This window comes from Erigeron canadensis, chromosome 6 (assembly GCF_010389155.1).
Source record: "Erigeron canadensis isolate Cc75 chromosome 6, C_canadensis_v1, whole genome shotgun sequence".
Classification (NCBI taxonomy): Eukaryota; Viridiplantae; Streptophyta; class Magnoliopsida; order Asterales; family Asteraceae; genus Erigeron; species Erigeron canadensis.
Genome location: NC_057766.1, coordinates 7,169,503 through 7,241,591, shown reverse-complemented (window position 1 = coordinate 7,241,591; position 72,089 = coordinate 7,169,503). Strand labels below are relative to the sequence as shown.

General features: G+C 33.2%; 2 protein-coding genes and 1 long non-coding RNA gene across 9 annotated transcripts; 2 read left to right on the top strand and 1 right to left on the bottom strand.

Annotated features, from left to right (window-relative positions):
- The first annotated feature begins 11,404 nt into the window (after positions 1–11,404).
- On the top strand, positions 11,405–12,739 carry LOC122604237. The gene has a single exon (XM_043777128.1). The coding sequence runs from the start codon at positions 11,405–11,407 to the stop codon at positions 12,737–12,739; it is 1,335 nt and encodes a 444-aa protein (XP_043633063.1).
- Positions 12,740–25,806: 13,067 nt separating this feature from the next.
- On the top strand, positions 25,807–32,492 carry LOC122602648. Of its 7 annotated transcripts, none has more exons than XR_006324351.1 (12): positions 25,807–25,850; positions 26,407–26,435; positions 26,742–26,795; positions 27,395–27,426; positions 27,645–27,754; positions 29,740–29,787; positions 29,868–30,001; positions 30,073–30,191; positions 30,284–30,580; positions 30,734–30,855; positions 31,178–31,423; positions 32,358–32,492. It is a non-coding gene; the product is annotated as an uncharacterized LOC122602648 (long non-coding RNA). The 7 variants fall into 7 exon arrangements; XR_006324352.1 differs by having other exon boundaries at positions 25,811–25,850; positions 27,395–27,547; XR_006324348.1 differs by having other exon boundaries at positions 25,811–25,850; positions 27,395–27,754; positions 30,284–30,337; positions 30,421–30,580.
- Positions 32,493–43,252: 10,760 nt separating this feature from the next.
- Positions 43,253–49,299, bottom strand: LOC122604236 (serine carboxypeptidase-like 16). The gene is made up of 14 exons (XM_043777127.1): positions 49,130–49,299; positions 48,896–49,041; positions 45,404–45,477; positions 45,190–45,312; positions 44,980–45,082; positions 44,863–44,900; positions 44,661–44,762; positions 44,502–44,588; positions 44,333–44,407; positions 44,123–44,194; positions 43,899–44,047; positions 43,696–43,809; positions 43,567–43,621; positions 43,253–43,392 (listed from the first exon to the last, which is right to left on the bottom strand). The coding sequence occupies exons 1-14, from the start codon at positions 49,297–49,299 to the stop codon at positions 43,297–43,299; spliced, it is 1,404 nt and encodes a 467-aa protein (XP_043633062.1). The 3' UTR covers positions 43,253–43,296.
- Positions 49,300–72,089: the final 22,790 nt, after the last annotated feature.

Below are 72,089 nucleotides of genomic sequence, written 5' to 3'. Positions count from 1 at the left end.
GTTTCCTTTTTATTTTTTTGTTTTATACTTCCAATGAAAACAGTGACAATCACAAATTTTTCTTCCTCTTTCTTCCTTTTTTTTTTTATGATTTTTTATTTTTTTAATTTTTCATTTTCTGAAACCTTTTTTTCTTTTTTTTTTTTCTTTTAAGAAAAACCCATTCCAAAATTTATTATTATTATTTTTTTATAAAATCATATGGGTTATATGCTAAGAAAACGTATGGATACCGTATAGGTGTTGGCCTTATCCATTCTAAAGGGGTTGTCACCGGACGCATATGAGAATGGTATGGATTTGATGGGCGGCAATCCAAGAGATAGTGACGGTTGTTAGGATACGGGCGTAGCCCTTAATTCTAAGGCCAAAGCCCTTAGAGATAATTTTTCAATAGTTCTCACCATATATGTTGATTCTCACTTGATTCCTTCACTAGAAACTATTTATGTATCTAGGTTTTGTCTCGAGAGACATTTTTAGAAACTTTATATTAGTGGAAGATATATTCGTTTGTTTCTAATTAAATGTGCATGAAAATGTATTGTTGTGTACAAATGTAAAATATAATAATCATTTAAATGATTAATTTTATGAATAGTTGACGGGGAAAAAAACTGATACTAATCATGTAGCAACTATAAAAAACTATGAAAACGCACTATTATACTTATATATGTAAAATAAAAAAAAATGGAAAGCACAATATAAATAATTGTAGAAAATTGAAAGTTAAATGAACGTAAATACCAAGCGAAAACAACTGATATTAATGATGTTAACACTTTATTTGCAATTTTGGTCCTTGAAGTGAAGTTTGATTGACTTTTGTTCAAGTTAGAAGGTCTGTTTGGTCCCGTTTGACACTTTTTGTTTTTCTTTTTCTCCACGTAAATTTGGCTTTAAATATATGCCATGTTATATGCCTTCCTTTTTATTCTATTTGTTTGAGATATAGGTAGTTCTTATATGACGACTTGGTTTTGATATACCCGGGTTCAAGTCTGAGGGACAAGAGTTTATCCCTATTAATTCTTGTATCTTCTGGTGGATTAGTAAAAAGTTTTCTTCCCATTGGGTATTTGAAATAAGCATTTCTACTTCGAGAGAGCACTCTAACACGGATCCGGTTTAGACAACGTATGCTAGACCTCTCGTTGTCGAATTGCGATACGAAGTTTTCAAGCGAAATTCACCTTTCAAAAAAAAAAAAATTTTAAATTGTTTCATGGTTCCAATGATTCTAAACATATAAACATTATTTATATTTATGTTATCCGGGCTTTGCGCGACAAACATTTTCAGAAACTTTATACAAGCAGAAAATACATTCGTTTGTTTCTTATTTAAATGTGTACGAATATGTATTGTTGTGTACAAATGTAAAATACAACAATCATTTACATGATTAATTTTATTAATAGTTGACGGGGAAAAACGGATACTAATCATGTAACAACTATAAAATAATGTGAGAACACACTATTATACTTATATATGTCAAATGTAAAAAGAAATGGAAAGCACCATATAAATCATTGTAGAAAATAGAAAGACAAATGAATGAGAATACCATATTAAGCGAAAACAACTGAAACGACAATTTATTTATTTATTTTATTTTAGACGACAGATAGACAATACTAATTTCATAAAAAAGTTACACTCCAACGCCCATTAAAAAAATAAACTTGATTTAGCACCACCTTTTGTAACTTTCATAAGACGCTAATATAGTATCTAACGATCATTAATAATCATTGGAGAAAAAGACCTAAAGAAAAGAACATGATTTAGAGTCGTTATTGTTACTTTCATTAAACACCTACATTCGTTAGCTCTTGTTAAAGTCTTGATGTGACTCATTTTATACCAATTTCCCAGATCTTATTTGGCCGTTTATAAGTGAATTGTAGTCGTTTTGTATGCATTTGGTGCATTTATAGTATTTGTCAGTGTTCTTAGGATATTAGCAAGTATTATGGCATATTACTAAAAAAACGATATTTGGAGGACCAAAGTATGCTTAAGGATGGATCGGTTGAGACTTGGAAGCAAAAATGAATGCTTTAGTGGACATTTGCAGATGGTGCGCCGCACCTCATAAATGGGTGCGCCGCACTCAAGGATGCCGAGAAGAGGTGTCGTTTAGGATTGCGCCATACTCATTGTTAAAGATACAAGAAGATAATATGGTGCGTCGCACCTGATCCATAGGTACGCCGCACCTGCTGGACAGGAAGACATTGACTTGTACTTAAAAGTATAAATACCTAGTCATACATAACCTTAGCCCTAACTTTTGAATTTCCAGACGTTTTGAGGATTCTTGGAGGCTATCTTCATCAGATCAAACACTACTAAAGATCATAGAAGCATTTGGATTCATTGCTTGGATTCATTAACGATTCTAGCACTTTTTTGGATTTAATTCTACATTCGGTACAATATGTTTTCATATCCTATTGATTGTTTTTATTTTTTCATCATGAGAGGCTAAATCTCTTTGCACCTACTTGGGTAGTGAACATTGATGATGTACCCTATACGGAGCTCCACCTCCGTATTACGAAGGCTGCTTAAGGATGTTTTCTGCCAGAATCACGGAGCTCACCTCCGTCAGGATTACGGAGCTCACCGGAGCTCACTCCATCAGAACGGAGCTCCACCAAATATGGAAGAAATCTCTTATTTTCTTCTTTCTAAAAAAAAGGTATGTTTCCTTATCTTTTATCATTATAACATATCTATAATATGACATGTAAATCCCATACACATGTCTACCATATCTTGTACCCACATAACTAGGGTATCCCCCTAAAACCCCAACTTATTCCCCAAGATAAGTTAGTCCTATATAAAGAGGTCATCCCCTCACGAATAAAGGCATCAAGTTCTTTCTACGAGATACTAAGCCTCATTCTCCAAACACCTAAGGTGACCGTCTCCTCTTCGGAGTCATCTCCACCGCCAACACAAACACACCCGATCTTGTGGCGTTAAGTTTCTCAAAGCTTTACACCGATAGGGAATCACCAACGAATCGGTCAAAACCCCCTCCTTGATTCGATTGGGGGACCATGCGATTCTTTGATCAAACAAATTGGCGCCATCCGTGGGACCATATTCTACACACCGCCGAGTTAGATCTCCAACAATTAACGCCCATGAAATCCAACGATACCGGATAAATCATGATTAAGACAAAGCCTAGTATATATGTCACAAATGAAGCCTCGTCCAGGGCAAAATCTTGTGTAAATTATCAAAGACGAGTCTTTGCGACCCAAAAGCTCAACGAGGCAAGTGTTGTGCTAATTATCATAAACAAAGCCTTGGCGACAGAAGGATCAATAAGACAAGTTTTGTGCAAATTTTCACAGACAGAGTCTCGACGACAAGGCGAATCTTGTGCATATTTTAGCCTTATAGGATAGTCTCGCAAAGGTAAAATAGCCTCATTGGATGTACGAAGGAAGACATCAATTACGGAGAAACAACCACAGCTTTCGCAAATTCGAGGACACATTCTGATCTTCGAAGGTATGCTTTTATTTGTTTATTTATTAGCAGTCTAATGCGATCTTCTGCAGATAGAATCTCCCATCAGATTGGGGGCTTGATGATGTACCCTATACGGATCTCCACCTTCGTATTACGAAGGTTGCTTAAGGATATTTTCTGCCAGAATCACGGAGCTCACGTCCGTCAGAACGGAGCTTACGGAGCTCACCACCGTCAGGATTACGGAGCTTACCGGAGCTCACTCCATCAGAATGGAGCTCCGCCAAATATGGAGGAAATCTCTTATTTTCTTCCTCCTAAAGAAAATGTATGTTTTTCTATCTTTTATTATTATAATATATCTATAATATGGCATGTAAATCCCATAAACATGTATACCATATCTTGTACCCACATAACTAGGGTATCCCCCTAAAACCCTAAATTATTCCCCAAGATAAGTTAGTCCTATATAAAGAGGTCATCCCCTCACGAATAAAGGCATCAAATTCTTTCTACGAGATACTAAGCCTCATTCTCCAACCACCTAAGGTGGTCGTCTCCTATTCAGAGTCGTCTCCACCGCCAACACAAACACACCCGATCTTGTGGCGTTAAGTTTCTTAAAGCTTTACACCGATAGGGAATCGCCAACGAATCGGTCAAAACCCCCTCCTTGTTTCGATCGGGGGACCATGCGGTTCTTTGATCAAACAAACATGTCATAGGATTGTTTGATGTTATTTGCATTTGTTGAATACGATTTCTATGTTTAATTGAAGATCCACATTTATTTGAGTTTATAAATTGTTTTTATCTTTTATATAGATTGATTGATAATTGTTATACGAGAAAATTTATGTGATTGTTAGTTGGTTTATGAAATGATTAATTGGTCTATAATTAATCAAAAGTCGTTGGAGTTCGAGAGAAATTACGACAGAGATTTAAACAATTAAACTCATTTTGAGTGTGTAAACGTCTATGATAGAGAGATCTGATTAGGCGAATAAAGCAGTTCGAGATAAAGCTTTTCAAGATTAAAAAAATAAAATCAACTTAAGTTCTTAATGCTTAATTGTTTATGTAACACCCATCATTTAAAAAGGATTTTCAAAAAATTTCGCCTAACGACGTCAAAGAAAGCGGAATAAATGTTTAAAATTCCAAACTAATAAATTCGGTTTGGTTTATTCATTAAATGGTGTTACTAGCCATATCTTGAAGCCAGTCTAAATGGAAATCCATCGGTTTCCCAACATAAAACAACCGATCACATGTCAATACAATTCATAAACATCTTAACATAATTTAAAGGTCTATAGGAACAACCACTATGGGTAAACTATGATCATCCTCAAGCAATCTACCCATGCCTCGCTCTTTATTCATCAACGCTCAAGCTTGCTAAACCTAAGGGAACAACACATTTCAAGAAACGAGTGTTAGCTAACGAATTAGCTAAGTAAGATAACACATGATTATAAAAACATTTATCCAATTAAAACTTAATAAAAGTTGTATTTCATCATTAAGGCACATATCATTACAAAACATCTCATATAGCCATAAACATCATTCATGTAGGATCATTCATCCTAGTTGTGCCTAATCATCTTTTCATCATCACATATATCATCATTTCAGATGTGACATAAGTCACGCATATCATATAAGGTATAAGTTTGTGTGTAGGCAGTCATAAAACCTAACGGGAACCTCATACCCGACTGGATGGATAAGCCTTTCAGCGGTCCATCAGTGTCGATAAGGAATGGCAAGCCAGTCCAGGAGTAGTCCACATGTTCAAGACATTGGTGGGTGTTTGATCAAATAATCGCACTATGGCTCAACCGGAGGTGTGAGTTGGGTTATGGGTGTTTATCGGCGATTCCCTTATGGTCAGAGGGTCGGAGAGACCGCTTTACGCCAGGTGGTTTTGTGTCCAAGTCGATTCGTTCGACTTAGGGTTTTATTTTAGGGTTTATTCGGAGGTCGAATAAACCGTGAGTTAGGGTTTTATGCGTATGAACATGATGGTCTGCCGTGAGGCTTCCTCCTCTATTTATATAGAGGGTAGATAATTTAGAGAGGAGGGTAAGAGAATTAGGGTAAATCTCTTCCTCCCTTATGAATATCTTGTTTCCTTCTTGAGGAGATTTGTGGTAATCTTGTTACCTAATTATGTCCGAGTATATCGGAGCTTAGCAATCGTGACGAAGACCTTGTATAATTCCTTGGAGCTGGGTTTTCGCTACTTTGAGCTCCGAGTGAATTGTTCTGGACGGAGATCGAGCTCCGTCCTGGCTGGCTATGTTTACCTATTCGAAGGTAGTTCTGATCCTGCTTCGGATACGGAGCTAGAGCTCCGTATGGGTATATCATCGGTGGGTAATCACTCCACCTGGAGATACTCAAACCACATAATTATGTTGCAAGGAGCTATAACAACCCTCAATTTCCAATTAGGATTACTTACTTAAATTTATCTAGGTGTCGATCCCTAGAGGTTTGCTAAGAGAATTGACCTTCTAGATATTCAAAGCATAGTGATAATTGCTCCTAGTACCAGTAAAATGCCTTAGAAATACCATAGATGACTAGCTATCTTAGATTTGCCATAAACAATAACTAATCATTCAAGACAATCTCAAAGTGATTAAATTATGACAATCTTATGAGAATGTAACTTAAACAAACAAAATCTATATATCCAAAATTGATTCAACAACTCAAAGCACAACAATATACATCAATGAAATTAACAAGTCAATTACAAATATGTACATACATATACACGAAATATGTGTATATATTTACATACTTTCATAAAAACTAATATCTAGCATAAATCAAATTATACTTACACAAGTTAAATTTATATCATTTTAACCACTACATCACAATTTGTTTCAAAAATCACCCTCAACATGAACCTAGACCAAATTGAGACCATATTCAAACTCCACACCACTCACTACACCTCCTAACCAATGGCTATCACTCCACCACTTCTAGAAACCAATGGACATGCCTCCTACTTCCTTTCTCCTGCCCATTCACGTTACTATGTCCCCCTCCCACTTTCATTTGCATCAAACAACACACACACATCAAGAAATGCTCTCAAACTCTCTCAACTATCTCTTCCTCCCCTCCTCTCCTTCTTGGCAGAAAAATTGGGTAAAAACACCCCCAAATCTTAACAATAAATTATGAAACAACAACAATAACATAACAACATAGTAAGGGATCAAGCTATGGTGGATTGGAGCATGCATGGAGAAGCAAAACAGCCCCGAAGAGTTCTCAAAATCGTGAATCAACTGCTGTCCGAACAGCCCTCTTTCTTGTTGATTTCAATGCTTCTCTTTGTTGTCTCTTCCTTGTGCTTTCATCTTGTAACCTTCTTGCCCTTTTTCCTTCTCATTTTCGTGTCATCACAGCCCCCAAGGAGCTTGGAATCTGCCATCAAGAACAAGACCTAACAACACTCTTGATTTTCTTGTTTTGATCTTCAAAGGTTGATAACTTATAATCTTTTGATTATCACTCTCTTTATCTTTCAATTTTATCACTAAAAACAAATAGATCTACACATGCATGCATATTTAAAGGATTGATATAAAAGAAAAAAATCATTAAGGTAAGATAAGAATAGGTTGAGTTTAAGAATGTTAGATCTTGACATGCATATATATAGATTTAAGTAGTTATGAATATGGGATTTGAGATGGATAAGGGATGATTTTGAAATGGCTTATAATCTGTATATATGATGTTAACATAATCCAAAAGTTTATAAAAATCTATTGAGTGGTGTTAAAGAGTGAAAAATAAGTAACAGAGACATTGTTGGGTTGTTTGGATCAAAAATAAAGTCACAGAATCTATAACAGAATTTGAGGCTGGTAAACTGGGCATTTGGGGATCGATTCAGGGAAAGTGTCCAACATAAAAGTTGTAGATATGTGAGTCTAGTTTCACCACCAACTTGAATCAAGTGAAAAGGGTGAACAGAACTCGAGATATTAATCTTTTAGTACCCAGTGGTCGAGCTGAGTTTTCACCAAAAAGCTTAACTTCACAAAATAAGAAATCAACCTTTGAATCCAATAACTTTGTACAGAAATACTAGCTATAAAATCTGTAGAAGCACTATTAACATGATAGGATATTGATACAAAATAAATTTAATACATTGGGGAAGTCAAAATAGGTGTTGGGTGAAGTAATAAAGTAAAGACATGTGATTGTGTTTTCAAGATAAACTGATTAGAAAACTATGTTAACTTGGGGAGGTGATATCTCGAGTTAGGTATGATATTTTTGAACTATTTTTATGTCTAAAATTAATTTCAAAGAGTTTTCTTTTGAATGGAACCGGTTTCAGGTCATATTTCAAAGGAAAAGTCAGCCAAACATATTTTTGAAGTAAAGGTCGCAAAACTGGGATTTTGGTCTGGAAATCAGTAGATTTTGTCGATTTTTAATTCTCAAAATACTAAGCTCCAGAAGCTAAAATTTGGTGAAAAGTGATTTTTATGAGTTCTTATCTTAAAATAAAATTTTAGGATTTTTCTGAGTTTTCCATCACGGATAACTTTTATAAAACATTTTAGGTCGCACAACAGGAACCTTTGTAACCAGTTTTAGTGTGGAAATGTTTAGAGGTAGCAAAAAATGTCTAAAAATTTAGTAAAAATTCACAAAATTATAAGACACATATAGGTTGCTACCAAAAATCAGTAAGGCCCAAATAATTCGTCTTGACCCCAAAATAGTAGTCAACATTTCATAAAAATAAAGTATAAAACAGAAAATTTGTAAGTAATCTTAAAAAATGGTATAATGGGCTATGTAATGAACTAAAAACCATAATGGGCTAACCTGACCCAAATAACCAACCCATAAAACCATAAATCAGTAAGCCCACCTAGCCCAATAAGGTATATAGCCCAATAACCAATATAACCTATTAAGCACATAACTCAAATAAGGTAAAGCCCAACAACTAATGTAAGCCCAAAACATTTAAAAGCCCATGACACTTTGGCCCAATTGATAATGGCCCATTACACTTAAACGAACTTCATGAACCAAGTAATCGCAAGACAAATCGAGAAATATCCGAGTTGAAGATAAGTGTAATCAAAATAAAACAAAGATAGTTAAGTGAGATAGACATAAGTAATTATATTAACCAAACTATATATTAATATCACAAATGCTAATTCGTGCTAAAATCGGTTACACATTAAATGATGAACAAAGATAACATAACTTAATATGGCATTTCTATATGATAACCTAATATATCAAGTGAAACCACAAATGAAGCCAAGCTACCGAAAATCTAACAACTTATAACTACGCATATAATGAAAGTAACCTTTTACACCATCAATCTCTACAACCAAAACGATGCGAGTGTTACCAATATACTTGGATCCCACAATTGATAGCAACATAATGAAAATGGCATTTCTAAATGCTGGCTTAAGATAGGAACTTACATGTATTAGTCCTATCGTAGGGATAGTCTTGGCTTTGAAATGTGATTGAGAAACGTGACGGATGTATGATGGAGCGATTGATGCGAAGTATCCATTTTGGATAAGTGAATATAATATGCGGCATATCAAGGTGAGTCATAGCCCCCTTTCAAATTATTTTATGTGTTTAACTATCGGGGTGAAAAGCATGATATATAAATGAAATTGGTTTCTATATATTTATGAAATGATTCTTGGGATTACGATTATGAAATGAAGTTATATCGTATGTTCAATGTGATAAATGTTATATGATGAGCTTGAGTTCTGTCAACCCTTTCAAACTTGATTGACGGCTCGTGCAATGAAATGAAATGAAATAATATATTGTTTGGACATGAAAAGGTAGTAGTAGTGGCTCAAGCATTTACTCATCAAAAATTATGTAAATTATGCCCTCGTGGTTAAATGAAATTGATATTAAATTATGCCCGTGTGGCTAAATGAGATTGATATTAATATGTTTGGATATTTTGATTTGAACATACGGTTTGGGTATCGTCCCTCATATGAAATCTTGAAAGTCGTTGAAATTGGCGATATTGAAATATTGATGACCGAATGGTTTCGATGTGTATATGATTAATCATTTGATATATTTTTCCCTCAAGAAGTTTTGACAAATGAGAACTTTATAATTACCATGAATTTTGAACGTTTTAAATAACATTGTGGTATTTGGGAAAAACTCGATAATATGATATGAGAATTTTTGTCAGTCATATGGTTTGGGTATTTCAAAATGTAATAGTAATCGGTTTTCTAAGTATTAAAACGGTGATGTACCAAGATTTATATAAAAACCTATGCACTCACCAACTACGTTTTCGTAGTTGACACTTTTTCTTCATGCTTTTCAGGAATTAGCATAAGCTTTGAGGATTTATATGCATCATGATTGTTTGTATTGCACTTTGGAGTCGAATATCAAACCTTGTGATGGGCAATGGAATCCGCCTTGATCGTTGTAGTATACTATTCATGTGCTTGATATTTGTTTCGTGAACTTAATATTCAAGTATGGTGGACGCATTTGTACTTGGAAATTGGTTCACATGCTTGTACATTTGTAAATTCCTTTTTATCAAATAAAGCTATGGTGAATGTTATTTATAATCCTTGTTTTGAATACGCATCTGTACATCTCATCATTCCGCCTTAGTTGGGGTGTTACAGGAGCCACCCAAGCAACTACATATATGCACTCACTGGGCAAGGGTAAGTACGGTTTAAGCTTAACACTTGCACATCATTTACGAGCTCAATTTACATCACATATAGTTTAGGTGTCTACATTACCTAAACATAACACACATTCATCTTTTACGTTTGGGCCTTTAAACGTGCACGTGACATGGCAACTTAAGCAGTCTAGTGAACTAGATGAGCAAACCATACAATCATGCACATTTTAATAGTCATCAACATGTGTCACATTACCTTACATCACAAGACATTACTTATCATTTCATAACATGACATCATATATCACATATCATTGGGACTGCATTTCAGGTCTCAATGGTTATTTACATAGCCCATATCACCTCCCGTGTAACTCCGAATACCCATAAGCAACAAGATATCATTATGGAAGTTAAAATATGAAAACCATGTTTTTGTTGAACCCTCAGCATGTCAAAATCGTGTGTCTTACCTCGTAGAAGCACACAACAAATGATAATGTATATTACCGAGCTTTGCAAGTATTCTCGACTACCTATAATCAACATAGGATCAATTAATGAGTATAACGAGACTAAACTGACCTACAGTCTATATACACGTCGCATACCCTTTAATTTCCATCATTCCAGATAATAGTCTCTTTTTGACTAGTACCCCGGCTAAGTTGTCTCTTTTTGTGTACTTAGGGACTATTATCCCAGGTATGTAGCCTCTTTTTCTGACTATTCTCAACTTTTGTCCCGTTTTAGACTATTACCCCAGGACCCATGTAGTTAGTCTCTTTTGGTCTATTTTTCAAAAAACGGGTTTTAGACCAGAAAAAGACGTTTTTAAAACCTAATTGGCACCATCAATTTCTCCATGAAGGGAGTTGTTAACAAATGTTGATCATTAAGTCACATTAAACAACCATTCCTAACATCAAAACTCGATCAATTAACCACAAATGATCACCGACAACCCAATCCATTCTCCAAACCCTAAGATCTGGATTCAATCTATACAATTGATACATATGATTATAAATCGAAGGGAAGTCACCTATATTACCGGTAGATGATCACAAATATCGAAAGATCTTGATCAAATTTCAATCAAACACCAAGAAATGAAGAGATTTGGATGGAGAATTGCTTTGAGAGGGAAAAGTGGCGGCTATGGTCTTCCTTATCTTTCAAAAGATTTTTTTCAATCAGCGGTTACGATTACGGAATCAAGAAGTCATCTTTACTGATGAGGAGATTGAAAATTTCACCCTCCAAAAGATAGAGACAATATTAAATGCTAATAATAGGTCGTTGAGCAATTTTCCAGGCCTTCCCCAAGTTAATCATGAACTGATTCAATTCGGAAGAAACAAACTGATAGCCGATGAAAGAAGGTACATGGTCAACGAAGAAAGGGATTTATGGTCCACTTTGTATAGTGGATTAAATACATCGCAAAAGGAAGTGTATGATAACATCATGCTATCTGTAGATGCCCAAAATAGGGGCCTTTTTTTGTTTATGGAAGTGGTGGTACCGGTAAAAACCTATTTGTGGAGAACAATTATAGCTCAGATACGCTCCCTTGGGAAAATTGTATTATTTGTTGCATCTTCTGGTATTGCATCATTGGTGTTATCAGGCGGCCGAACATTACATTCAAGGTTTCGTATACCTGTAGAAATTGACAACGAATCGTGTTGTGGAATTGATGTCATTTCAGATCTTGTTGAGTTAATCCGAGTGTCAGAACTAATCATTTGGGACGAGGCTCCTTTACAACATAGGCATGCTTTTGAATCAGTTGATAGAACTTTTCGAGATATTTGTAAGCTGGATAAACCCATTGCTGAAACCCAAGTGCTTGGTGGAAAAGCTATGGTTCTTGGGGGTGACTTGAGACAAATTTTACTGGTCATCAAAAATGCACGGAGGGGTGATGTCGTTGTTGCATCTGTAAACAAGTCAGCTGCGATATGGGGTAGTTGTAGAGTATTCGTTTTATCTGTAAACATGAGGCTTTGTGATCCATCGCTTGATGTTGCAGATGTGGATCAAATGATGTGTTTTAACAAATGGTATTTAGACATGGGGGATGGTACTCTTCTTGCTATCAAACTTGCCCATGAAGACGATGCTACAGGGATTACCATTCCAGATGACCTTTTAATTCCCATATCAGATAACCCTACCACTGCTATTGTGTCAAGTACATACCCTGATCTTTCAAACATAATCAACGATATTGAGTACTTGAAAGAGCGGTGCATCCTCTGTCCAACTAATGATGTCGTTGATCAAATTAATTCTCATGAACTTAAAACCACGCCATCTGATTTGGTGGAATTGTATAGTACGGATGAGATATGTCCCACCACAGAAAACTTGGAAGAAATGAAGATCATGTACCCGCCTGAATTTCTTAATACGTTGCGATTTTCTGGGGTTCCAAATCATAAGCTTGAGTTAAAGGTCGGTGCCCAATCATATTATTACGTAATATAAATCTGCAACGTGGTCTTTGCAATGCTACACGTCTGGTGGTAACTCAGATCAGTCGTTTGGTTATTGAGGCTACTATAATTACCGAGAGGAATATTGGTGAAAAAGCATTAATCGGAAGGATCGACATGAATCCAACTAATTCATCATGGCCATTTTCGATTTAAGTCGAGAATGTTTTTCTTGTCATTGTAGCTATCTTAAGTTGAGAATGAGCAATTCTTATCGCTATATTCATGATTTGCGGCCTGACATTATTAATTAAATGGAGGATCAATGTTATGGTTGTAACACCCCAACTAAGGCGGAATGATGAGATGTACAGAAAGTCGAGTATTCAAAACAAGGATTATAAATAACATTCACCATAGCTTTATTTGATAAAAAGGAATTTACAAATGTACAAGCATGTGAACCAATTTCCAAGTACAAATGCGTCCACCATACTTGAATATTAAGTTCACGAAACAAATATCAAGCACATGAATAGTATACTACAACGATCAAGGCGGATTCCATTGCCCATCACAAGGTTTGATATTCGACTCCAAAGTGCAATGCAAACAATCATGATGCATATAAATCCTCAAAGCTTATGCTAATTCCTGAAAAGCATGAAGAAAAAGTGTCAACTACGAAAACGTAGTTGGTGAGTGCATAGGTTTTTATATAAATCTTGGTACATAACCATTTTAATACTTAGAAAACAGATTACTATTACATTTCGAAATATCCAAACCATATGACCGACAAAATTTTCATATCATATTATCAAGTTTTCCAGATACCATAATGTCATATCAAGACTTGGAAAAATTCATGGTAAAATTTCAAAGTTCTTATTTGTCAAATCATCATGAGAGAAAAGTATATAAATCGATTAATCGTATACCATACCAAAATCATTCGGTTATCAAATTCTTTTCAATATCTCCAATTTCAATGACTTTCAAGATTTCATATGAGGGACGATACCAAACCCGTATGTTCAAACAATTTCCAATTATCGACAATATTAATATCAATTTCATTTAGCCACAAGGGCATAATTTTAATATCAATTTCATTTGGCCACAAAGCATAATTTAATATCAATTTCATTTAGCCACAAGGGCATAATTCATGTGATTTTTGATGAGTAAATGCTTGAGCCACTACTAAAACCGGTTATGTCCAAGATAATAAGAAACACGTGCCGTCAATCACGTGTAACAGTAATATTAATTATAATAATAGAAGGGGGCATGGCATAGAAATGACCACTGATATAGTACTTAGAGCACCGCGTGGTCGGACTGGGAATGAAGGTCGTCACAAAGGCAAACCAAACATCCCACCGTTTCGCGTTGGGTGAGGGGACAAGTCCTAGTTGCGCAACTCTCAAACTACAGGCCTCTCGAAGAGCTATTAGTAGTGAACCGAGGTGAAACAGTTTGACAGTACTCAAGCTCATCATATAATATACAACACATTGAACATACAAATAATTCCCATATTGTAAACATTCTTTCAAAGAATCATTTCATTTATATAGAAAGTAATTTTAATTATCATGTTTTTCACCCCGAAAGTAAAACACATAAAGAGTTTGAAAGGGGGCTATGACTCACCTTGATATGCCGCATATTATACTTATCTATCCAAAATGGGTACTTCCCATCTATAGCTTCCTTGACCATATATCCATTATGTTCCTCCATCATATTTCAAGCCAAGACTATCCCTACGATAGGACTAATATACGTAAGTTCCTATCTTAAGCCATCACTTAGAAATGCCATTTTCATTATGTTGCTATCAATTGTGGGATCCAAGTATATTGGTAACACTCGCATCATTTTGGTTGTAGAGATTGATGGTGTAAAATGTTACTTTCATTACATGCGTAGTTATAAGTTGTTAGGTTCTCGGTAACTTGGCTTTATTTGTAGTTTCACTTGGCATATTAGGTTATCATATAGAAATACAATATTAAGTTATATTATCCTTATTCATCATTTGATGTGTAACCGATTTTAGCATGAATTAGCATTTGTGATATCAATATGGTTTGATTAACATAATTACTTATGTATATCTCACTTTATTATCTTTGTTTTATTTTGATTACACTTATCTTCAACTCGTATATTTTTTGATTTGTCTTATGATTAATTGGTTCATGAAATTTGTTTAGGTGTTATGGGCCATTCTCAATTGGGCCAAAGTGTCATGGACTTTTAAATGTTTGGGCTTACATTAGTTGTTGGGTTTTACCTTATTTGGGTTATGTGCTTAATGGGTTATATTGGTTATTGGGCTATATACTTTTTGGGCTAGGTGGGCCCACTGATTAGTGGTTTTATGGGTTGATTATTTGGGCTGGGTTGGCCCATTATGGTTCTTAGTTCATTACATAGCCCATTATGCCATTTTTAAGATTACTTACGAATTTTCTTTTTTATACTTTATTTTTACGAAATGTTAGCTACTATTTTGGGGTCAAGAAGAATTATTTGGACCTTCCTGATTTTTGTGGAGCAACTTATATGTGTCTTATAATTTTGTAAATTTTTACATAATTTTTAGACATTGTTTTGCTACCTCTAAAAATTTCTAAACTAAAACAGGTCAGAATGGTTGCTGTTGTGCGACTTGAAATGTTTTACAAAAGTTCTCAGTGATATAACCTTCAGAAAAAAACCAAAAATTTATTTGAAGGCATGGACACATTGAAATTACTTTCCACCAAGTATAACCTCCTGGAGCCTTTTGGTTTAGGAGATAAAAATTGTCAAAGTTCATAAAATATTCAGACAAATTTACAGTTTTGACCAGTTTCAGTAGAAAGATCATATCTTTCATTTGGTTCATTATTTTTGAGTAATTCCAGTTGGTTGTTAAACTCAACTCATCTGGCTACGTTTCATATTTTATGAGTTTTACCCAGTTCGTCCTTTTTGAACCACTTTTACACGCTCCAAGTTCAAATACAGATTTTGAGAATTTTCTTGGTAACATAAAAGTATGTTTGCTTTATTTTAAACTACCCAACCACTTATTTTGGTATCCCCAATGCATTTTATTCATCCTCACTCATCCGTTAACATTTCATTAGTGTACTTCCAGATTTTCTTTGTATTTTTCTTGAATAGATTGCTTGATTAATATGGTGGATGCATATATGTATTGTTGGTGATTTTCGGTTGTGATTTTGGACATAGTTTTGGTTGAATTCTTCTAAAATCCTTTTTTCTTGTACTAACTTCATAAATCCCAGATTATTAACATGTATTTTAACATCAAAATATATATGAAGTCATCAATTAAAGATCCATCTCAAATCCCAAATCAAAAACGACTTAAACTAGTGCAAATCTAAGCATGCATGTAATCATCTAATCATTTTATCAACAAATCTTTATCCATCTTCAATTCAACAACTTAAAAACATTTTTATGGAAAGCTCTAGAAATATATTCATCAAAATATATAAAAACATGACCATATTTCAAAAGAAAAATCACTTTAAAAGCTATTTAATCTTTGACAACACCTTTGGGTCTTAAACTAGTTGAATCCTTGGATTTTTCTTCATAGATTCGACATGCATGAGCATGGGAAGAAAGATCCTATTAACTTTGTCCTCATCAAGTGTTTATTCGAAAGAAAACATAACCTTTTGATAAAGATCTTTGAGTATAAGTAAAAACAAGATAGATTAAACAAAGAGATGAAGATTTATACCCTTGATGAACTCGGTTTTGGAGATGATTTTTGGGCAGAAATTTTGTGGCCTTTGTGCTCCCAATAACCCTTATTCCAAGCTTAAAACCACCCTTAATCCTTGCTTGAATCAACCCTTACTTATTCTAGCATAAACCCTTATTATTGTTATTGTTTGGATTTGATTTTGTCTTGTCTTTTTCTTTGTTGTTTGAGCCGAAATGAAGAGGAGAAAGGGAGAAGAAAGTGCAGAAAAATTGAGAGGAAATGAGAGAGAGAGAGAAGGTGTTTGTGGGAGCGAATAATGATGTGTGTGTGTTTTGGGGAGTGTAAGAGTGTGTAGGTTGAGTATTGTGTGAGGTAGTGTATTGGAAGTGTAAGAAATGAAAGAGTGGTTGATTTTTGATTGGGTAAGGTGTTTTGGGAGGGGGGGGGGGCGAATTTTAGCTTAAACTTTGAAAAGGAAATTTGTTTTTGTTAGTTATTTCATGTCTAGGTACATTATGTATGTATGGGTGCATGTGTGGTTAATTTAAATTACTAGTTAGTAGGCTTTTAAAAGACTTGTGTGATTATATGAATATGTATATATATATATATATGGCCGTATATATGTGTATGTGTTCATATATATTTGTGTTTTAATTTGTTAATTGACTCTTTGTTTATAAACTTGCATTTTATATAAGTCATATATATATACTTATTATTATTCAACACTTTTAAATGCATATTAGTTTATGAATATATATATATATATATATATTGACCATCATATATATATATATATATATATTTGTGTTTGCATATACTTAGATTCTCTTGATGTTTAAATGGTTGGACATTTATAAGGATTTCTTGATTGTTATCACAACTTGTGAGTCTTGTACAAATATTTTTTTGCAACTTAACTTCTCGAATGAAACTTTTTGGTTCGTTGGCATTTCATCAAGTTCAATTGGAATTAATTTATAGCTTGAGATTGTCTTGAATGATTATAGTTATTGTTTATGGCATTTCTAAGGCAACTGACTATCTTTGGACATTCTATTGAACTAGAGGGCAAATATCACTATGCCTTAGTGTCTAGAAGACAATTCTTCTTAATAAACTTCTAGGGATAGATACCTAGATAATTATAAGTAAGTTTTCCTAGTCAGAAATTGAGGGTTGTTACAATGGTTGCATGTAAATGGACTTCATCAATTCCAACAACAGGTCGCTTGTTTTCAGAGGACTTTGTATTTGTGAATGAACAAGTAAGTTTATATTACCCATATCTGTAATGGTTAATTGATTCGTACTTTTCAGCTGCTTTTGGCAATGACACATTATGTGGTAAATGTAAACATTTTTTTGTCAATACACTACATTTTACGAAATGAAAATGTTTTTGGATAAAAATCATTGAAAACACATGTTCTTTTACCCTTTACCCATATTTACCCTTTATTCAATCCGGCCATCACCCATGTAGCCGTAACAATTACATTGTCAAAAATATACGAACTGATGATATTTTTTACTATGAAACTTAGGGATCTTCAATTCATGCTAAGGTTCCTATAATTCTAAGGAACAAATATAGAAACTTGGTGAAGGAGGGCTGCATATACAAGATACACAAATTCAAGGTCCTTGCATATTCTATGTTGTATAGGCCGTAAATGCAAGAATTCTATGTAGAATTCTCTGCATCAACTTTTGTACAGTCCTCAACTATCGGACGACAGTTGTTTCCACGCTATGTATTCGACTTTGTCCCATTCAATAAACTTGTTGCCCGTATTGATAATGATACTTATCTCACTGGTAACTATACATCATCTCTTTATTTCCATGTTTCTTTGAAGTGAAGTCTAAACATATATATATATATATGTATATATCTTATAGATGTCTTTGGAGTTCTTCGCGAATGAGGTCCTCTAGACAATAAAGATGGGTCTGAAAGTCGTCAACGAAATCTTCGTAACATTGTAATTGTTGATACGGGGTATGTTTGTTTCGTTTACAGTAACATATTTATCAGTCCATGTTTTGAACCGTTGGTTAAACGTTTATTTTTATTTACTGAAACACAGAGACGTGAAATTGAAAATTTCTTTATGGGGGGAGTGTGCCTTAAAGTTTACAGATGATCTTATCGAAAGCAAAAAGATACAAATATTGTTGTAGGGTTTGCAAGTTTGGAGGTCGGTGTATGTAACATCCCGAATTTCTTATCCTAACACATTTAGTTAAAATATTGTAAATTAAATTGTCACACAGACACACACACACACACACAGACACACACATACATATATATATATATATAGTGAAGGGATCAAGTGAGAACCACATATATGGTGAGAACCATTGAAAAATCATCTTTAAGGGCTTTGCCCTTAGCATTAAGGGCAAAGCCCGTACCGTAACAACCGTCATCTTCTCTTGGATCGCCGCCCATTAAATCCATGTCATTTCCATATGCGTCCGGTGACAACCCCTTTAGAATGGATGTAGGGCTTTGAATTGGAGTTGTTTAATAATCAGTAACTTTGTGGAAAATATGTATAAGAACTAATTAGTTGTTTAGAGTCCTTTATGTCATTATGGGTAAGTAAAAGGGCTTTGAATGAAAATTGGTATAACAATTAAGTGAATGGATTTTAAGTAGAAATCTTAATTGGAGTCAGTTTACGTGTGGGGATTTAATAGTCGATCCCGTAAATATATATAAAATTGACATATTAGGCATGGCATACAAAATAGGGTTTCGGTAGCGTGCGCCGCTAGTTAGAACTAAAGAGAAAAAACGAAGCATAGATATGATGATCATTGGATGTCATGGTGATCTCGTTCTCAAAGCGTTGTGTACAACTCCATCATAACATATGTTGAGGGGAGGTGCGTGAGTTGGGAAGAATTCATCCGTTTAATTTGGAGTGAATGAGTTTTCTTTAGTAAGTCGTTTAAGATACGAGAGTATGATATACGTGTGTATTAAGGATCAGGCCTTTTGTACTTAGAAGGTGAAGACAAAAAGAGACCTTCACTAAAGTGGCCATAACGTTTGCTACAGAGCTCCGATTTCGAAATATGACCACTCGAAACGACCGTTGGAAAAAGGAGCATCAAGTTGCAAACCGCCAAAGTCTTCGAGCCCAAAAGTCTTCGAGCCCAAAAACGCTGATTTCTAGGAGTTATGGACCTTTTTATTAGTTTTTCAGTGTTTTTTGGACTTTGAAATTGTAATAACTTTCGGCCCGCTTGTCTTTTAGGGCCCATTCGAATTTTGCAGCTTTATTTGTACCTTTGTAATCATGGGGAAGTGATCAGTTTTCAGATAATCAAAAAATCATTTTTCCCCTAATCACATGCAATAAGGGTCGCGTGAGACAGCAAGAGAGCTAGAAGGAGAGATTGATGATGGTGCCTTTTGTTTTACATTTTCTGGTTTGGGTATTGTGTGGATGGGATGGATCGAATTGAGACGATATAAGATAGGCAAATGTACGTGAGTATCGTCATGTTGGAGTTTCACTTGTGTGCTATACGGTTTTGAGGTCAGTTTAATTATAAATTATAAGCTATAACTAGTTTCGTAATTTCTAAATATAGATAATTGTTATTAGTATTAACATCGGGGGTGTGAAGGGGCTACAAGTCAAGTTGTGCTTCCGGAATTGATATGTGTCGTGCATCTAAATAGTCTGATTAGAATAGAAGATGAAATAACAAACTATTTGTTATCATCTAATGTTGAGTTTAAATTGTAAGTCTATCGAATGGAAATGGCTAAAAATGGGAATTGAGGTTGTTGTCTAATTATGGAGTAAAAGAAGAGTCAAATAAACTTGCTTTAGGTGATGTTGTACATGATGTTCCATAGAAAATGGAATTCATGCATGCAAACATAATATATAATACATGTAGCTTACTGCCATAAAGTCATGTAACAAATGGATAGTTAATTAAGTTGGCCAAATTAGCAGCTTATGTATTGTTATGGATAATTATAGGTGTTTGGACGACATCATAAGTTCAGATGTGATGGATCTTATTTTCTGAATAAGGTAAGATAACATACTTTTGTCACGCTGAGGAACACAACAAAATGCAGTTTCGATATAACCTTTCCTTTTTAATGATTGTTTTATTATCTCATGCATATGTTGGGTATGAGATTCACTTGGGAGCTTATTTTTGATTATTAGATATGTATGATATGCTGATAATTTTGTGTGATTATGAATGCGATGTGTGATTATTTATTGGCTTGTAAACATAGTACACTAGACTATAGTAGGTTGCCATGTCACGTTGCACGTTAAGGGCCCTAATGATGAAAGTTGAAATGTAGATACGATGATGATGTGAGAATTAAATGTTGAACTTAAACTCGAGTATAATATTGATGTGAGAGTGTTAAGCTTAACCCACATTTGTCCTATGGACTTTTGTGCATGTCGATCACTCGAGGGTAGTCATGATACCTTCGTGTGACCCTAATCACGTGAGATGAGTAATTCCGGGTGTAGTGATTACCACTATATGTGCGGAAACGGGTTACTCCTGGATTGGTTATGCCTATCCTTAACGACGCCGATGGACCACCGTGAGGTCTACCTATCATGTCGGGTGAGAGGTTCCCTGTGAGGTCTTATGACCGCCTACACACAACCCCATCTTTATGTTGATTAATTAGGCATAACTATATGATGATGATGATGTGACGTGAGATTAAGATGATAATGTTGATTGGGGATTGCTAGGCACTTTTATAGGTGTGTTAGCTATTGTGACGATGATAGTGTTGATGTGTGATTATTGTGTGCCTTAATGTATGTATGAAATGTTTTGATGAAACGTTTTAACTGGCAATCTTTTATAAACTAACATTTTGTCTTATTCGGCTTTTTAAGCTGACGCTTCTTTTGTTGAAAATGTGTTGTGCCCTCAGGTTATGTGTTGGTGGAGCTAGTAGATATACGAGGGGAAGGGTAGCTATTGATGATGAATAAAGATGGCTTTTAGTTACCCATTTGCTAGTACTCTTAAGTAGACTTATTTATTATGCCGGTTGACATTTTATTTTCTTGATTATGGATTTTATTAAATTATTGTGATGATATGTTGATAGTAACACCGTTTAAAGTTGTTTAATGATTCTACTATGAATCAAATGAGATTTTAAACATTGCTTCCGCATTTTATTTAAAAGAGTTATGTTTTAAGACGAAAACTTTTCAAAATCCGCATTTTTACAAAACGAGGTGTTACAGTGTAGGACTTTATGTCATTATTTGTTTAAGATATTTAACGATAGTATTTTATAATACATTGTCTTAATAATCAATAATCATTTTCTTAATGCCAAGCTTTCCCACAAGTGACTACGACAGTGGCATCACAATTCTTTTTGAACCCAAGGATCATCCAGGTTGCTACCTATAGTCAAAGGTATCAAATGACCATCTTTCAAATCCGCAAAACTATTAGTAACAAAATGATGGACTGTTAATTGATTTAAAGTTGTTCTTTTATAGGCCAATTCATCCAGTTGTTTTCAAATCGATGGATCCTGAGCTGACCATGACAAATGTTCTAGATATTTATATGCGTATGGTTGATGGAGTTGACGTGGTAAGAAATACAAAAAAATATGGTTGCATTTTATATATTTTTTACTTTGACTGTTTTAAAAAAGTTTTAGGAGTAATATGGTCTGTGTACTAACACCATAATATGTTCTGTATGTAATTATAGCAGTCATTGTACCCATAATCAACCTATTTACATGACCCATTTTCTATAACCATCAGCAGCCGTACCACTACAGATTGTTTCAAACATTGTTTGAGAAACAATAGAATACATATAGATTTTAATTATCTACTAAAAACAGCCATTCTCTAGACCATTGACCTGGATAACTGACCTAATACCCGTTAATTCATTTCCACATATATCCTGTTCTATGTTTTCGCTAAATAATGTAAGTTCTTTAAAAGTCCCATTTGACATGTTGGAATTCAATCTTTTGGACCATCATCGTATCTTATATATCTATCGTATCTTATATGCTACTGTTTTTTTTTAACTGTTTAAGGGAACAACCTTCATCATTGAGGCTACGGTGATTGGTTTCAATTTATCAAGGGATTGGAATTACCTACAATGCAAAAAATGCTATAAAACTGTGGAATTTAGGGATGTTCAATATTACTGTACTCATTGTAACCGGAACTCAACCCCACGTCAAGCATAAGTTATAAATAACGTGAATCAGTGTATACTTTTGGGAGTTTGTATTGATCTTTCGTTTTTACAGTGACAAGTTAGTGGTACAAGTATACTACAACAGAGAGATAATGGAATGTGTTGTGTTCAACGATAATGCTAATAAGCTTTTAGGATGCATAGTTGATGAGCTAATTGCTAAGGATTCACAAGAGGTTTGTTGCTTCACACCTTTTTATTATATCGATATCACCATGTATCCTAAATCTGTCATATTTTTAAAACAGGGTGCTGGTGATCCCAATTGGATACTCAATTTCTTTATTGAAAGTTTGTTTGGAGTGTCGGTCGTCTTTGGTATCAAAGTTGATAAGTACAACCTAAAGCCTCAGTTCTCCCGTTGGTTTACTGTCTCAACGTACTATGGTAATGAATTTGGTGTCCTAAACAACGTAAATGCCACTATGTCACGTGTACTGCCCCCAATACTTCCGGTTATTGCCAATCCGTTGTCAACACTTGAATACGAGATGAAAACAAAGGTCACCGAATCTGAAGAAGAAATGATGGATGAAATTCAATGGGGGCCTCGTGTGACTTCAACAACCATAAAAAATACCCCTAATATGGTCTCAAATGGCACAAATGAGGAACCTTCCAATAACATTGGCGAATGTAACATGATTAACAATGCTACTATGGAAGGTGAAAATTCCAACGTTGGAGATACCATTGAAGATGTAGATAATATGATAATTAATGGTGGCGGTGATTCAATGGTTGAAGCTACTATAAAAGTTGGGGTTTCTAATGATAACTTGGGGAAGAATACATAGCCTTATATATTTTCCATCTACTTCTTGCACCGTCATTTTATTTATTTGAATGTCTAGAAATTATTTGTTTTTCATTCATCTTATGTTTGTGTTAACGTTTTATGTTACGGACATAACTAATAAAAGTTGGATGTTTGCATTTTTGTTATTTAATTTTTGTTTATATATAAAGTTCATGTACTCTTAGTTTTATATAAGTAAATATTGTTTCGAACTCGGTCAACGACCGGGTATAGATCTAGTTATTCATGAGACTATGAGAGTGATAACTATACTTTTGCAATTAAATATTTGAGTATAACGAGAGTTCATCTTGATTACTTTTTAAGTCGTTCAACATTGCAAGTGATATTTAGACTTTCTGATTGATATGTAAGTTGATCCAAGTATGTGCGCCTTTTTATATTATTGTTTATGACCAAACTCTTTCCAATTAATTCTTCGGAGTTACTAACTCGATTTTCAATTTACTAACTAACTCTTAAAAGCAAAGTGACAACACGGTCACAACTCCTTTTCACTTTGACTTGCATTATTTGAACAACTACTACAACAACAATCCATGTGTTCGACCTGAGATTTACCAAGTCAACTATATTGCATACGAAAGGGTCCACTGCCTGTAAGTGTGTAGTTGTTAATAGCTAGGAGATTCGTGTTAATAAATTTAAGAGTCGAAGTTACACATCAAGCCTTTTAACATTTTTTAACGTAAGGACTATTATTGCAAGTTATTTCACGACAGGGACTAATATTGCATAAAATGTGTGCGGCAATAGTTTGTTCATTTATATTTTTTTTTTCTTGAAATCTGAAGGGCTGAATCTTAGTCTTTCATTTTATCATATCCAATGGTTTAGATACAACTAATAAAAAACAAACCCTATCCACCAAATCCCTCTCTCCCTTCCTCTCATTTTCTTCCCTGACACACACTACGCAAACACACTTCGACCACCACCAACACACTTTCCGGCTACTCCTTCCTCCTCCTAAGTTGACGATGGAAACTATGGGTGTAAACGACTCAAGCCTACTCACAAACTATTCGAATTTGATTTGGGAAAAGCTCGTTTCGAGCTGAGCCTAAACAAGTTCGAGACGAATTCGAGCTTAACTATTGACTCATTTATTAATCGATCCCAAGCTTGAGCTTCAAATATATAATTCTAATAAGCTCGTGAGCCTAAACGAGTTTTTTAATATAATATAATATAATTATATATATTAGATAAATTGTCACAAATCGTCCCTGTGGTTTGCTCGATTAGCATTTTCGTCCCTGTGCTTTTTTTTTCCATTTGGTGTCCTTAAGTTATGCATTTTTATTGCCAACCGTTAGTTTTCTCCGTTAAATCCTTCACGTGCATACTACGTGAGCGTATAATCGTGAATTTCAGAACCACAAGAACTACATGTAATAAAAACTCATCATCTTCCTCCCTCTCTTACCCCCACCGCCAACCAAACTTCCGGCCACCCTCACAGTTGCTTGCCCCCTTTCCTTTTCACCAAAAAAAGACTCAGGTCATCATACCCAACAACACTTAGTGTTTCAACTTTAATCCTAAGCCTTAATTACTTCATCACCATTACGAAACCGACACTGTTACCGCTGCTCTGTCATTCTGTCGTCGTTTCTGCTGTGTGTCGTCTTTCAGCTGCCACCACACGACTCCATAACATCCCAGGATGTTAAGGAACGTAACTAACGAGCTTCTAAACAAACGCATTTTGTTCCTCTCTCTAAAAACCTTAATCTATTCTTTTTTTTTCTTCTCTTTCTCTCTCTCTCTCTCGCAACCACACACCACCGGACCACCACCACCTCACGACGGTTTAGAAATAAAGAGAGATGTTCTGATCTGACCATGCCCAATTATTATGTTGATGTTTTTGTAGCCACAGTGGGGTGGTTGTTTTCGGTTTCTGGTGACTTTTCCGGCGGTTACAAGCTGTAGCCGGCAGCGGTGGTGGTCGGAGTTGTGGGGGAGAAGGAATCTAAGGATTTTATTAAATCCAATGTTTTTATCACAAATAGTTCCTATGGTTACGATATTGACGATTATACCCTCACGTGGTATGCACGTGAGGGGTTTAACGGAGCAAAACTAACAACTGTTATTGCCAAAGACGATTGGCAATGAAAATTCATACCTCAGGGACACCTAAGGAAAAAAAACACACAGGGACGAAAATTCTAATCAAGCAAATCATATGGACGATTTGTGACAATATCTATTATAATATAAAGTTGAAGGCCTGATTGTTTTTTGGCACTTCACTTATGACGTTAATTATGGATTAATTATGGATTTCATTGATGAGGGTTATCAATTTCGCAGGTAATACATGTACACTATGCATCGTTGTGTTCATAGGTGATTGAATCGTTGGTTTGTTATTTATTGTTTATAGAAACCTTTATGGATTTATGGCGTTTAATAATGCTATATATATATATATATATATATATATATGTGCATGATAATAATTATGAAGTGTCTGATCAATTTCTCTTGATATGACTATATATGTATGCATATATATGTATATGTATATGATGATAATTTAATGTCTTATTGTTCCCTCTTTATAAAATGACCGATCAATTTCTCTTCATGGGCTATGTATCTATTGGGTTGTTAATGCTGATTAATTCATATGGATTCATTAGCTTCTCTGGCCAACCACCATCCTGTCGATCAGCCACCCACCGGTTCCACCGGTCTCATCTTCCTCTCTTTTTTTTGTGTTATTTTCATCGTCTTGATATATTGTTTTTTACTTTTTTGTCCCGTGTTTTTTTTTACTGTGGATTATGTTTTTGAATCAAACTTCTTATTATCAATTAACAATAACGAGTTTCTTTTCTCAATTTTTTTTCCTTTTATATTACAGGTTTTCAAAAGATGATGGTAATAAATAAGGTTAGTGTATTTTTATTTTTTATTTTTTGCTGTTTATTTCGTAAGACTTTAGATTCCTTACAGGTTTTGTATTTTGGGGTTTATGGAGTGGATTCTATATGAACAGATCAGTTGTACTATGAGATGTGCATGAAAGATGTTTGATAAAATGCTTGAAAGAAAACTTCAAATTTATTGTTAGATGTTTGAATTGTAAGAACGTTGCTTCATAGTTAGACTTTGTTGTTGTTGTTTTTGTTGAGTTGTCTAGCCTTATGGCTTTAGCCTGCGACCGTATGTAAAGATCAAGTCGTTTTGTGTTTTCAGGGTAAATGCATCCGAAGAGGAAGCAACGGTTTGCACACAATACTGGATTAGTTGGTAATTTCTCATTTGAGGCCTACTTTAATATAAGATAAGGGTATGGATGTTCCACCTATTTCCACCATATCAACGTCATTATACATTTGAATATAATAACCGGACCAGATGGTAAAGTCCACAGAGTATAATTTTTTTTTTCTCATATATCATTTCACCACATATAATATGTAACATAATACCCGTTATAATACGACGTTTTTTACATAGCCTTGGATACAAACCCATGGACACTTTGTTTTGGCCACTTGGTAATGCAAGGCATCTATCAGCAATGAACGACATTGGAGTATGTATTCTGGGGAGAACATTGACATAACTGAGGCTATTGAGTTTAAAAGAGTTTAGAAAAAAAACTATGCATGTCACTTTGAGCATAACTATTTGTACGATATTCATATATGCACATATCTTGATGTGATTATGCTTTTCTTCTCTTTATTTGTGTATTCGATTTTTCCCTGCTAATAATTTGGTATGCAACAATATATTTATCTTATAGTTTATAAAGCTCCAACATGTAAAGGCATGAAGGTTTTTTGGCACTTCATTTATAATGTTAATTATGGATTTCATTGATGAGGTATGTGTGAATATAGGTCATGGAAAAAAAGATGCAAGGATGTCCCTGGTAAGGATTATTAAATATTTAAGGCATTTTGGAAATTTTATATAGAAATAATAGTGTAATCGAAATTACCTGGTTGTGAGAATGATGAATGGAGAGTGAACTGCGAATATTGCTCTAGCAGGTTTTGTTCTTTTTTCCAATTCAACATCTAATTTATTATTATTAATCTTTTTGTTTTTGTTGTGGGAGAATGTAACTATGGCATTTTGGTAATGCAGGTCTGTTGTTGCTATTAGTGAAGGTAAACCCAAATATAAAAGTCATTTTGACGGCCCGTCTCTCAGTTTTTGTGGTTTGTTACCGCTCAGTTAAGCCAATACCTCCTACTGTAAGTATACAACCAGCATGTATTTTAATCTATCCAAAATGCTACTCCATTTTTTGTGCGTAAAAATAAGTCTTAAGTTGTGTTTTTTTTTCACCGGAGACTATGTCCAATGCACATGCCATGCGTTTCCTCTGGTTGGCAGTGCGATGTTCCTGTTAAAATATATGGTCAATGCTGTTTTGACAGCCTATATCTTTGTGCTTGGCTCCTTGCGCTTTTGTAGGTTCTTTGTTGGATATGATTTAAGGTGTTTTGTAGGCGATGTTAGAACCCTCTGACCCATGTCACACACTTTTTTGAATTTTACCCACTTGATCCAGATGAAACAGTGACCTACTAATTGATAAATAGTTCGAACCTTTGAGAAGTAAGGCAGAACTTCAATATCTTTACTTTAGGCCTAACAAATCGCTATCCTTAGTACAGGTGTATGGCCTGGCATACGTATTGCTATCCTTAGTACAGGTGTATGGCCTGGCATACGTATAGGGTGATGGAGTTGTTCCATCTGGAGGGTGCTTTGAACATTAGTTTGGACGGGGCGTATCACTCGCCTGTTGGTTCAGACAATGAACCAACACCGTGGTAGTAATTTGAATCATAAATATCAAGAAACCGTTTTTATGCTCATAAAAAGCTAAAAATATTTGCACAAAATTATGTTTGTGAATTTTAAAAATTGAGGAAGATGCAGAAGCATAAGGTGATATAGCTGTAAAATGCATTGGTGGAAGGCTAATGGCAACCACTCTAATAAAGTTTGCATATGGGCTAACAAATGATGGTATACTAGAACTATCCAGGAAAAATTACTATCTTAAATTGCATGAACAAAAGTAAATTATGTAGGTATTATCTTTAAGTGATACTTTGTAGTTGATGCCAAAATCGACTTCAAGCATCAGGAGGTTGCTTTAAAGGCCCGAAAGATGCTGAAATCACCATGTGTCCATGGGATCAGGTCAGGGGTTTATTCTTCCCAACGAATCAGCATAAGCATTGTCCTTTCAAAATCTAGATATTTCATTCAAGATATACAGAAGCTTGTAAGTATAGGCTACAATCATTGTGTGGTCTAGATCACTATAATGGTATTCTGTTGAGATACGTTACAGGGTCAATGCATACTTGGGTAAACAAGAAGACTAATTGGATTTTGACATCACTTATTACAGAAGTAAAGATCCAAAAAAGACTTTTCAAGGATGTGCTTGAATAGATTGAGCAAATGGCAGTGTTTAAGTACGGTGAATTGCCACATTGGGGTAAGAATCGTAATGTGGCTTTTGAAGAGGTGTTCAAGAAGTACAAAAAAGGTAGAGTTTATGAGGGTGAAAGTGAAGTATGATCCCTTAGAGTTGTTCTCAAGTGAGTGGACCGGTCAAGTTTTAGGACTAAGAATTGGTTTAACCATGGCTAAGGAGGGTTGTGCTATTGAGGGCCTGTGTTTGTGCTTAGATGACATTCATTAACAACGATAACCAATGCTCCGATGGTATTAAAGAAGAATCATTACCTATAAGTTTGAGTCAAAAACACATTTTCCTGTAAACTATTTTCTGTTTAGCTTTAACCAACAAGCCATGCTTGATTCCGTACACCTAATTAATCTCTTAATCGTCAGTTAAGCAACCTTGATATATAGATGCAAGTTTAGCTTCTTATTTTTGGAGACCCTGATTTTCACTTGGGTTTATGCAAATCATCCCCTTTTGTGATGGCAGGTGTCACTCTAAAATGGTATTTTTGTGGACATGTGATGAGATTTGAATTTAAACTGTATATAGTCGTTACTTAATATTTGATAGCAAAATGGATGGATCTATAATTGTGTTCGTATTTAATGCAAGAAACACATTGAGAAAACTATAGGTTACTCCTGTCTCTTTGTACTGTTGTTTGGTTACGTTTTCATTTAGCTCAAAAAATTATTTATTTTTATCTCTGTTGTTGGTTTGTAACTCTCTTATATATCTCTTATTCAGCCGTGGAAGTTGAGTTCACAAGGTCTCAAGTTGTTGCTGATGTTCCTGGTACTTTTTTTGGTGCTTGGTTTGTTTCTCATTAGCATTGGCTGACCAGTATTATATTGGGACTTGCATTCTGCATTTAGGTCTTACATCTATAAGTATCTTACAAAAGACGAGATGATTGAGAAAGAGACGTGTGAAACAGTTCCTAAAACAGGCCCGAAACCCAGAAATCTTTTTTTCGTTAAAATTTTCGGTTTTCTGTACATCATTTCAGGTATATTCTTCTGTTGGGTTATCCTTCATATTGTACTATGTAATGCTCATAGTATTCATTTGTATGTGTAGAAATCGACAGGCTTGAGTTACTCTATGGGGTTCACTGGGGGATGTAATGATTAAGGAGGAGAAGGAAAACCCTGCTATCTACTATTTTATGACTTCCATGAGTGCTTAGTTTTACCAAGGTAAGATTGTGATACCACAGTTGTATATTACACTCCTTAGTTTCGTGTATTTATGCTACTAAACGCATTGCATGTAATGTTTGTCTTTCAAGTTCTCCATTGCAATGAGGAAATACCCTCCTGAAGGCCTTTAAGTCTTCTCTAAGGTTGCTCTACTGTCCATTTCCCATGTGACAATATACCATTCTATGTATATTAGTCGCTCTATCTCATACGTATTTGGATGTAGCTATATACGTGTTTGTGAGTCCAGCCAGCCAATCACAGTTGTGTAACCAAAGCTAACTTCACTAATGTTCACGTCGATATCCTAATTATACTCCTAAACCTGAGGACAAGGCGGCAATGAAGGCTACTTTGGGGATTATCTTTGACAAGGATGTTGATAGGTAATTTAATTAGACCTGATGATTTCTTGAAAGTGAATTTTTTTCTTTTTGAGCTAACGACTTGAAGGTGAAATACTATTGTGCATTTTTTTTTATCCTCATATCAACTACTTATCAGATGCTTATCTGTTAATGGATTTTGACTTTTTTTAGGGCCGATCAGTCTATTCATAGAATCCTGATTGATGCAAAGTTAATCATATTTGGGCTATGGACAGTTTGTTTACTTGAAAGTATATTCTGTATAAGAATGAGCCGCTTACGATGTAAAAAAGGTAATATAGTAATTCATTTGTACATAAAGTTTCAGGTTTTTAGACTCAAACAATATAGGTACAGCACTATAAGCATTTGGATACACCTTTGGCTACTTTGATTTGTTTGACCCATATAGCCTATCCCATTTTTAGTTACATTTTTATATCTGACCCATTTGGTCTATTACACATAAAATGCAACCTAAAATGACCGATTTTCATACATAAGGGCTGACATGACCCATGTACTGCATTTAAGCTCAAACAGTTTGTAACTGGTACTTTTATTACACTACGGGTGACTTTAAAATGTTTTTACTACTTTGACATGACATTGCAGCTTTTTAAAGGCTAGGAAATTTGATATTGAGAAGACAAGGCAAATGTGGGATGATATGCTCTACTGGAGGAAAGATTATTTAAAGCCAAAAAAGGTACCAAAGATGGGGGATCACACTATCTTGCGGTCCAAACATTCACATTTTCTTAAATGGAAGCTGTATCTATAATTTTAAGGGGTGATTGTCTTCTCGGTGATGGAGGTTTTGGCAGAATATATAGAGGACGACTTGATGGTTCAAATAAGGTTAGTTCAGTTTGCTTATGCATGAGCTATTTACTAAACAAACTAACTCTAGATTTTACACACTTCCGTTATACACAACGTTCCTTCAAAGTTGTTTTAGAAAAAGTATGTGTTGAATTTTCGGCTTAACCTAAACACTAAACATTAAATAAAGAAACCCAAATTTCAGTAGTATCTGAGAAAGTATAAAAAGTAGGAATTGTGAATAATTAGTTATACTTGGTCATCGGCAATCCACATCTCTTGCACTCAACACTTCCACTGTATCGTAGAAAGCAGAAAAACCATCGGCTCTCATTACGTCAGCAAGATTCAATTCATCTGAAAATGCCCACCCTGTCATGGTCGTATGTACCTTCTCAACATCTGCCATGTTATAATCAAAAATTACATCTTCTGTCTTCTCAAACGTCATCTCCTATCTTCTCAAACCTCCTTCGCAGAAATGTTATTAACCTTGCGGATTCCACTCAGCGATAACCAGTAGGTACACCAATCCTCAAAACTGCCTTCAACAATTCTTCATCCAACTGAAATACATCTTCAATTGTTCTCACCAATTTGTTCCTGACGTCACTCATATTGAAAAAAAAAGAACTACTATGTCTCACTATACCCCTATAGCCTCAACTCAGCCACGACAAACTACAATTGGAACACACACTCACAATATATACAGAAATTTCTTTCAATAACTTATCAGTTTCAATCTCTTGCCATTCTCCATCTTAATTGATATCTTAATGTCAATAATTATATAACTACCACAAATCACTTCATATATTCACTAATCATATATACGAATTTCGTTTATTAGTTAACTTGATGGCATGCATTACATTTGAAATGTGTTACCCTTAATAAAACCAAACTATTACTTAGCTTACTTACCTTCATTTCAATCATTAACAATAATTCTGCTTACAAATTGCAGGTATTACATCTTTGGAGCTCAACCTTTGTATTATTTCACTCAATATAACAATGTTTTTAACATTATACAATGACTTTGAATCAAAGTACACAACAAGCAGGAAAAAATAAATGTCGAAACTATCTTTTGCTAAGATAGCTAAGCTAGACGTGCAACGCACGGGCATGCACTCTAGTATATATATATATATATATATATACTAGTAATACATATTATAAATAGGTTTTTGATCGTCACTTTGCCTTTCAATTTCAATTGAAAAATGATTAAGGGTCAAGTACATAAAAAGCTAATCTATTTGCTTAAAATTACTAAGAAAGATAACGTATTTAGTTTTGATTATTAAAGGGACCCTGTTTTCAAATTGAATGCAATAATGGCAACATTGTTAATTTTTAACGTTATGTGTCAACGTGACATGTCACATCAATAATAAAAAAAATAACGTGACATGTCACATCAATAATAAAAAAAATAACGTGACATGTCACATCAATAATAAAAAAAAGGTCATGCAATTAAAGAAAATGGTCAATCTAAAAATTTTACACAACATCGACATTTGTATCATTTATCGGTTCATATAAATATATATATATATATCGGTGATGGGTATAAAATGAAGCATTTTCTTGTTTGTATTTAATGTTTACATTTATGGAGTGTTGGTCTATCTGCCGAAACTTTGTTTAGCAGCATCCAGCAGCCATCATTTTCTTTTTGACCAAATGTTTGACTAACGAGCTTTCTAGCTCGAGCTTCTGATAATTGAGCTCGAGCACTGTCAAGCTCGGACTCGGCTCGTTTACACCCGTAATGGCAACCACAACTACCACCACCATCTCTAACTGACCACCACCAGCAACACACAAAATACAATTGCATTCTCCATCTCTCTATATCCCAGGACGGCGGCGGGAACAGGCAGAGCCTAGACCTTATTCAACAATCACCATTTATTGGATCGTCATCCATCAAATCCAAACCAAATCCCAGATGCGTATATTTATAACCCCTTTATATAATTTCTTAAGGTGAAACTCCTACTGTATCCATCGAAAAACGAAATTGATTCGTTGGACTTATTTACTGGAGTTGCGTCGGAGTGATTTCCTTTTACATATCAAGTTTGATTAGCTTACCAATCAAATTTGATTGGATATTACTGCCGGTTATTGGTGTTAGAGATGACGGCGACAATAGTGTCGTCGCTGCCAGAGATGAAGATGTCCGTTAGAGATTATAAAGGAAGATGATCGGAGACACCCTTCCATGTGTAACATTCCTTTTAATCTTGATTGTTCATTACTTTTGATCTAATGGTGAAAATTAAGCCCTTGGATCTCATCAACTTTGGTGTTTTTGCCTGAATATAACCTATGATTTGATTTTGTTGTTTGACAGTTATAAAACATTGGGATTGTTATTTCTTGATATATTAGTTCTTTGCATTTTTGTTTTCTTTTCATAGAGAAATAAGTTTTCTAAACAAAATTTTCCCGACTAATTTTGTTTCATGATTTAATAATTGTGCTTTCATCTTTGTTTACTTAATTGAAACTTTGTTGGTTGTTGCATTGTGTGGTGATGGTATATAACAGATGATGCATTATTATTTTTGGAAAGTTAGATGATACATTATTTGAAGTTCATTTTAGATCGGAATTAGTTTTGTCAATCGGGTGTTACCCCAGAAGATATAACGTTTATTGTGTTTGATAATATTTAAAGTTATAAAGTGTTCTCATTAACTTTATACAATAACTAATTAGTTATATTAATGACATAATGACAATTTTGAATAACAATATTGTAAATGTTTTAAATTAATTGTATTTATACAAATAACAAGACATATATATATATATATATATATCAATAACTAGATCTATATCCGGTCGTTGACCGGGTTAAACAAATATTTATATTTTTTTATAGTTTACGAAAACTTTATTTGAGTTAGTTCATCATTATTAGAATAGAAATGAAACAAATAATTAGATTCAAGAGATTATATATATAATAGAATTAAAGAAAAAAAATTATCGCTTACGTGACGAAATCTGGATCAAAAAACATTGCATGGTCCTAATAACATGATACATTATACAAGATTAGATATTGAGCTAAGAGTTTACAAATGAGTTATGTGTATGAAACCATGAATATTATTTTTGTAATCAGTTGCATATAAAATGTTTTCAACACCCTAACATTATAAAGCTATCAATACTTGATCTAACTCAAAATCCAACTTACCAAAAACAACTAACCCAAAAATAACTCATATGATTTACCAGCCCGCTAACTCATTTGATTCGAAACAACTCATTTGACTAACTTAACTAAAACCAATCAATTTAACCTGTCATCTCTTTTAACCTAAAAACTACCAATTTGACCATGACCTAAAATCAACCCACTTGAAAGTATTAACATGTAAGTCATTTGAGCCCAAAGCAGCCTATCTGACCTGTCAACCCTCCAACCCATTAATTAATCAAGTCGACTCAAGGCCACCCTGATTAACCCGTATAGATCCAGGTTCTAAATTGAAATTTATAATGGGTCGAGTTAGGGTTCGAGCTTTTCTTTATGTTAATTCCCCAACTTTACCAAGGTTGTCAGGCCAACCCGCCAATCCAAAAATCCTAATTATTACCGACGAACTCTACCTAAAACCATAACATTTCACCTGCCAACTTGGCAACCCACTTGACCTAAAAAACAACTCATTTGACTCACTTGATTTAAAACCAACCTACTTAAATGCATTAACATTAAGCCTACTTGAATGAAACCATTTTATTTGACAAGTCAACTCGCCAACCCATGTATTAATCAGGGGGTCGCTGGATTGAGTTTTTTACCATGAAACTTTTAATGGATTGGGTTTGGGCCAAAGATTCTCAACCCACCAATTACACCTGAGTCTACCTGATTGACAGCATTGCTATAAAGCATGTAAGCCGGTATTAAATTATTAAATTTGAACGATAATAATTCTACCACATTACCCCTATCCTTACCAATGGGTCGTATTTAGGTAATTTCAAATTCGAACCCGATTAAAATTCTCACTTCCAAACCTGGACCTAGAGCCGCTAAATTCTGACTTACTATATATTTATCTGGTTTTTCTTAAACTTTTTACTTAATATAATTGGGGATTCGTTATTTTATTTATGTTTTTGAAATCATTTTAGCCTTATACCCATTTGATATTGAATGAAAAAAGTAAAAGGGTGAAAACCCTCAGTTCCCGTGTATAGTTTAGTACTCAGAATGTACATCCATAAAACTCATGTCTAGTGTCTTACAATTCTCACACATAAATCACAAAGATGTAGTTTCTCCATTACTTTTGACAAATTTCAAACATATAACATTCCATGCCGCTGTCAATTCTTTATTCTGTTTTTAGCTTCTAGGATTTGTTCTTATTATTAGCTTTTTTTTTTCGAGAACATTTTATCATTAACTTTGATATGAGTCAAATCCAATTATTGTATCTTTGAATTATTGTAACTTTGATTCATAACTAAATACTCATATCAAAGTTAATGATAAAATGTTCTCGAAAAAAAAAAGCTAATAATAAGAACAAATCCTAGAAGCTAAAAACAGAATAAAGAATTGACAGCGGCATGGAATGTTATATGTTTGAAATTTGTCAAAAGTAATGGAGAAACTACATCTTTGTGATTTATGTGTGAGAATTGTAAGACACTAGACATGAGTTTTATGGATGTACATTCTGAGTACTAAACTATACACGGGAACTGAGGGTTTTCACCCTTTTACTTTTTTTCATTCAATATCAAATGGGTATAAGGCTAAAATGATTTCAAAAACATAAATAAAATAACGAATCCCCAATTATATTAAGTAAAAAGTTTAAGAAAAACCAGATAAATATATAGTAAGTCAGAATTTAGCGGCTCTAGGTCCAGGTTTGGAAGTGAGAATTTTAATCGGGTTCGAATTTGAAATTACCTAAATACGACCCATTGGTAAGGATAGGGGTAATGTGGTAGAATTATTATCGTTCAAATTTAATAATTTAATACCGGCTTACATGCTTTATAGCAATGCTGTCAATCAGGTAGACTCAGGTGTAATTGGTGGGTTGAGAATCTTTGGCCCAAACCCAATCCATTAAAAGTTTCATGGTAAAAAACTCAATCCAGCGACCCCCTGATTAATACATGGGTTGGCGAGTTGACTTGTCAAATAAAATGGTTTCATTCAAGTAGGCTTAATGTTAATGCATTTAAGTAGGTTGGTTTTAAATCAAGTGAGTCAAATGAGTTGTTTTTTAGGTCAAGTGGGTTGCCAAGTTGGCAGGTGAAATGTTATGGTTTTAGGTAGAGTTCGTCGGTAATAATTAGGATTTTTGGATTGGCAACATAAAGAAAAGCTCGAACCCTAACTCGACCCATTATAAATTTCAATTTAGAACCTGGATCTATACGGGTTAATCAGGGTGGCCTTGAGTCGACTTGATTAATTAATGGGTTGGAGGGTTGACAGGTTAGATAGGCTGCTTTGGGCTCAAATGACTTACATGTTAATGCTTTCAAGTGGGTTGATTTTAGGTCATGGTCAAATTGGTAGTTTTTAGGTTAAAAGAGATGACAGGTTAAATTGATTGGTTTTAGTTAAGTTAGTCAAAAATAACCCAAATGAGTTAGTGGGCTGGTAAATCATATGAGTTATTTTTGGGTTAGTTGTTTTTGGTAAGTTGGATTTTGAGTTAGATCAAGTATTGATAGCTTTATAATATTAGGGTATTGAAAACATTTTATATGCAACTGATTACAAAAATAATATTCATGGTTTCATACACATAACTCATTTGTAAACTCTTAGCTCAATATCTAATCTTGTATAATGTATCATGTTATTAGGACCATGCAATGTTTTTTGATCCAGATTTCGTCACGTAAGCGATAATTTTTTTTTCTTTAATTCTATTATATATATATATATAATCTCTTGAATCTAATTATTTGTTTCATTTTATTTCTATTCTAATAATGATGAACTAACACAAATAAAGTTTTCGTAAACTATAAAATATATAAATATTTGTTTAACCCGGTCAACGACCGGGTATAGATATAGTTATTAAGGGAGGGAAGGGTTCGAGAGTCCTCAATTTCATCCTAGGTATACGTGATGTCTCAAATGCTAACTACTAACCACTAACAGATAACTCGTTCAAATATATATATATATGTGGGAAAAGTGAGTATGGGGTTGTTCCCCATCTAAGCTTAGATGGGGAACCCCTCACATACAAATACTTTATTATTTGTTTGAATTTAAACCAAATACATGGTTCCCCATGATTTTCATGATTATAAAAACCAAATGTGAGTGGTTCCCATCTAAGCTTAGATGGGGCACAACCCCATACTCACTTCCCCCTATATATATATATATATATATATTCCACCTCACACTCCATCGGTCCTTTAATACAATCACTATCTTTTTTTAACATATACAATCACTATCCCTTCCATTTTTATTCTTTTCTTTTATTATTATTATTACATTGTATCATACTACTAATAGTGTTGATTTTTATCATAAATTGTTAAAACGTAAGACCATTATATTCAAGGAAAAAAAAAACATGTATGAGGCCTTTAGGGGGTTTTTAATTAGGAGCTTCAAAATCCTAAGTTTTTAAAAAATAACTATTTTAAAGAAGATAGACTTGTTTGGATGTGCATTTGAGAATAAAAGTCTCAGCTTGAAAAAGCTCCTCAAAGCCCCTAAAATGTCTTTAAAATAAAACATTGTGTAAGAATGGTTGAAATAGAAGCTCTAGCTCCTAGCCACATCATCAAGCTTTAGCTCCAAACTCCTAGCTACAGTCCTAGCTTGAATCTTTTCTACCAAACATACCCTAAAACTTAGTTAAAGTCTTAAAGTTTATGTTTTCTATCTATACACTAAAAAACATCATAAATATTAATGAAATCCTATATACAATATCTATGTTAGAATGTTATGCATTTGTTAAAACACCCCAGGCATGTTGGAACGTCTTTCTCATAAGCTTTTGTTACCTCCACATTTCATTAGAACATTCTTAAAAAGTTATTAACTAACTTCACGTAAAAAAAAAAACACTAACATAAATAAGGATTGTTGACAACAAAAATTGGTATATAATATCAATGTATGCATGTAAATGTCCAGACAACTTCAGAAAATGCAAATCTTTTCACTACAACATTTGTCAAACTTTAATAAGCAAGATTTCTAATGTAATGGTATAATAATAGTTACATTAAATATCAAAAAATATTTACCATAATTAGATATCATAGTTGACTTTCAATTTAGATGGTGGAGATTGATTTGTAGGTTTATTTTTAATGGCTTAGATCAAAAGTAATCTTATTTTTTTCTCTTTGTAGTGGTAACCATATATAACTAGATCAATACCCGGTCGTTGACCGGGTTATGAAATAAATTTATACATGTACGATGTATCGCACATTTACACATTGCGAGAAATATACTTTTTGGTAGGGCTGTCAATCTCGACCCAACCCGAAAAAAATCAGAACAGGGTTATAAAATCTTGACCCGTGAACCAGCTTACCCACTAATTAGTCGACCCACTAACCAAATATGATTCAGTATATCAAATCAAAATCAGTATATGATTCAATATATCAAATCAAAATTTTCAGGTTAAGTTCAGATTGACCATTTGGGTTAACAGGTCGACCCACTAACATGAAAATAATTAAAATTTTAATAATAACTTTAGTAGGTTGATCCACTAACCCATTAACCCGCCAACTCACAAATCAATGCCAATTTGACCTAAAATCTATCCACCAACCCATAACCCATATGACCTGTTTGACCTGAAATCAACCCGTCAACCTACTAACTCATTTCACCCACCAAGCCGATTTTTTTAAGGCTAGTGGGTTGGGTTCGGGTTGATAGTGGAAATTGCTAACTTGAAATTTTTATTAGGTTGGGTTAGGGTTATAGATTTTTGACCCGTCAATCCGCAAACCTGAACTCATTGACAATCTTTTTTTTTTTGGGTAATATCGTGTATAAAAAGAGTTTTGATATCTATTTTAATTTTTTGTAATTGTTTTCAATGTTGATCCACCAAACCATTTCCCCACCACACCTGACAAACTCATAAACAGTTTGACATGAACCCGCAAACCTACCAACCCACCAATGACATGAAATCAACCTACCAACCAACTTAACCCGTCAACCCGATGTTTTCAAGGTTGGTGGTTGGATTCAAGTTGACAAGTTTGGGTTGTAAGTTACACCCCCACTTTTTTTTAGATAATATAACACTTTTCTTAGATAATACGACACTTTATTAAATAGCGCAACACTTTTTCGATAGTGTTTTTAAAGTATCCATTAGATAATTTTTTCTAGCTATGATAACAATATTTATATATGTAAATATCAAAAAGGATTTTTATTATAATTAGCATGAAGTTTTTACCGTTGATATTTATATGGAAAAAAAAGTATACCAAATTTAGGAAGCATTTATTTGATTATTACTCATAGCTTTTAACTAAATATATATTTTTTAAAATTTAGCGTGCATTTTGCTTAATAATTATCTTTTAAAATAAATTTATTTCACCAAGAAGGGATTTTATCAAATTTGTCTAATTCGTTTCAATGGTTGTAATATTTACCCATCTTTATCTTTATCTTTATATTAAATAAAAAAAGATTGTTGTGACATCATCATTCCATAAATATTGCTTATTTGTCACATCCAAATTATTTCTTAAAATTAAGTTTTATTTTTTTTAAAATTTATTTATGATGTCATAATCACTTTTCTTCTTACAATTTATTACATTTTTATTTTTGTTATTTTATAATGTTATTTTAAAAAAAAATATATAGTGCATAAAAAAACTTGTACCTTCCATATTAAACCCCCCTGATTTTCATGGTAAATGTACAAACAATTTATGCACCTTAAACACAGCCCTAAGGGCTGTATTTAGCAAACCCCTTAAAATATTAGCCTCATACTTGTTTTTTTATTCTCATCAATAGTTAATACATGTTTTATTCTCATTTTTATTAAATACATGTTTTAAACTTTTAATATAACACCTTCCTTCCTAAATTGTGTCTTTTATTTTCAATGGTTGAGATTAAATATTGATTTAATTTGAAGGGTGAAGATGAAAGCAAATCCATAATATTTTCTCTTAGCTCCAGGGGCCATATATATATATAATATATATAATTATATTTATATTAATAGTGATAACAATAATTTTATTTTATAAGATATATACAATATGTCACGTTCATTAATATTAGCAATACTGATTAACATGTATTACAATCATATATATTACGGAGTATTTATATTTATATAAATAACAACACTTTACGAACATATGTATACCAATCATAAAACCACCGTATGAAACGTGAAAATATAATTCATGCATTCCAAAATATAAATCAAAAAATATAATTAAACACTATTTGTCAAATCTTTATTCCGAATATCAAACGTGAAAGCCAAATGAAAAGTGAATATCATTCATGCATTCCAAAATGCAAACAAAGATGGAGTACGAGAGGATGGGCTCTCTCACAATATTTTTCAACAAAATAAAAGAAAACAAATTAGCAGGTCGATTTAGTGTCAAGGTGGATAATTGGATAAATCAAATGTGGTCCAATTCAACTAACCTAGAAACCTGTTATAATTTGGGTTTAAGTTGTGAAGGAAATCGCTCGGATGTTCCCTAACCCAACTAGGGAACGGATCGGAAGGAACCGTAGGCCAAACACTTACTTTACTTTTTTTAGTGATGCATTATTTGAAGTTCAATTTAGAGTGGCATATATCAAAGTTTCTTTAAACCGTCATTAGTAGGCCGCTTTAGTGTTAAGGTGGATGAATCAAATGTGGTCCAATTAAACTAACCTAGAAACATGTATTTTATTTTTTACAAATGAATTTTACCTCAGACGTGTATGATGTGTGCTAATCGCACAACGAAAAGGTCCCACACTAAGCAAGTCTTAAATAACCTTTCTCACCATACCACCTCCTTTATTAAAAAATACTGTCGAAGAGAACCTACCAAGACTCGAGCTCAAGACTTTGGAATAAATTCTTCCGAGGTCCCGCATAGCAGGTTTAGTAAAACACCTTTGACCACTGGGGTTTTAACCCAGTGGTTAATATCTAGGATTGATAGAGCAGACCTACCAAGGTTATTAATTTCGTTTAAGAATTTGATTCAACTGTGGAGACTGGAGGCTAAAATGCTAAATTCAACTCCCGCCAATGATATGGGCCCCCATAATGGGCTAATGAATAGAATTTTCAACAGCTTAAGCAGAGGAAGAGAAAGCCCAAAAAAACTCAACCTCCATATTATTTCAACAAAGCATATTTTCCGGTATGTGCCTAAGGTCTCACAGCCACAGGTAGCTAGGGGCAGAAAGTAAGACATGATAAATGCTGCTATTTGGATCTCAGATTTATCTACATCAACTCAGTCTCTAACTCCACACAAAGTGGTTGTAGAAATATAGACTAGTAATACATTTCTCGCATTGGATGGGGGATTTTATGTAATATAGATCATGACATAGACTTTGTTATATGGTTTTTTCTTTGTTGTCGGTTACACATATACAGTTTGTCTTATATGTTAACTAATGTAACGTGCAACTACAATAAGGATACATTTTTTTATTTATTTAAAAATATACTATTCTGCAATCATGGAATAGTCTAATTACAAGAAAAAACCAAAAAGATTATATTATATTAAAACCGTTTCAATTCTCTCAAGAAATAAATCTTATTTTCAATCTACTTTTGTACCACAAAAAACCTTGTGTTTTAATATCTAAAAACACCTTATCACTACAAAAATAATCTTGTTAAAAATCTTGTCGTTCCTCTCTTTCCATATAAACCAACACGTGACGAAAACAATGTCTTTAAAAATCTTCTTTTCTTTCTTTCCCAATCCCGCGTTCTTGTACAAGTCGATGGTTTCACAAACAGAAGACAAAGTGAGTGATCCAAGTTTACACCAACCCGTGATCCTATTCCAAATAGGTAAAAAGCACAAGCAGCAACACAACAAATGATCGTTGGTTTCCTCATGAGCCTTGCATAGCCACCATCCTTAGTCCCAAAGTTACAGTTACGAGCCTAGAGAGCCTTATAAGTAAGCACTCGATCCATAGCCACCCTCCAAATGAATATGTTACATTTTTTAGCAACTGCGGATGCCCATTGAAAATAAATTTCCCGCTATAATCTATACTACTACGAAGAGAAACCATTACACGGGTCCCCAAACCGTTCCCAGCTATCTTTCATGTCCCATATTCTTTTATTATCTATGAAGTCTCGAAAGTTATTCCATTCTTTAATAGTCTCATTAGACAGAGGTGTCGAATACCAAGTAAGACAACCCACAAACCGATTAGTCTCTAAACAGCAAAAACGATCTTTAACTAGACATTTCTTATCTTGTTCCAATTTAAAAATTAATGGAAACATATCTTTCAAACAAGAGCTACTGATCCAAGGGTCGAGCCAGTACGAATTACGTTCCCCATTTCCACAAACTCCTTTAAACATGTTGTTCAAATGACTCCTGCTACTTTAACTCTATCCACCATTCTAATGATCGACTTCCAAACACTAATACCAGGCAATAATTACCCAAAAAAGAATAATAAAGAGATATATACTTATCAAACAACTTTTGAAAATGTCTCAAATACCCCTTATTTTATAAATTCAATCACTAAAATAATATTCTAACATATTAAAACATCAAATCAAATGGTAAATAAATGGCTCTTCTAAAAACATGGACTACATGAATCAGAAAACTTATCACATGATGGATTACATGTCACTTGAATATGTTTTAGTAGCTAGCCACCTCTCTGTTAGAACCATAGCTTCTTTGGGCTTGTATTGAGCTACAGAATGACCAGCGCCCTATTTAACAAGTGGTGTGTTAGAGTCAAATAACATATATATATATATATATATATGATCATTCTAAATAAAATAATTGCTCAAGTATTATATACACACAAAATATAAAGATATGAGTTAGTTTAAAAAATAAGTTGATAGATATTACAAGTATATAAGTAATATGTAGCTTACTTTAACTGTAGCGAATGTCAAAGAGAAATCTTTTTGTGCATAACTCATTTTGTATCTGCAAAACCAAAACTACAAGTTTAGAAAACATACACTTCACGTACGGACAGTACATATAGAATCAATACTCACCCTCCGACTTGAGAGTCAACGTAGAATGGCATCCACGAGCTGTCAACTTTGAGATTAAGGGCGTTTATCCATTCCTCAATTCCGACATATGGAAATGTCATATCATGATCACCACTATTAACATATATAACAAGATATTTTTTTACAGAACTATAAAAATACTCCATCTACAATAGGAAAAAAAAAAAAGATTTGTAGTTTACCTAAAGATCAATGCGCGACAATTTTTGCTAATAAGTTTCTTATGGTATGAAAAACTACTATCAATGTCATAAGCATAGCAGAAAGTGTCATTCTTCCCTTCCATGTAATGCATAGTCCTATTGAAGAACTCCCATGTTCCAATTGTTCCCTAAATGAAAAATGTTCAATAATTGTTGAATTTAACATTCCTAAACGCAATACATATTGTGTTAGATTCATATACCTCGCGAATGTTAAGAGCTTTTTGCACATTTTTATTATTTGCCCAGTCGGTTGCAAAATCGTAATAGTACTCCTACAAGAAAAAAAGGAACATAAACATACAACTTTTTTCAAACAACATTCCTTGTTTATTGTTTTAATTAATAAAATCAACCATTGAGATACAAAATTGTATAAGACATTAGGAAGGAATGAGAGAAAGATTAATTACTCGACAATATGGTTTCAGGTCAGATTTATTACACAGCGGCTCCAAAATATCTTCCATGTTCAATCCACTTATGCACTGTAATTTAATTAAAAACGCTTAATTATAATAGCTACACAATTTATGAAGATATATAACAATTTTTTTGTAAACGAATGTTTTATCAACTCACCTCTTGGTACCTTTGAAGGCTATTTGCACATACCGAATTAGCCCCATCGATGTTTACATAATTACCTTGACAGCTATCTATTGCGGACTGCAAATAGTTCATATGGTAAGCTTATATAGTTATAGAATTTGATTAAAATGTTTAAGCTAGATTAATTACCTTATAAATATCATCTGATATAAGGGCCATGCGATGCGCATATTCTACTCTTGAATTAAAGTCCATGAACTTATCAGTAAGTGGGCTGCAAAGAATGTAACCCTGTACACAAATCAAGAAATGAAAATTAATTAACCAATATTAATTAATTTTATATGTGATGAAAGGGTACTAATTAAAATCATTGGGTTTGATCATTTACTTGAATATTCAATGGAGGCTGGTCCCCGCGTTCATTTGCTATAAAAAAAAATAAAAAATCCAGGTCACAAACTTTTTCTTGCATCATGATTACGTAAGAATAATGACAATCAATTACCATTGTATACTTCTAAAGTGATGATAGGCGTTACAATTCCCATATAAGATATGGCAGATATGTATAGTGGATTTTTTAAGAACTTCGGATGCTCGATAAGAAACTATTGATTATCACATGAAATGTTAGAAACAAAATTAATTAATATCATTTTCAAATACAATTGTGACAAAAGATATACTAATAAATAGAAGCGCTTAGACGACGGACCTTTCTAAGAAATTCATTAGCTTGTTTTGCTACTATACTATCGCTACTAATTGATGCTTCAGTGGTTGTAGCATACGAGAATCCAGTGCCAGCAGGCATGTCCACAAATATAACATTAGCAAACTACACAACATCAAGAAAGTCAATTGACCAAATTTAAATGCTTCATAATTCAAATATATAATAAGTATAATGTTAGGAGAAAGATATAAACCTTTGTCCATGAGTTTGGATTCACTGTCATTGTGATATTTTGAGGAGCATTGTCAAAGTTGAAACTAAGTGGACCTATGAAAAAGATAATCATATATAACGAGTTAAATGAATTCAGTCATTATAAGAGAGATATTACATTTAGATTTTGATTATTCCAAGGAGTTCATCATATATATATAGAAGGTATATAATTAATAAAAGTAATATCGTTAGTTTTTGTCGTTAGACATTTGTTAATTTCAATGCTGGCATGCCACGTCGCGACTTTTCTAACTCGATCATTCACAACTTGAAAAAATTTCTAACATCGAATTCCGGCTAAACACACATACACCTATCTTTATATATATAGCATGTGTATATATATAGAAATCTACACAAAAATCTGATAAATAGCTAGATATCCTAATAACAAATGTGTCAAAATTAATCGTAAAATTGTATCACGGGTCCGATTATGTATCTAGCCAAAATGTCAGTGCGCTGAATAACAACTTTCTAATTTCTTTATTTTATACACATAGTAAGAAAAGTTGAATATTGTTAAAAAAGATGTTTTTTTATTCCAAAACCTGCCTTGTATTTATTTGACCACGTTTTTCAGTGTCATAAACTATTAAGGATGTAAAACAGTGCCTTGAACCTGTAAACTCAGTTAATTTCCGTGTCTAACTCAGCCACGTGATAACACATGACTAATATCTGTTAACCACTTAACGATGGGATCCAAAAGGAATTAGGTCACACATTCTAATTAGACATTTAATTTTGTATATTAAGAGTGGTGAGATAAATTGAGTCTAGCTAATTTATTGATGGGTAAATGTGTATAGAAGTTAGAGAGAATTCTACATATTGCTAATTGATTAATTAAATGATTAATCGGTCTTTAATTAATTTAAAATCGTTGAAGTTTGAGAAAAACTAGCTAGCAATAAGAGTTTAAAGCAACTAAACTCATTTGAATGTGTTAATCGTTTGTGATAGCTAGAGAGACCTAATTAAACATTTAATAATTAGTTTGAGAGAAAGTTTTTGAGATTGAATCGTAAAATTAACCAACTTAGAACTAAATGATTAATTGTTTGAGTAAAAATTATTTGCGAGAGTGATAACTATACTTTTTGCATTTAAAATTGAAGTATAATGAGAGTTCATCTTAGTTATCTATTTTGTTCAACATTCCGAGTAACATTGTGACATTCCAATTGACATGTAAACTATTCCAAATGGGTATACTATTCGGAATTACAACAAAAACTCTTTTTCAGATGAACTATTCGGAATTACTAACTCAATTCTCAATCTACCGACTGATTTCAAAAGCAACGTGACATTACGTCCGCAAAACCCTCCTTTTTACTCATAATTGCATTACTTTAATAATTTACTTAAACAAAAGTCCTTTTGTTCGACTTTGTATTTACCAAGTAAACTATACTGCATATTACGTGTACGCTACCGAGAGTGTGTAGTAGTTGGTAGTTAAGGTAATTTGTGTTATAAATTTAAGACTAGAAATTATCGCTAGTTGAGACACCCAAATCAAGATACATACTTGCGTGTAGTAGACATTGATGCGGTAAAAGAACATTGAACAATGAGAAAATCATCTAGTGAATCAGCAAGCGGGGTGAAGGGGAAGATGATTTTCATGTCAGTCAAGAGAATTATCTTGATAATTCTGATGTTGACATAGTTTGAATGAAGAGATAATAGAAGACGAGAGGATTCAAATGAAGTTCCCTAGCTAGTGAGATACAATTAAAATTATCGCACTATAAGTATATCTATTGGTCAATGATCATAAACAATCTAAGAGAGCGAGCTACTTTGATATATGTTGTGCAACAAAATAGAGATTATGATATTGTCAAAATTGTTCGTGACCATGTTAAGGCACTTTCTTATAGTCGTTCTTGGGCAGCGTCTTCAGAGTTCATGAGAACACCTGAACTTTTATTTATTTGTGAAGTAGTTATTAGTTTTAAAAGTTTTATTTTTTAAACCTTAAATTGTTTAATGGTTTTTTATATAAAATGTAATGTTTTATTTATTTGTGTGATGTTTAATTTAATAAAATAATAAATTTTGTTTTAATAATACTAGAAAATACTCATAGTTGATGATGTAGAAAAAAAGCTTTAAAAAAATGTAGGGAAGTGATTAATCCTCCAAATAAAATAGTCTAAAAATCTTATTAACTTTTAGATGATGACATGTGAAAAATTAGAGGAGAAAAATTAAGAAGAGAATTAATGGATAACACATATCATCTTTTTATAATTTTATAAATATAAGTATTTTTAGGCTAATATTTTAAAAGATTTATATTTTTCAAAAATAAAATATCGGATGATCCGACGTTAAGGTGGCTAGTAAGAAGTTCCAAAAAAAATGATATTATAATCTTAAGCCTAATAGACTGTGAGCGTATCAAGGCATAATTAAAAATTTAAAATGGACTTTGTCCTCTTATTAATTAGTCAACTGACATTTCGATCAACTAATTTTTTCATTTTCTATTTTATTTTTGAACAACACCAACTCTATTGTTATTAATAATAATAATATTATAATGATTTTAGGTAAAATAAAAAATATTAAAGTAAAACAATAGGTTTATTTTTACTGAAAATCACCGTGCATCATAAAAATCATTGTGTATTAATTACCTCGTGAATCTTCATGCATCAACTTAATCAGATCCAAATGTCAAGATATTCTTATTTATTTTATTTTAATTCTTATATTATACAGTAATACCTAACCCTATATTATAATATATAGTTGTGCTAAATAATCTACGTTGTCAGACGTGGATCGATATGCTTGTTTATTCAAAGTTGATGATACTCAAAGCTTTTACGTAAGGAAAATGAGTAAAAAATTACTTCTTGAAACTACCAAACAAAGACTTTATTTTCTTACAAAACACTGAAACAGCTTACGCGCATATTCAAGACCCACTGATCCGATATATAGTTTTTTATAGCAATTGGAACAAAAAGTTATCTAAATTTTTTAATTTTTTAAATTTAAGGTATCGAATGTTTTTTTAATCAATAAAAGATTTTAAAGAACATAAAGATATAACTTTCTTTTTTTTTAATAACCTTTTTAACGGTGGTTTGTTAAGTTTTGGTACATGAAAGAACCTCTCGGTGTTCAAAACTATCCATGATCTGATTTTATCCGAAAAATTGGCTATTCGAAGTCCTCGACATCCGAACTTCAGATTTGAATGCATATAATCAAAATGGATGCAATAAAAAAAATGTAATTTTTTCGATTTTGATAGATTAATGTGTTGTTAAACATTTAAATAATGATAATTAATTTTACATTATGCTATAGCTTTATGAACTTTTAATATATCAAAATAATGTTTTTAAATGTTTTCACCGTGTTCTTATTTTCTCGGTGCTATGGAGTGTTACACACTAACTATATTAGACTAAGTGAAAAATTAAAAAGACCGTCGTCATACCGATTTGATAGAAGAATGTAATAACAGCGGAACATCCCGGACCACCGGTGAGATAGAAAAGGAGTGGATCTTCTTCTGGATTTCGTTCTGATTCAACGAAATAGTAGAAAAATTGTGCTTCTTCCTTCTCCCCTATTCCCACATACCTTCAAAACAAAAGTAAATAACTTAGTTATTAATTATATAATGTCAGAATAATAAAACATGCTTGTGTGAAAGGTTAAGAAATTAAACCCGGTTTCGAGTGTGAAAGGAAGTTGACCATTATATCCAGGAAGATATTTAACGATAGAAGATTTCGAGCTTGGTGCGACATCAGTAGACTGGGATAGAGGTGTTAGACTAAGAAGAAACGTGATCAGTAGTAACGTTATGGTTGGGATGGATCCGGTACAGTACCCCATTTTTGGAATTTTGGGTGATTAATTCCTGCTATGCATGGTGGCTAATGGTAGTATATTTATACTACTAGTTTAAGGCACAACATGACTTAATTTATACCCGCACAAAGCGGTGGTGGTTATGGTGGCAACAGTGTGGTGGTGGGGACGACTATTGGTGGTGGATGCGGCGTCGAGTGATATAGATAATTAATGTAAAGGTAATTAATGTAAAAGGTTAATGGAGATATTTTGGATAAATGGCTGATATTGTAATTTAATCATTAATGATATTTTAGATAATTTATCCAAAACTTTTAAAAAGATGGTTGTTTTATTTATTAAATAATATAAAAGTATGGATTAGGTGTATAGAGGAATTAGGATTAAGAAATAATGATATTTTAGGATAAAAAAGTGTTGAATTTTCTAAAATAAAAGAGGTCAATATGATTTATAAAGGATTATAGATACATTTATACATCTATTCTATAATGTATATGTATATACATGTATACAGTGTTGAGCCTATCATTTGACTTGTTTCATACATTGAATAATTACAACCCGTCATATAGTTTTTTTTTAACAATAAATTTAGGTTTAACGTAATGCCTATACATATACTTAACATTAATTTTAGAGGAAACTCATACTGAAAAAAGTTCAAATAATAAAATATTTTGGTTACATCAAGATTTAAATAAAAAATCTCTTAGTCTCAGGCTTGACAATATATATCAATCCTTTTATTGATGGTTGATAATAATGTCATTTAGTTTTTTAATTAGCTTTTTGATTTTTTGTATTATTAAATGGTTGTAGTCGTGTAACATGTGATGATTAAAATAAAAACTTAAGATAGTGAGGTTTCCAATAAGTCAATACATTATAGGTATCTAGATTAATTTAAACCATCGCCAAATAATGGTTTTACTTGTCATTTAAACATTTAAAGAAGGGTGGTACTATAGCTACACCGTCCACTGTTCATAGAAATACTATTAAAATTCCCGTTTTATGTAAAACTCCCTCTTTTATACCCCGTTTTATATAAAACGTCGCGTTTGACGGGTGTGTAGATAGCAAAACACTGTTTGAGAATTATACGTGGTCTGACACTCATGTCAGGGAAATGACAGGTGTCATTCCCCCGTTTTTGGTGTCATTTTACATAAAACGCTAAGTATTAGTTGAACGCCCCGTTTTATGTAAAACTTCTCGTTTTATACCCTGTTTTACATAAAACGCCACGTTTTATTGGTGTGTAAATAACAAAACACTGTTTGAGAATTACACGTGGTCTGACACACATGTAAGGGGAATGACAGGTGTCATTCTCCCATTTTTGGTGCCATTTTACATGAAACGCTGCATATTAGGTGAACTGCCAAAACCAGCCATTTTACGTGAAATGTGTATATGCCACTGCCGTTTATGCCTAAACGTAGCATTTTATTCAAAGCAGAAAGAATTTTCGCTTGTACCAAAACAATCCCTTTTATATAAAAGTAGATGACCCAACACCGTTTTGGATATACAAAAACGTAGCATCGGGGTAGAAAACGGGAAGTTTTACATAAAACGATGTGTTTCGGTAATGTTTTCTAGGAACAATTGATGTGTGTAGATAGCCCCCTATATATAATAGTCTCGTTGTCTTTGTAAATTCTCCAAATGAAAGAGTTTGCTTAATAAAATCACGTTTTATTATTTATATCATGTCAAGTCTTCGTATGGAACATTTATTATAAAATATGTTATGTCCGAAAAGTCGTATAATCTATATAGTCTCTACAAAGTCCTTTTATATAAACGTATACATATAGTCATAAGTCCGTATTACACCGATGTTACGACAAATTTGGATTAAATTATTAATACGACTCGAAATGACTAACCATAATTAACTTGACCAAGAAACCCTAATTTTAACTTTTGACTAGAAAACCCTAGTTTTGAGTTTAACATATCTTAAATCAATTTTGACTTTACAAACCCATTTAAACTTAACCCTAATTTTATCAAAAAGACCAAAACAGACACGATAAAAACCTGTCCGTTGACCGACTTTGACCGACTAGAAAACAACTTCCAAAACTAGATTTAAACACCAAAATTCAAGACACATAGATTTTTGAAGTCAAAAATGTTTTCGGCCGGTTTGACCAGCGTTGACCGAGCCAAATGTCAAGAACAAGACCAGATCCAAACACAATACACAATTCAAGTCACCTTTTACAACCTGGATCTAAGCTAGATCTAACCAAAAACAACCAAGAACAAGTCGAAAATCACAGATACCCATGGTTATAGTTGATTTTGAATTTATATATATATATATATATATATTTTCGGATCTCATAGAACAAGAACAAGAATCAAAATCACGTTACAACCTCAAATCTTACCAAGGATAAAGGTTTCGGATCATGGTTCATGGATTTGAAGGATTTCGGATTAAATATCTCGGATGTAAGATTTTTTGGTTCAAACATTCATGGATTCAAAAGATATCGGGCCATACAACCCGGATTTGGAAAGTTTTCGGGCTCTTCTTTTCAGATCTAACATATATACCGGAAATATAAATACTTTTGTTAAAGAAATCGGGTCTATATATATAGTAGATCAAAAACTTCGGATTTATATATATGTATACCTAATATATATAATATATATATATATATATATATATTAATGAAAAGATTTTTAATACATAGATCCATGTAATTCTTACCCAAATCTACAAGAAAAATGAAATATCTAGAAGCTAAGGTGGTAGATGGTGGCGGTTTGTGGCAACCGTACGGTGGTCCAGTGGTGGTTGAGTGGTGGCCACCGGATTTTAGTGAAAGAGAGGGGGTGGGGGCGGCTAGAGAGGAAAAAGGGAGGAAAGAGAAAAGTGAAAATGAGAAATGAGGTTAGATTTAGATTACAGTGTGTTTTAGTCAGTATTCTAGTTTTTCACAAAATTTTTTATTTTCAAATAATTTAAAAAACGTGACTTTGGTTTACTGTTAAAATTACGTACATCTTTCTCAAATATTGAGTTGCATAGTCTTTTTACCTTAATAGTTTATTTAGATAACTAACGTACATGTTTCTCAAATAGTATTTCTGTGTAAAGTAATATTTACACCTCTTCCACTTATAAGGAATAAAATAAAGGTTTTTGTTATCTTTTATGAGGTTATTCCTTTAGCTTAAACAATTGGTTAATGTGTAAAACTAATAATAAAAAAGCTTTTGAATTATAGATTTTAATATTTTAATACCGTTTATAGTATCATTATATGTCAAAGAATTACAGTTAACAATGATAAGATTTTCTTTTTTAGTCATTTTACCTTTCTAATTGTTACATAATTAAATTTATTAAACATTTTATTGGATTATTGAGATATCAAACAACATAATCAAATTCAAACATGACATTCTTATAAGGTGTTTTGTTACCATTTGATGTGTGAAATCGAGTCTTAAAATTTATAACACGAATCACCTAGAGACTGACTACTACACACTTGCGGGCAGTGAACCCGTTAGTATGCAGTATAGTTAATTTGGTAAATCCTAGGTCGATCACAAGGACTGAAGTAAAGCAATTGTTAAAATAAAGTAATTCAAGTAAAAGAGGGGATTTTGTGACCGAATTGTCAAATTGCAAAAGTTAGTAAAATAGGTTAGCAATCCCTCAGGATTAATCGAAAAGAGAGTTTTGTTTACGACAATAATTTAAAAGGCATCCATCTTGAATGCGCTCAACAACGTGTTAAGATTGCACATAAATAAAGTTCAAATCCAATTAAGTTGATAATGATAATTGTGACAAAATAAAGACACAAACTGGTACGACCAACGTTTGTAAAATCATTTCGATCACTTAATTAATCAGTTCCTTTGTAAAAGCCGGTACAACCAATGCTTAAAACAATTTCCCTTACCAACTAGTTTATTTGATTACCCAATTAACAATTATATCTATGCGGAGACAACGTGGTACCACCAACGTGAAGTTATGAAAAACCCTTAAGCCTAAACCCTCTATTTATAGGCTTAATCCCTAAGGTTTTAAACTTGATGGACAAGTAATCTCAAGGCTTTCAAGCCTTGAAATTTTCGGCCCCGTTGGATTGGAATTAGGAAACAACTCTAATTTCTAATTTCAATCCAACACCTCCTCTTTAATTAATTAAATACAATTAACCCTTTAATTAGTTTAATTAATCATTTGTGATTATATTTAATTAATATATTACTTTAATATACTAATTAATATTATAGAGTTACCGTGTCATTTCGTGTGACCCCGTAGGCTTAAATTGTTTCCGGACATACGTTTTATAATTAACATGATCACACTCCAACAGCTCCCACTTCAGCATGTTATTAATAAAAGTAATAACATTGGTTAGCGTCTATGTAACACCCCAATATTTTAAAGTAAATAAAAATTTACCCTTTTCATAGTTTTGACATTAAATTAATTTCCTAGCATTTTGTTTTGAGTTGAAGGGTTAATTTAGTTGGAACTTTGGTGGCTAGCGGGTATTTTACCAACAAAATTTAATTATGGGGCGTGGCTATCAGAGAACTAAGCCAGCCACATTTTCCACTTCTTTCTCAAAATCAAAGTCCTTCCACTACTATTTCTTTACTTCTTCTTGAACTTTCAAATCCATGCAATAGAAACTCAAATTAAAGAATTGAAATTCTAGAACAATAACAATAACCATCTCCAATTGTAAAAGAAATTGAAATTGAGGGTTTGTGAGGAGGTAGTGGCGACGGCCGAAATTTATAGGAAGAAATAGGGGAAGAATTGTGATTTGATAGCCCTAATTCTTTGTTTCTCATTCTTGATGTATTGATTCCATAACCCTAGTTCTATTTGTTATTTAAATTCAGGGTTCTTAATCTTAGAATTTGGGGGTTTTTATTATTTGGGATTTTCAAGTAAAACCCTGGTTAAATTTGATTGATAAATGGTTAGTTTGATTTAAAAAGTGTGTCGATAATGGAAAATCCCCCATAGTAAGAAATTCATAATTTGTGGTGTTTGGCTAGTAATCATGTATTAAAGTTCTATCATGAAAATTTGGAATTTGTTGAAAAAGTGTTGAGTAGCCAAACACCATAATGTTGAAATTTACGAATGCAAGTAGATACTTGCAAGAGAGTTGAGTTTGTAGAGCTCATAGATTGTTATGTGTTGGTTTTGTTTAGATGGTGAAGAATAATTTGTTGAACTTATTAGCCTTGTAATGCCAAGTAGCCAAGTTTGAGGTGAGTGTGTATACATATAATCATGTTCTTGTTATTAGAGGTCATAGGTAGGTAAATTCCTATGACCCATTATTGATTAATTTGTAAGAACTAGTAGGTGGGTAAATTCCTACTAGTCGTATTGTATGTAAGAGCTAGTAGGTGGGTAAAGTCCTACTAGCTACTTTGTCCATGGCCATGTTGAAAATGAATGTATGTATGATGCTTGATATGAATAAATGGCTAGCTTGCTAGACTATAAGTGGTGCTTGATGCACATGGTTAAAATGGCATGATTATGATTATATGTGTATGCATTCACTAAGCGTAGCTTACGTTTTAGTTGTTTAACTCTTGTATAGGAGTTGGGTAGTAGCAAGAGTAAAGAAGCGATCGAGTCAAGTTAGAATTGGAAGCTCTTGCCGTATAGAAGGTTGGCATTATGGATAATATGGGTAGATGATCGCTTTAGCACTTAATGGCTCTTGATACAAATCCCTTTTGGTTAACTTATTTTGGAAATTTCTGGGAAATTTGTATTAATTATGGGAGATGCAAGTTTTAGAAGTTTTGGTGAAAGATTTGGTGATTTTCCAAGTCGGGCAATTGACCCATTTGTTGAACAAAGTAGTAGTTAACCTTGTACAAAAGGGAAATTTTTGATGTAATGGTGTTTTATATGTCATGAACAAGTTTGATTTAGTTTTTGAAAAGTTTAGAAATGAAATGGTACTTTGGATGTTTTGAAATCAAGTTCTATAGGGCAGGAAAGTGGGATTTGGAACAAAAGTTTTCTGCAGAAGTCTTCCATTGCGCTGCAGTGGAGCCACTCCAAGCTCACTGCGCCGCAGTGGGGAAAGTTGCGATTTTGATCCGAGAGATCCCACTGCGCCGCAGTGGGTGTGATATGCCTCACTGGGCCGCAGTGAGGTCCTATAAAAAAATATATATTTTATTCGATTTTGATTAAAAGGTTTGGGTCCTTACAGTCTAGCAACACGCCAATGCTCCAAAAAATATTTAAGAATAATTTCTTAAATCGCCAATATGAAATGATTTAATCTTTATAATCCTTTTGTTCAGATACCCTTGTTAACTATGAATATGGATCAATGTCATTTCATAAATTAACGATTATGTTTTTCATTTCTACAATTAATCAAGATTACCAAATTAGTCAAGACTTCCTCTTGAGTTCATATGGGTGTGGCCACACAAACATCTTAAATTAATTAATGAGGGCGCCAAATGGTATCATACTTCAGTTGCAAATTGAAGGAACAAATCTTGTATTGACTACAAGTGTCTGGCCATGTCGTTTCTTAACATTTCGGAAAATAGCCATTTATTACTACCTTGTTCAGGACAATTAGGAACTATATCTAAAAATGCAATCCACACAAGCATAACTCACTTGTATCTCAAGTCTAAGGATAAATAAAGTAACCATTTCACGAATCTCATTTAATGACGCCGATCCATAAAATGATAATTCGTTATGTGGGGTAAGTCCAATATTCCTTTTGAATATCATGTGAGTTTGGTACGAAATCCACCATCTTCTAAATATTCCCTTAATTATTTTCACCAATCTCTCACAATTGTCTTACTTTAATCATATTCCCATATAATTAATAGACAATGGACATTTAGAATATTTTAAATATTCATGGATCTAAACATGCAAATATAGGACACAATTATTATAAAAAGAAACCACTTATACCGCGTATAAAAATTCATTTATTGAAAATAACAATTGTTTAACATCCCATTATCCAAATACCAATCACAGATTTACATGATATAACTAGCAATATCTAAGACCTAAGCCTTCTGCATGCTTATTGAGCTTTCCCTTTGACAATGTCTATGTAAAAGGATCCGCCAAGTTATAATCTGTGTGAACTTTGAGTAATTTGATTTCACGCGATTCGATTTGCTCACAAACGTAGTGATATCTCCTTTGGTAATGTTTGGCACCCTTTTGAACCCCAGGTTCATTGGCAATGATAATTGCTCCCGAAGTATAACAATATAAATCCGGTGGAGTGTTATTTAATGGCATCACATCAAGCCCAGAAATAAACTTTCTGATCCAGATAGTTTCCATGGCCGCATCCGAAGCAGCTATATACTCAGACTCTGTAGCAAACATAGCAACTGTAGATTGTTTCTTGCTCTTCCAATCTACTGCACCTCCATTTAAAACGAAGACATATCTTGACTGAGATTTTGAGCAAAACCAAACCTTTTGATCTCCTCATCAAACCTTTTATTCCAACTCCTTGATGCTTGCTTCAATCCATAAATTGACCTTTGAAGTTTGCATACTTTGTTGGGATATTCTGGATCGACAAAACCTTCCGGTTGTACCATATAGACTTCCTCGTCTAGAAAACCAATCAAAAAAGCGGTTTTGACATCCATTTGCCATATCTCATAGTCATAGTACGCTGCTATGGCTAAGATGATCCTAATAGCTCTAATGTCCGTAACGGGAGAAAAGGTTTCCTCATAATCAACTCCATAAAGTTGAGTATAACCTTTTGCCACAAGATAAGCTTTATTGGTGTGTACATTTCCATCCATGTCGGTCTTCTTCTTAAAGATCCATTTACACCCAACGGTTCTACCATTTGGTGGAAGATCAACCAAGTTCCAGACTTGATTATCTTTCATGGATTTCATTTCCACATACGCAACTTCAAGCCATTTGTCAGATTCCGGATCCGATAATGCAACATTGAAATTAAGATGTTCATGCAAATCTCCCACTAAATGTTTTTCAGATTGAATCATACGATTTAATCTTTCACGAGCACGTATTGTCCTTGGGAACCTACGAAGTGGAATCGCTTCATCTTCAACTTGATATTCATCTAGAGTTTCATCTCTTTGAACATTCCCCCCCCCCCCCGAAGTTGAAGATTGCTAGTATTTTCAGAAGTTGACACATCTTCTTGATGCTCATCAAGTTCAACAATCCTCCCATTGTCTTCTTGAGATATGAGTTTTCGTTCAAAAAACTCAGCAAATCGATGTACCTAGACAGTGTTTTCCGTATGACAGTAGTAGTAACCCATTGTTTCCTTTGGGTATCCTACAAAGATGCACTTAACAGATATAGATTCAAGTTTGTCAGGCGTATCTCGTTTCACGAGTGCCTCACATCCCCAGACCTTCAAGTAAGACAATTTGGGAACACTTCCATGCCACAATTCATGCGGTGTCTTGTCAACTTTCTTGATTGGAACCATATTGAGAATGCGAACAGCAGTCTCAAGGGCATAATCCCAAAACGAAAAAGGAAGAGTCGTATGATTCATTATTGATCGGACCATTTCTAACAAGGTTCGATTTCTCCTCTCTGAAACACCATTATGTTGAGGAGTATATGGAGGAGTAAGTTGTTGAACTATTCCACAAGCTTTAAGATAATCTTTAAACTCTTGACTTAAATATTCCCCACCTCGATCCGAACGAAGAATCTTGATGGTTTTACTGAGTTGATTCTCTTCTTCACTTTTAAATTTCTTTAATGTTTCGAAGACTTCATGTTTATGCTTAATTAAATAAACATAACCATAGCGACAGAAATCATTCGTAAAAGTGACTAAGTAGCTAGCACCTCTCCTTGACACATGCCTAAATGGGCCACATACATTCGTATGTATAAGTCCAAGTAGTTCTTTAGCCCTTTCGGTTTATTTAAAAAAGGTTTTTTTGTCATTTTGCCCGAAACACAAGATACGCATTTTTCAAATGATTCATCATTTGTTTGTAAGACACCGTCCATTTGAAGTCTTTCAATGCGTTTCTTGCCAACATGAGCAAGTCGACAATGCCAAAGATAAGTCGAGTTCAAAATGGGCTTGACTCGTTTGCTAACATTATACATTGAATTATCCTTTGAATCACATCCATGCATTTCAATTTCATAAATACCATCACAAGTAATAGCATTAAAATAATAAACATTATTACGAGAAACTGAATTCCATAATCATTAAAAACATTAATGAATCCGTTGTTTTTCAACAAAGAAACTCAAATGACACCTCTAGTAATAGAAGGTGCATAGTGACAATTGTCTAAAACGATTATTAAACCACTAGGTAAAACCAAATGATATTCGCCTATTTCTTCTACAGCTGCCGGTAGGCCATTTCCCACGAACAGTTGTAAAGTTCCCGGCTTCAGTTTCCTTCTCCTTCTAAGCCCCTATAAAGAATTACAGATATGAGTACCACACTCGGTGTCGTAAACCCATGAATTCCGCTTAGAAAATGAATATAATTCAATAGTGAAGATACCTGAAGTAATGGCCGAACCAGTTTGCTTCTTCTTCAACTCAGCAAGATACTTTGAACAATTTCGCTTCCAATGTCCCACTTCATTGCAATGATAGCAAGTTTGGTTCTTGGCTGGATGTTCCTTTTTCGCCGGAGGGGTCTTCTTAGGCTTAGGAGTAGCAACTTGCTTACCTTTGTCCTTTTTGCCCTTTCCCTTCGGTTGTTTATCTTTTTTGACCCTTCCACCTAATCATGAGAACTTGGGGTGTAGCAGATTTCTTTGGAAGCTTCTTTTCATACTCATTCGCCATGGCATGAAGTTCAGCAATGGTTTTATTCATGCTATGCATAGTATAATTGCGCACAAATTCCTCAAAGTCCTTAGATAAAGACTTGAGAATAATGCCAATTGTAATAGGCTGTGGATAAGCATAATTTAACCTTTCTAATTGCTCAAAATACCTCTTCATCTTGAGGATATGAGGGTTGACCGGTGTTCCCTGCTCGTGTCGCAAGTCATGAAATTGATCAACGAGGTTAAACAACTCCACTCCGGCTTACTTTTCATACATAGACTTGAGTTCAGTAAGCATATCACATGGAAATGAATGCTCAAATTGCTTTTGAAGGTCAACATTCATGCTTCTCAACATCAAACAAGCAATCTCATTATGTCTATCATACGCAACAGCATACTCCGCCAATTGCTCATTAGTAGCATTGGCATCCGGAACAATGGGTCTCTGCTCTTCAAGGATATGGTATTTCCCCTCAGCTCTTAAAACAATCCTTAGCTGACGATACCAATTATTGAAGTTAGGTCCAAAAAGCTTTTCTGTTTCTAGCATTGACCTAAAAGCCAATTGATGATGTATGTTTTGAGTAGGATTTGTTGTTGCCATCTGCAAAACAGACAAAAAGTTCAATTATCGGTATTTTCGATAATTATCCTTAAGAAGTATAATTTACCCTTGTTAAATTCATCTAACAAATTACTTTCACCAAGGCTAGGATCCAACTTGACATACAATCATTTCATCTGTTGATTAGCTAGAAAGGACGGTATTCAAAAGGTAATCGAGAATCGATAATTGCATTCATATAACTCCTAGAGATATGGGACTTATAACAACACTTTAATGGGGTATTAAGTGCTTTGTAAACATGCTTTGTCCCATCTTATGCCACGGGTCAAGGATCTCACCTCTTAACTCGTTTTAAGTCGCCCAATTAAGAACATGTAGATAGTCCACCGCTGGTCTCACAACGGAGTGGTAATCTACCTCGAAGAGATACAATTTGCCTACGGTCTCACATAGGAGCGAAAAGCGCTTGCAAGTGTTCTAATCAAAGTGGCTGGCAATGACTTAACTTTAAATGGGTAATGCATTTGATGTGAATCAAAAGTTTATGTATGAAGACTCATGCATAATCTTCATAACATAATATTTAATAAAATCATTTGTATAGTCTTAACAACACAAGAGAGCTAGGTAGCTCCATTTGAACGCACAAAGATGTGCAAGGGCAAAGGTTTGCTATGAACGCAATTAAAAACCCACCCTTTTAGAAGGCTAACGCACTCCGACTTATACCTCTCTTAGGTGGTGCTTGGTTTAGATAGGGTAATGGAAATGGGAAAGATAATGGGAATGGTAAGGTAATCCAATCAAAGTATTCCTCTATTAATAATAATGCTTGGTTGTAGATAATGTTCTATCGTCTTTCTTCTCTCTCCCACATTCCCACCTTCTTTTTTTCTTCTTCCCCCCTTGTTTTTTTCTCCCACTTGCTTCTTTGTTAAACTCCCCTTGTTTTTCTCTCCCATTAACAGAATATATATAGGGTTATATATATATATATATATACACACACTACTATATAACTCCAATAGAGATCTCTCTCTAATAATATACAAACCGACCGGAAATAACCTCAAGCAACCATCACCATATCGCTTCGACCACCACAGACACATACATATATTATATATACATAAAGCGCACGCATATATAAACGTACAGTACATATCGCTCATATAGGAAGTCCATCGGAAGTTTCCAGAACAAGTGGTGGTGGGCGTATTTACGGCTTTGCTAGTGGTTTAAATGGCGATGGTGATGATGTTACACTGTTAAGCGGTGGACGGTGGTGGCCAGAAGTGGATTGATAGTTGTGGTGTTTGTTCAGTGGAGCGGCGGTGCCGCGGTGGTTATTGCTTTCCCAGAGAGGATGGTGGTGCGGTGTTAGCGGCGGCCCAAGGAGGATGGGTGGTGTTGGCTGTGATCTCGGGCGGCGGTAATGGGTTCCAACAGAGCAAAGAAAGGAGATGATGTTAAGAAGAAGAGATTGGTGAGTAATGATTCCTTTAACCCCTAACTTATTGGGTAATGCTACATTACCCGGAATTAGTATTGATTATCTTTGATTTTTACATCCAAGCATGTTTATTCATTCCCTTACCCATTCCCCACCCCCAAATACCTCCAACCAGGCACCCACTTAGAGTTTGTCCAAATGGGTGAGCCGGTATATCTCAAGGTTGTAAGACTCCAATTTTATTAATGAAATCTCTATTTCGATAGTTCTTAGTCAAGTTTATATTTTTCCAAGAAAACAATTTTTGCATCACCTTTATACAACTTATATACAATACAAAAATTAATAAACTTACTAATTACCGAACTACTTAATCATGCAACAAGTTAGGTAGGCCAACTAAAAATGGTCACTATGGTTCATGCATATGTTTAAATTTCGGTTCCCCCTTCCGAAGAAGAGGACCACATACATCAAGTTACCTTGATTGCGTAAGCCTTTAAACAATTTAAATTACCAAATAATATCACCTAAACACATAAACATTCTGCCTGGAAATTTCCAGCAGCTTAAAGACCAGTTTAGACCTATTTCTGGTCCGATTCAGCTTTCATCTAGAACTACAAAGTTTTATCCCTATGTTTTGAGCATCTACTGTCCAAAGAACGACTTCTAAATCATTACCGATTAAAAGATATGAATTTTTTAATGAATTGTCGCAAATCAGGAAAATCACACGAATAATTAAGTTTGCATGAATTCCTTATGATTTTACTATTATTTAACAACTTTAAATAATTAAGGAACACATAAACATGCAATTTATAACACATAAATCATGTCAATTCAAAATTCAAAACTTGCTCGAGAGTTTCAATCTACCATTGAATTAGGTCAAATTAATTAAACAAAACCCTAGATTTTATTTAATTAAAATCAATTTTAATTAATTAAAAAAAAAATAAGAAAACTCTTTTAATTATTTAAACAATTAATTAAATATAAACCAACCCTTAACCCCCTCCCCCCCCCCTCTTCAAGTTTTGATCTTTGTAATTAATAGATTACATATGTGGCTTGTGATACCACTGTTAGAATATGACATATATAAACACATATAATGACAAGTATGCGCAACGGAAGAATCGAAACATATCTGCAATCAAATTAATTAACAAAGAATAGAATTGAGACGTGTACCTTATGCAAAGCTCCAATAAATAATAATGATATTGTTATTATGATGAATTAGGGTTTAAAGTAAAACCCCTCTACGATCGCACACTGGACACCCCGTATATTGTATGCTAGTACCCAAATCACAAACCAAACAACCCTTTGTTTAAACCCTCTAAGATAAACCGAAAACCCTTATTCTATTGCTTAAAAATCGAAACCGAAATCCCCTTTGAGGGAGGGTTTCGGCCGAACTAGAAGAGAGGGAGAGAGGAGAGATTTTCTTGTGTGAAGTTATGAAAAACCCTTAAGCCTAAGCCCTCTATTTATAGGCTTAATCTTTAGGGTTTTAAACTTGATGGACAAGTAATCTCAAGGCTTTCGAAGCCTTGAAATTTTCGGCCCCTATGGATTGGAATTAGGAAAAAACTCTAATTCCTAATTTCAATCCAACACCTCCTCTTTAATTAATTAAATACAATTAACCCTTTAATTAGTATAATTAATAATATAGAGTTACCGTGTCATTTCGTGTGACCCTATAGGCTTAAATTATTTCCGGACATACATTTTATAATTAACATGATTACACTCCAACATAAAGCGCTAAAAACGAATTCGAAATGATGAAATAAATCCAATCGTGATCAAGGGCTTCCTAGGTGCTTCAATGGATGAAAAGGTCTTCAAAAGATCCCAAAAACGGATGGGTATAGGAAGATAGAGCCAGGGTTATGTTTGACTATGTATTTATACTTTAAGCAAAAGTCATATTTTTCCCATCCAGCAGGTGCGACGCACCTATGTATCAGGTGTGGCGCACCATCTGATCTTCTGTACTGGAACAACGAGTGTGGCGCACTCCTATACAACACCTCTTCTCGGCATCCTTGAGTGAGGTGCACCCATGAATGAGGTGCGGCGTACCATCTATAAATCTTCATCAAAGACCTCATTTTTGCTTCCAAGCCTCAACGAAGCTATCGGTAAGTGCACTTTAGGTCTCTAAATGTCGTTTTTTTTAGTAATATGCCATAATACTTGCTAATATCCCGATAACACTAACAAATAACACAAACGCACCAAATGTATACGAAAACGACTCTAAAAACACTTAAAATCACTAATTACGATGTGGGAAATTAGTATAAAATGAGTCACACTACCATTGATTTACTAATTTTGATTATTCATATAATATAATTAATTTTCAAATCATAATCCCAAACACCCTCTAGTCTTTGATTGATGATAATTAATACGAATTGCCAATGAGGTTGGTGGCTCATTGATAAGGTCTTTGACCTTGGGAAGATCCACCTGGGTTCGAATCTCACTTCTCACATTTGTGAGGGTGGATTAATAGGGTTTACCGAGAGTCCTGGTTTCCAGACATACTTGTAAATTAGGAGTAGATGTGGAATAGAATGTTGTTCAAAAAAATAATAATACTACTACTAATTACATAGAACAAACATCTAAATACTTAAATAGTAAAAGAGACTCGTAAAACTATGGAAACTAACTAATAGGAATTACATCGACCAATTAATTAAATAACTAAAATACATCAAAATAAACTAGCACGATACACACAATGTGACGGTATTCATGGCGGCCACAATGTGGTGGTGGGGGACGACTGTTTGTGGTAGAGGCAGCATCGAGTAGTGTAGATAATTGATGTAAGGTTAATGTAAATATTTTAAAAGATAAAAGACTAATGGTGTAATATAATCATTGAGAGTATTTTAGAGACTTTTCTCATGTAACTTTCAACATGGGGCTATACTTTTTATAATAGAGTATAGAAGTATGGATAGGTACTAAATTAAACTCGTTCGTTGAACGATAACATTATAATAAAAAACTTTAATTAAAATATTTAAGACTTAATAGCAAAATCAATTAATAGAAAAAGAAACTTTAAATAAAATTAAAAAAATATTTACTTGTAGCCCAAATCATATACTGATAGATTCTCGTTAACTCAATCTCCATGGATCATCATTGATGAGTTGGTGTAGTGGTTTGTAGTTCCCGCCATTGGGTATTTGAAATATAAGTAGTCCTTCTATGTGGACTTGAATTGGGTAATACCAGGTTCAAGTCTGAGAGGACAGGGTTTACCCCTATTAATTGTCGTGCCTTCGAATGGATTAATAGGGACTTTTCTCCCTATTGGGTATTTGAAATAAGCATTTATACTTCGAGGGAGCTCTCTAGTGCGGACCCGATTAAGACAACGTATACTAGACCTCTCGCTTTCAAATCGCGATACGAAATTTCAAGCGAAGTTCACCTTTAAAAAAAATCTCCATTGATGAATGAAAGAATTAATAATGGAAATTGGAGTTAGCAAATGCATATTAGTAAAATAATTTTATAGAAATAAATATGAATGACATTTAAAATTTCCAAATTTGATTAAATATTTTATCGACTCAATAGATTATATATTTTCTATACTATCTAATACAAAAAAAATCATTTTTCCCCCTTAAACTTCTGTCTTTGAAAAACCAAAAATACCCTTCTTCTTTATTTACTAATTTAAACATCTCCATCTAATATACTTATAATACTTTTTTGTAAGTCCCAACTAATTAAAGATGGTTACTAAAGACACCTCTATGTCAATTGTGAGATACGTTACAATACACTCACTGTATCTGGACGTGACCAGTTGCAGTGTGTAGTATACCAGGTTAATCTAGAAGTTACTTATTAAGGTGACAATATTAAATAAGTAAAGACAATGCAATATGTAAATACAATAAAGTAAATGTGGTGAGACCAAGTTGTTATTTTCAAGTGTATTTTATTTATTAACTTTATATAAAATACAAGGTTGTTGCGGAACCAAGATAATACACGAATGTAAATATCCTAACAACCTATGAAATAAAAATGATATATACTTGGAAAATCTCTTATACAATCGAAACACTTAAAGTTGTGAAGTGTTTCTTTTAGTGATTGAGAGAATATTGCACAAGTTCACTAAGAATATTGCAAAGTCTGAATATGCAAAAGTTGTATTCTTGTTATGCAAAGACCTCTATTTATAGGCAAAGTTGAAGTTGACATTGGGATTCCAACTTTGTCGTACAAATATGGTTGAGAGCATTTAAGGATGTATTTTGAAATTCTTTGAAATGCTAGATAAAGTAAGACATAAAGTCACTTTATCCTACCTGCTTTATGAACTTTTGTACTTTAATCATAGACAGATGTTTTCCGGATAAAGGTACATAAAGCAAAAAGGTCTTTCTCGTAATCAGTGTAAAGCGTTGTAAATGCTTTAAACTGATAATCTCCGGTTTCTATCCGAATAGAATGTGAACTGGGCTTTACTGTCATTGTCATTCTCTATCTTCCAATTGTTGTCTTCGACTTCAATTGGAATGTCTTCAAGTCTGATCAAATCTCAACTGGAGGAAGTTGTTAGTTGCATTAACTGTAAATTACAACTGACTTCTAATATTTCTGGATAAATCTTCTGGTCTCCAGATGCAACTGGAGACGCTCCAGTTTTCAGCAAAAACTTGACCTAACACTTTTAATGAAATAACTTACAATATAGATCCCTTAACACTTAAATGACTACACTACTACTTTTAACATCAATTTTTACATTCACCATCATCACCTCCCTCACCGTCATCCCCATTGTCGCCCCCACTACTGTCGTCCTCACCACCGCCACCGCTACCGCCACCACCTCTGCCATCACTACCCCACCATTAGTGTACTACCCACACATTACTGTATTGCGTCACTCTAGTTTATTATTAAATGAATAGGACCTAATATGTTTCCCATATATTATATAAATAAATATTATAAATATGGCTATACATACTTGATTCTTACATATATTTATTAAAGGGAGAAAAAAAAATCAAAATGATGAAGTTCCATACATTGGTAACAATTGGATTCCTATGACACACATGATTTTTATATATGAATATATAAAATTCATATCTTATAATCCCTTATAAAACAAACTAGCCTTTGTATCTTTAGAAAATTTAACATTTTTTTTAATATCTCCAAACTACACCGAAATAACCCTAACAGATATATTTATTAATTTTGCACCTTATTATTTTTCTCATCTAATACTCGACTTATTTAGAGTGATAACCATGCTTAGATGCATCATCGCCGCATCTCATGAAAATAACCTAAACAACTTGTATTATCGTTACGGCATTTCACTCATTATAAACCGTTATCGCTGCAACGCGCGGGCATCCTTCTGGTAAAACAAAAACTTTAATGCCATTATGTAATTTTAAAAGTATTTCATTATCTTCACTGCGATCAGGATACATAATTATAGGAGGGTTATTTATGTAATTTCCTCCGTTAAAAGCTTCTAGTTAGTGTTAAACGTTTGTCATGTTAGCATTTCAAATAGAGGTTTTTTATCCAAATTTAAAAGTTTGAAGCTTCTTCAACCAAACGAAGCTTTTTATTGAATAAGAGCTTTTTCCTAAAATCTTAAAACTTGAAGCTTTTAAAAGAACCTAAAAGCTACCTACCAAACACACTCATAGTAACAAACTAGATTAAAATCCATCCTTTGAACGGTAACATCATAATAAAAGAAAATAGAATTAGATAATAACTCATAAACGAACACTTGAATTTATGAATTATTTAAAAAATATTATAGAATGATTAAAAAATGTATCTAATTTCATATTATACGTATGGCTAGTTGTCGTATATAAAGTTCTCAAGAATTTATTTTAACATTTACAATAACCTAAATAATCTATTCCCTAATTAATATTAATATACAAAATAAAAGGTTTTGCAAGAATCCTTGTGCATTAATTCGTCACATATAATCAAAAATTTATCATCATAAATGAGGTATGTGAAACTTGTAGTTACAAGACATTAATCGAAAGATAATTTTTAGTTAAAAGAAGAAAAAGATGGTCGAGCAGCTCGTCTAAAGTATTTAAAGCTCGTCTAAAATATAACAAATCGCTTAGTAGGTCGAGCTACGTTTTAGAAATCAAATTAGAAATCATTTATAAAAGATCTGCAATAATGTAAATGATAATAACCCAAGTAAATACACATGTCAAGTTAAGAAAAGTCACATGTTCAATAAAACTAAGTTTCATTTATGGTAATTGCACATTCTTGTTTATTCTCTCATCTACTTATTTGTATTTCTATAAACACTGAATCTTTATATCTCTATATCTTGATAAACGAACAAACATTTTTGGAATATCGGGTGAGTTTTTTTCTTTTCTTTCTCTATCTTTTTTTTTTTTTTGAATCGCCGAATTTATATCATAAATGAAATAAAGATAGCTCAAGACGAGCTCTCTATAAATGTCAAAAGGGAATTTGATAACCAATCATCCCATCTAATACTTGTTTTGCGATTCCTCTACACTTACGAATTAAAGAATAGGAACGAATATAATCAAAACTATCGCATATTGAAATAGTAGAGGACTTAAACGCAATTGAATTCCTTATGTGCCATATGTACCACCACGCCGTAAACATAACCGATAACACCAACTCTTTAGCAATGAACTTCAATTGAGCATTATCCACCAAATCAATAACCGAAGCCAGGATGAATAGAAGCAATACACTCCAGGTCTAGCCAAATTGAAATACGAGAAATAACTGTAGAAGACACTGAACATTCGGAGAATAAATAAAGTACAGTCTTCGGTCGGTCCGAACAGATTGGGCATCACATCTTTCTCTATCTTTTAGTTTGTATGTAAGTTACTAAGTTAGTATATTTTTTTCCGTAACATCACATCATTAGTATATTTTAAGTTTTTTGTTTTCAAAAAGTCTAGTTAATATGAGTCTATTTGAACTTATATTGTTTTGAAATGTAGAGTTCATAGTCAATAAAAAACTCTGTTCAAAAGAAAAAAGAAAAAAAGTTTAAGAAAAACCGTAATGATTTTCATGTTTGACTGTTGTGCTTCAATCTGACTTTCTTACATATTTGGTATTCTAACTTTCTGTAATTTTAAGATCATGATGTATATCTATAATTCTATAATATATAATAAAGAAAATAGCATCATGTTGAAAGTTATATGATGAAAAATTACTAAAATATCTCTAATGAGTATATAATACTACCAGCTTTTTTTAAAAAAAATATTCACATTAACCCTTTAAATCAATTACTTTTACATCAGTTATCTAACATCACTCGGTGCCGTTACTACCACCAACAAGCATCCCTAACCACCACACCATTGTCGCCACAAAAACCGCCGTATTATACGGTAATGTGTTAGTTAAGTTAATTGATTTTGCTTCTTTTTTTCTCTTTTGCTTATATATTAACGGATATGTTTTATCTATTTTAAGTAAAAAAAATACAAGTAGATACTAACTCACACTTAATTTTAATGAATTAATTAAAAAAAATATTATAGAAAGATTACAAAATATTTTTAATTTCATATTATACTATGGCTAGTGGTTGTATATAAAATTAATAAGAATTTGTTTTTAACATTCACAATGAGCTAAATAATCTATTCCCTAATGAATATATAAAATAGAAGATTTTGCAAGAATTCTTGTGCATTAACTCGTCACAAATAATCAAAAAATTCTCATCATAAATGTGGTATTTGAACCTCTAGTTATACGACATTAATCGAAAGATAATCTTTAGTTGAAACTAAAATTTTTTAAATTTGTGGAGGTGGATCTTAGTTGGTCGAGCCACATGTATAGCAGAGTTTTTTTTCTTTTTTCAAACTAGTATAATATGTAAACTTATTTATCAAATTAGTATAATTTCAAAAATATTTATCATTTTAGTATAATTTTTAAAAAATTCATTTCTTTCCTTTTCTCTACTCATTTGTTTATGAATATATTTGCATCTGTACAAAATTTATCTTGTTAATCAAACAAAATACATAAATAAATTCATTACTTTTAAATTTAGGGAAATAATAAACACAATCCTTGAAGCTATGTTTAATACGTTATTACATGCATAAATTACTTGCACATTGAAGATAACCACCTCCGGATTGATATCTAATGTACAACCTTTTATTCATGTAATAACGTATTAAACATAACCCCAAAGGCTATGTTTATCATTTCCCATCTTTTATATATATTAAAAGAGAACCCTTTTAGTCACCTTTGACTAAACTTTTAGTCAAAGACGTTTTTAGTCTTTCAACTTTCACTATTTTTTTCAAACACTCTTACATTTCGACCTTTTGCAACTTTCCATTAATTTTTTTTATAATATATATTACAAGCATTTTAAGTGCGATCAAACAACTTTTTACAAAAATCATATCCTATATTTTAATAAAATAGCAAGATGAGAAACGCTCTTTGAAACAATTTTTTTTTAACTTCGATCCATATTTTAGTGAGGGTTTTTGATTTTTTAATGTGATGATGATGATCGATCTTTCATATTCTAATTAGATTTTTCTGTAAAAGATTATTAAAATATAAGATAAATCTAATATACAAAATAATAAGGTAGCAAAGAAAATATTTTTCCTCATTACGGTACATTTTTTATTTTCTTAGCTTTTTATATTTTTTTAGTTTTTATTTTTTCTGCCAGCTTTTTATATATATAAATTTAACTATTTATATATATTTCTCACGCATTTCACGCGGATTATAAGTTATTTTATTTAAAATCCATTTTGAAGGAATGGTCGTTCAAATTGGTTTTTCTTTTCGGCGGAATCTATCTATAGACATATTGTCCATTAATTTTTTTTTATGTCAATGGCCTAAGTGTGAGAGGGCAGCCTATCTGTATCCCTTCGCATGGTCGTTCTACAACAAAGTTGGCAGCGGGAGTGGCACTTCCAGGTTGAATTCTCCCGTTGTTACTTCAGAAAAATAAAACAGTGGGTTGATGAATCATTACCCTGATGATATAAGATAAAAAAGGTTTATCTATTTCGCATGATGAGGGGAAGATAAAAGAATAACAAGAAAAAAATTTATCTATATAATATAATTAAAAGAGGGGGTTGGGGGTACACTTGACATCCTTAATCCCCCATTCTTTAGCCTAATACCACATTTTTATTAATCCTCTATTTTTTTAATATTTATTTAATAAAAATGGCTTACAGTTTTTGTTTTTCTTTTTATATTTAACTAAAGTTGAAAAAAAAGGTAAACTGGAATTAATATTTATATGGAGTTAATTTTCATATGTTTGTTCTTTAGCTTTCATATTGATTAAGTTATGATATTGGTCATACACTTTTTGTTTTTCTTTTTATTAACTAAAGTTAAAAAAAAAAGTAAAATGAAATCAATATTTATATGAAGTTAATTTTCATACATTTTTTCTTACTTTCATATTGATTAAGTTATGATATTGTTCGTTTTAATTAAGTGTATCGTTTCGTGTTGTACCGGAATTAACAAAAAATAGAAAGCATTGAATTAGTGTTCCACTTTTTATAGACATCTTATTTGTTTGTGTATCCTTTATATATATATATATATTTTTTCTTGTTTATATATAAGTTATACAAGATAGGTCTTGAGTTTAAAGAAAAAAGTGATGAAATTATATATGAATTTTATTTAATTAACAAAAGAAACTGAAAGGACTGAACTCGATAAACCGAAATTACAAATACTTTTTTTTTCTTTTTTTTTAAATTACCCCACTGCGCCACAGTGGAAAGGCTCGGAACCAAAAAGGGAAACTACCCCACTGCGCCGCAGTGGGAAAAACCAAAACTTTACGTGGGATTCCACTAAGCCGCAGTGGGCAAAACCACCCCACTGCGTCGCAGTGAGCCACCTGATCAGCAACCCTAAATCATTTCAACACTTGAACAAACTTGCAACCTTCACAAATCAATATGAACTTCATTAAACACATTTCAAAGGTTACCAAGAACAACATAGACACATCTTAAACAGGTTTACAACATCATCCAACTTCAAAAACCATGAACACCATCAAATGGGTCATTTACCCATTTTGACACAATTTTTGCCCAAAACTCAATTATACAACTTTCCAAAAGAACTTGCACTTGACCATTTACAGAAATATAATGGTAGTAAGACATCAAAACATTATGTACCAAGAGCCAAGAGAGGAGGGAAAACTAAGCCTCTAACCAAAAGTTCGTCATTCTTCCATAAATGACCCAAATACCTTAAATCTTGCAAAAACTTTACTTCAAGCTCTAGATCAACACTTTCCAACCGTCAATACTAGTTCCTTCTTCCGGAACTACCTATAAAAGGGTAAACAACTAAAATATAAGCAAAGGCTTAGTGAATATACTTGCATACATTTACGAATACGAAGGAGGGAAAAGTACAAGGACTTTTACATATAACCTATGACATCATCATTTCATATTTACATATTCACCTTGCACACTAACAACACATATATGGATCCATATAAGCTAAACAATCATATCTATCGGGATTCTTAGGCCCTGGAGGTTCTTAGGCCTCACAACATAACAATTATCGGGATTCTTAGGCCCCGGAGGTTCTTAGGCCTCATAATCACAATGCCCCACATGGGCTCATGTCACATCAATTACCACACATGGATCTACAAACTTCAACATGAAATGGTAAAAACCACCATGGACAAAAGGCTTCAACATGATGTGGTCAATTGATCCAACATATAAATAAAGGTATGCAAATATACTCACCTCCTCCGCAAAAAGGACAACAATGCTAAAACGAATA

Bases quoted from the DNA above. Each gene is read 5' to 3' on its own strand.
- LOC122604237 (XM_043777128.1), top strand. From the start codon at position 11,405: ATGGTCTTCCTTATCTTTCAAAAGATTTTTTTCAATCAGCGGTTACGA.
- LOC122604236 (XM_043777127.1), bottom strand. From the start codon at position 49,299: ATGGGGTACTGTACCGGATCCATCCCAACCATAACGTTACTACTGATC. The intron at 45,083-45,189 runs GTCCGTCGTCTA...GATAATCAATAG, and splicing joins CTAATGAATTTCTTAGAAAG to TTTCTTATCGAGCATCCGAA. The intron at 43,810-43,898 runs GTAAACTACAAA...ATATGTTAATAG, and splicing joins TGTCGCGCATTGATCTTTAG to TGGTGATCATGATATGACAT.